The sequence below is a fragment of the Taurulus bubalis genome (assembly GCF_910589615.1).
Source record: "Taurulus bubalis genome assembly, chromosome: 13".
Taxonomy (NCBI): domain Eukaryota; kingdom Metazoa; phylum Chordata; class Actinopteri; order Perciformes; family Cottidae; genus Taurulus; species Taurulus bubalis.
Genome location: NC_136601.1, coordinates 18,369,992 through 18,430,177, shown reverse-complemented (window position 1 = coordinate 18,430,177; position 60,186 = coordinate 18,369,992). Strand labels below are relative to the sequence as shown.

The 60,186-nt window shown below is 40.2% G+C and overlaps 5 protein-coding genes across 5 annotated transcripts; 1 reads left to right on the top strand and 4 right to left on the bottom strand.

The window, feature by feature from the left end:
- Positions 1 to 4,320: 4,320 nt before the first annotated feature.
- rnf44 (ring finger protein 44) lies at positions 4,321 to 10,388 on the bottom strand. The gene is made up of 10 exons (XM_079228642.1): positions 10,279 to 10,388; positions 8,987 to 9,209; positions 8,642 to 8,809; positions 8,020 to 8,193; positions 7,727 to 7,888; positions 5,602 to 5,717; positions 5,213 to 5,300; positions 4,724 to 4,845; positions 4,522 to 4,621; positions 4,321 to 4,421 (listed from the first exon to the last, which is right to left on the bottom strand). Exons 1-10 carry the CDS (start codon positions 10,383 to 10,385, stop codon positions 4,359 to 4,361), a joined length of 1,323 nt encoding a protein of 440 aa, XP_079084768.1. The 5' UTR covers positions 10,386 to 10,388; the 3' UTR covers positions 4,321 to 4,358.
- A 6,349-nt stretch (positions 10,389 to 16,737) lies between these two features.
- cdhr2 (cadherin related family member 2) lies at positions 16,738 to 29,086 on the top strand (the record flags this gene model as incomplete). Its single annotated transcript, XM_079228859.1, is given in 30 exon segments — positions 16,738 to 16,759; positions 16,980 to 17,029; positions 17,033 to 17,042; positions 18,159 to 18,215; positions 18,871 to 18,950; positions 19,091 to 19,180; positions 19,274 to 19,396; positions 19,849 to 19,995; positions 20,320 to 20,395; positions 20,483 to 20,592; positions 21,151 to 21,366; positions 21,456 to 21,605; positions 21,733 to 21,894; positions 21,991 to 22,052; positions 22,159 to 22,402; positions 23,269 to 23,508; positions 23,601 to 23,670; positions 23,752 to 24,336; positions 24,455 to 24,526; positions 24,811 to 24,860; positions 24,952 to 25,103; positions 26,752 to 26,848; positions 26,951 to 27,039; positions 27,196 to 27,267; positions 27,572 to 27,707; positions 27,930 to 28,051; positions 28,179 to 28,292; positions 28,395 to 28,478; positions 28,794 to 28,848; positions 28,928 to 29,086. Coding segments are annotated over 30 exon segments (3,696 nt in total).
- A 1,727-nt stretch (positions 29,087 to 30,813) lies between these two features.
- On the bottom strand, positions 30,814 to 32,916 carry gprin1 (G protein regulated inducer of neurite outgrowth 1; the record flags this gene model as incomplete). The annotated part of the gene is made up of 1 exon (XM_079228858.1): positions 30,814 to 32,916. One exon carries the CDS (start codon positions 32,914 to 32,916, stop codon positions 30,814 to 30,816), a length of 2,103 nt encoding a protein of 700 aa, XP_079084984.1.
- Positions 32,917 to 35,023: 2,107 nt separating this feature from the next.
- Positions 35,024 to 35,988, bottom strand: adirf (adipogenesis regulatory factor). Its single transcript, XM_079228472.1, has 3 exons — positions 35,886 to 35,988; positions 35,590 to 35,652; positions 35,024 to 35,152 (listed from the first exon to the last, which is right to left on the bottom strand). Exons 1-3 carry the CDS (start codon positions 35,962 to 35,964, stop codon positions 35,049 to 35,051), a joined length of 246 nt encoding a protein of 81 aa, XP_079084598.1. The 5' UTR covers positions 35,965 to 35,988; the 3' UTR covers positions 35,024 to 35,048.
- Positions 35,989 to 36,401: 413 nt separating this feature from the next.
- sncb (synuclein, beta) lies at positions 36,402 to 46,687 on the bottom strand. Its single transcript, XM_079229242.1, has 6 exons — positions 46,583 to 46,687; positions 45,463 to 45,596; positions 42,081 to 42,110; positions 41,707 to 41,792; positions 38,863 to 38,949; positions 36,402 to 37,167 (listed from the first exon to the last, which is right to left on the bottom strand). Exons 2-6 carry the CDS (start codon positions 45,581 to 45,583, stop codon positions 37,138 to 37,140), a joined length of 354 nt encoding a protein of 117 aa, XP_079085368.1. The 5' UTR covers positions 45,584 to 45,596; positions 46,583 to 46,687; the 3' UTR covers positions 36,402 to 37,137.
- Between the last annotated feature and the right edge of the window lie 13,499 nt (positions 46,688 to 60,186).

Below are 60,186 nucleotides of genomic sequence, written 5' to 3'. Positions count from 1 at the left end.
CATATATAATGTGTATATATATACGTATGCATATATATATATATACGTATATATACATATATATACGTATATATACATACATACACATATACATATATATATATATATATATATATATATATATACACATATACATATATATATATATATATATATATATATATATATATATATATATACATACACACACACATATATACACACACACACACACAACACACAACACACACACACACACAGAGAGAGAGATAAAATGTAATTTTCATCATAACATGAGTTTTTTTTATGACATACTACCACATTTTGGGACTTATTATACTTTCTTTATTGACATTTATGTTGTACTATACTATGCCTTCATTACATTTTTCAGTGAATATATCATGAAATCGTTTTGGGGGTTTCTCAATTTGAATTGGGGCCAACATTGTTTTTATGGTTTTTCACATATTGTCAAACATATCCTTTTATTCAGCTTAAATAAAATAAGACAATAGTAATATTGGTATACATTATACATTTATTAGTGAACAACCCTTTCAAATCAGCCACAATTAAGAAAAAATGATTGCACTACTTGGTAAAGCATAACTAGCAACTTTCATTTAAAAAAAGTACAAATCTTAAAAATTTCAAACAGTATACAGATGTATATATAATACACTAACTAGTTATGTTAAATGCTACAAACAATATGATTCCAATGGAATGAAAAATTATAACATTAATAAGAACCATTTCCTATATATAATATATATTAGTTGTTTTCCCCCCACCCCCCTAATACAAACATGGAAAAAATGAGGTAACTGTAAATGTGCAAGTACCAAAGCAAAACATCTGCCTAACACAGAACACATGCCCCTGGCTCGGGTGGGTAGTCTGGTGTTCAGGCGAGGACCCCTAGAGGCCAGGGAGAGTAAGAACAGTAAACCACTATCCCACCACAGCAAAAGTCATTGGTAAACAATACATGGCATCTACGGAGCAATCGATCACAAATCCTAAATCAATTTGAGCTGCTTATTGGAACACATTTTTGCACCACACAAGCTGTGAGATTATTTAATAACTCTTAACAGAAAGACTACAAGACTCTATTTTCAGTTGTCATTACACTTTACCTCATTACTATAGGCCTTAAGGGAGGTTATCTCTATTTATTAGGGTAGCTGGATATTGTCAATTAAATATTAATTTCAAAACAAGAGTGCTAATATTAACATCAATTAAGGTATCTATATGTGAACAATACATTTTTAAGATATTGATACACTAAGAGCAAGAGCCTGATAGGCAGGTACAGTACTACACTGAAATAAGTAGGACAACACTTTATTCTATTTCTTTTTTTTTTTAAATCCCTTAAACTATATTGATTTTCACTGACATTGTTTCGAGGGTATTAGTATAACATGCTTTAAGAATGCATGGGATTCATGACAAACTATTGCATTCAGGCAAGTGGGTTTTCATCCTAAAAGCAGAACATCTAGCACCGTTTCACTATGGCTTTTGATTAACTACAGTAGTTTCAGAGCATGTCATTTTCAGTCGTCAGGGCAATAACAGTAACACAATGTATGTAAGAATTCTGGATTCAAGACCTTTTCTTCTTCTTCTTCTTCTATAAAATGAAGTTAGCGCAATAAAATCTTGTAGTCATTCAGTTCTATTACAAATGTGTGCAGTACAATGCATGGCAGTTATCAGCTGAGCGTTAAGATCCAAACCTCCAGAACCCAAAGCCAAATAGAGCTAAAAATCCGTTGGGATCTGGTTGACAAGCATGCATATTGTGCACCGTTAGATAGGTCTCCACCAGAATTTGAGATATCCTCCACTATAACAAACTTGTTTAACTCTTTTAAATGTCATGCAAAACACCTTTGAAGTAGATTTAGGAGTAAATTAGGTAGGATAGTGTGCACCACGGCACATTTAGAAAAGGGATCACAACCGCTATGTCAAACATATGGTTTGAATAAAAGAACAAAAGTATACACTTCTAATGAGTTGCAGTGTACATTGCCTCTTTTCAGTGAATATTAATAACATATTTACTGATCTTATTTTCTTGCATGCCTGTCTTTAAATGATGTAATATCTACTGTTTCCAACTAAACGGAATATTATAATTGAGTACATTAAATTATTTGTGGTCTGAGGAAAACAACCACACTAAAATCAGATATACCTTTTTCATGGCAACCTTTCCATTTGGAATGGACTGTTCTCCTTTATTTTTATATACCGAGAGGCCCTGAGTGATTTTTTTTTTTTAAACTTACAATATATGCCAGCGAAAAGATATGTACACATAGGTTAATTCTCAAAGCTGTGGGTTTAACTCATTAAATGGCTTCTTTTTTTTCTCTTGAAGGTGGCACACACATCAAAGACTCACATTCACTTAAGAAACAAAAGTAAAGAAAAGGCAAGATCCCTTTACACCTAAAAGCAAAGGTTATGACTGCCTGTTAGTGCGTAGTGGGGCAGTTAGGAGACAAGAGTGAATTCAAAAGCAAAAGTCCATTTGTTGCTTTTTTTCCCCCACCCACCCAAAAACATATCCTGTTTTTTTTCTTTTTGCGTGAACACAAACAGGGAACTAGAAGTCTAACAGTGTTCCTACAAGACTGAACACTCCAGCTCTGTCATTTGAACCTCGTCCTAATCACTGTGAAGTATCGTGGAGGGACACCAGTGGCTTTTACAAGGGTTTTCAACATTCTTCTGTCTTCAGACGTTTTCTAAAAGCATTCACACTGAAGCTATACATAAAGTTGCTCTTTTACAACACCATCACCATGGCCTAAGACAATGACCTGACCAAGTTTAGAAGAAATTAGAACACATACATTACACAAACATGTTAGTGCTCCAACTGTTTCCTTCAATGTATTTTTTTCTAGAAGATAAAACAAATAAATAAACCTTTTTTTTTTTTTTAAAACAGCATACTTTTAAAACAAGTGGAAAGGACAAAGTATTTTCAGGATTAGTAATAGGTTTGTGCTTGTCAAGGTCATACGAAGGCAGATCTGAAATCTTGAACAGTAGGCTATATCTGTATATTGGATTTGGCTCACAAACAATTAAATAAAAATCCCAGTCTCCCTAAAAGGGGAAGAAAGTTCATTTAAAACTCGCCACTCACTGCACATATTGCTTTCTGCACAGACCTCCAGAGCTTTATGGCATCAGCACAGCCTTCAGACGAGGAATCCCCTCCTCAAAAGCAGTTATGGTGGAACCACATGCTAGTCTTCCTTCATGGCGCTTTCTGAATAAGCAAGCAGTTCTTTTAGTATGCTTATTTGTCTCTTCTTTTTCTTAAAATACGACAATTTTGGTGGCAATGCTTGATTAAAATATTGCTAGTCTGAATCAACAGTTCATGCAAATCCTAGCATGCTGCCCTGTATCCAGTGGTTACACAATGCATTGGCTCTGTCAACAGGACAAACATACACACACACTATGTACACACGCATACACGCTTGCCAGAGGAACAATGCTGACCGTGGAGGGTGGGTGTAGCACTTGTGCAGTTATGCCAGAGGACCTCAAAAAGATGCAGTCCATTAATCCATGACTGCTTTTAAACAGATCTGTGTTCGGAGAGGATAATCGGGGGTAGAAGAAACCCCATAGTTGCATGTCCCATCACTTGCAGTCCATAAACATCAGGCTTAACAGAATCTGCGTTCAACCACAGCAAGTCACACTTTCACAATATAATTTGCAAATCTAAAACAAATAAGGGGTAAAACTGTTAAAATGATCAATACATTATTGCAGAACATACATTATTAACAAGTCACGTTGCCCAACATCTACACAAACATGCATCTATGATGGTCAGGCATCGCCTCCAAACACAGATACCCATGTTGAAGTATTCCTATTCTTTTTCTGCTAATTGCACAAGGTGTCCAGCCTATCATCCTCCGACTCACCACTTCCAATGCAGGACTCCCACTTTTCATGAACTCCACAACCAAATCCACTAAATAAAAATGAAACCCTGTAAACAAAAGCAGCAAATAATGCATTGTAGGAGAAATCTTTGGAATCTGCAACAAGGGGGCAGAGAAAGAACTGGCCGGCGATCCCAGAACTCTGGCTATAGGCTGCGATAGGCAGTGGGTTTCATGAGACTTGGACAATGAAGCACAGCAGAGGTACAACACGCTCCAGAAAACAATCCTGGATTGCTTATTGTTTTGGAAGGGGCAGGAGTGGTGGGTTGGCAAGCTATATTTACTGGTGGACGCAGGTTAGGTGGCAGGTGTCCCCAGTTTTGGGAGAGACTCTGGTATGTGCAGCTTTCCAGTTCAGCACAGAGACGGTTCTCACGCCACCTCTCGGTGCACTTCCGAGGCATCGGCTCGGCAGATAGGACAAGTGCGATTGGTCTGGAAGTAAAGCATAAATATATTAAGCACAGCAAAAAGTCATACAAAACTATGAGAACACTATGAAATGGTTTAATTATCAAAACTGGCATGAACTTACCTTCAACCATTTATCCACACACTTCGCATGGAATTCGTGGTTACAAGGTAATACCCGAAGTAGCTGCCTACACTCAAAGTCACTAAAGCACACAACACACCTGAGGAGAACAAAGGATTGAGTTAACAGGAAATAAATGCATCTGGAGTAAATTAAAGTGAAGAAGCAGTTTATTTAATCAAAAGGTGAGGAAAAGGCTTACAGCGTTTGTTCAGATAGATGATTCTCTGAGTTGAATCTGTAGGATGGAAGTTGCTCTATATCGGCTTTAGTGAGTCCTCGTGGTTTAGCTTCACCCAACCTCTCCGCCAGATTGAGTAATGCCTACACACAGACGAGAGGGGAGGGAGAGAGAGAGAGAGAGATAAGAGGGCGGGGGTTGCTGACGAGTAAAAAGCAATACCTTGGAGATAGCATCTAGTAAAAAAATGAATTGTCAAAATAAATTACTTAAATTACAATATTATTGTTTTGCCTAGACTAGATTGACGGAAATATTCAGTCAATCTAGTCTAGCTTTGATATGAATTAATATAAATCAAAAGAAAAATGACATTTGAAACAGGACTAAGACTTAATCAGCGATTAAAACTAGACTAAAAAGTTAGGATAATAATGACTAAAATGTGACTGAAACAAAAGAGCATTTTTGTCTAAAACAATGGCTGCCAAAAAGGAATACTGCACTGACCTCATAGTTCTCCATCTCCACATCATCCACATCCAGGTCTAGACTGATGGCTGGGCCCACTGCTGTTGGAGGCACAGGAAGCATTGACCTGAACAGAGAAAAAACATAACTTATGGAGCATTAACACAATCACTGCAACGTCACTGTGGAGCACCTCTGCAAACACCAGCACTGACGGGGAACTAGAGTTCATCGTTTCCATCCTGCTTGAAAAGTAGAGATGCAAAAGCCAGAATGTATATTATTTAGCCTAACTCAGCTACAGAACAGTAGAATAGTTGAGTCCAGTAGCTTAGTAAAACAAATATATTATTACATCCAAGTAAATAACTACACGATTAAAACTGCTGTACTTCCCAAACAGGGTGAATTGTACTGCAGGTACTTACAGGAAGTAAGGAAGGAAGCCTGGGTAGTAAGATGGAGGCGGAGGAGGAGGTGGTAGAGGTTGCTGCAACCGGTATCTCTGTCCACTCACTCGCCGGGGCAGCATATGGGGAAATGGCTGAGGAGTAAGACAGAGATTTAATAATGTCAAACTTTACCTTGACAGCATTTTTATCAGCCAGTAACAATTAGGAGCCAAGTAGATGTTTACTGGAGGTAAAGTTAGACTTTTCTTAAACTGACAGAGTTTTAAAGACACAGAATACATTATATCAGTCGTTCAACATTTTTTCAGTGATGTACCCCCTTATAAAATATTTTTTCAGCAAAGTACCTCCTAACCAGCGCAAAGCATTCTCTTACTGTTTTTGAGAAAGTTAGATAGAACCAGACAGCTACAGTAGAGATGCTCAGTGGCCAGTAGTATTCAATGTTTCTGCAGCGTTTACAGAGATATGCCGTGTTCACACCAAAAGAGTTCTGAATTTTCGCAGCAATTTTTCGCCTGAGTTTACTTGCTGGACTTTGTGTGGTTAATTCACCTTTTTGCATTTTCGTAACCATTCGAAAAAGGGGGCGGGGCTTATCTCTTATCTGTGAAAACATTTACTATTTCCGCCATTCACCATTGAAATAACCACTAGTTCTGCTTTATACTTGTTGAGGAAGTCCCACACATGTCGGAACATCAAACGTCCCCGTGTACGAGTGTCTGAATGAAGCCGCTTCCAGCACTCCTTCAGCGAACCCGCAGCAGTTTGATTCAGTAACGGCCGGACGGCGGTGATGCGGGGCGGAGCTTCTCAGCGGTGATTGGCTTTCGCAACTCCGCATCGGGCGAATTATTCGCTGCCGTTGAAATTCGCTGGCATGTAATATTTCGCCAGCGAAAAGGTGGAAAAGCAGATTTGCGAATATTCGCAACGCCTTTTCGCCACTATCGCGCCGCCCGGCGAAAAATTTGCTTTTTCGCAACCATTCGCGTCCGTGCATCGACTTAACATGTAATCTACTCGCGCGAATATTGTTTTGGTGTGAACACGGCATTACATTTAAGACCTTTTTAATACCACATAAAATGTAATTTAATGCCTGTTTCACAATAATCAAAGTATGATGGAAAACCAAAACGGTGACTTTTCTCTCTTCTTTCAGTACTTTGCATCAAACAATAATTTCTCATGCGATGATTTTGTTTCTTCCAATCAGACATGGATCATTTGAATGTGGATAACTGGCATAAAATGGACGGCTAGATTAGCTACTTAAAAATTATGAATAAATTCACAAATTCAGATAGCTAATTTAGCAGAAAACAACCATTTGCTAAATATTTAGTGGAGTATTGTCTACCTAAGCAGGGAATGCAGTCACATTCCCTCTATGTGTGTTGTTATCAGGGCTTCTCTAAACTTTGTTGATGAAGCTGGTCTGGCTGCACGTGTATGTTAGCGCACGTGTGTTTTGATGCGTGTCCCCCACTGGCTAGCTAATTGGCACTTTGCCGTGGCAAAGGAAATTACTGTTTTTAATGTCTCCACGGCGTCATCACAGAGGCAACGGATCCACCCTTCAGATCCCCCTCAAGTCTACACCGCTGTCAGCATTGTTGCCTTTGTTTGTACAATTTTTACTTTTAGCACCGTTAGCTGAAAGCCGTTGGCTCAGCCATCACCAAGTTGAGAACTGCGTGGAGGCAGTCCCTCAATATGCTCTGAATTTAGAATTGAGCACCTTTAAGTCTTTTTTAAAAGGACACATGCCCATTATGAGACGATAGGCTTCAAAGCTGTTGTAGGTAGCGGGAGTAACAGTGTTTGCTACAGGTCTGATGGTGCAGACTGAAACTTCACACAAAAAGGATTCAATGGCTTCCTGAAAGCACAATCCACTATCCAAACAATCCCACTTTTAGTTTATACATGTATCCCGACCGCCCAGATTGGAAACTTCAAGAGCAAAGTACAATGCTCTTGAAGACTTTCCTGCAGATGCACTGTGGGGCTCCAGCTACGAGTGTGTTGATTTTAACAGGTGTGAAGCAGATCATGCTAAGATATTTGTCATAAGTGTACTGTCCATTTTCCTGGAACACAAAGGTTTGAAAATGTCTGAGAGCTTTCTTACCACGCCAAAGGGAAGCTCCTGATGCAGAGGCTCTTGAGGAAGATACTGTAGGGGCAAAGAAGGAGGCAGCGCTGGTGGGTGATGAGATGGAGGGTAGGAGAAAGTCCCTAATGGGTGCTGGTCCCCTCTTAGGTCGACTTCATTGTCTACCCTCTGTAGAGGCTGAGAGGAGAAATAGATATACAGAAAATGATTGCAGTTAGACCCAACATCTGTATGCAAATCAACAAACTACTGATTACATTTAACATCCACTGTGCTGTGTTTTCATGTGTATGCTGTGGATTACTCACCATGCGTGGGTGCTGAGGCTGTAAAGGGACAAATTGGCTCAAAGGAGTAAGGTGCGGTGGCTGGTGGGGGGGTACTGATGCGGTTGGGTGCAATACAAAATGTTCGCTGGAGATCAGGGGTGGAAAGGCTTGATAAGACACTGGCATATGCTGCATGGTACATGCCTGTATGAGCTGGAGAGAGAGAAAGAGAGAAACAAAACACAAGAGCGGACAGAAATTTAAAAAAGACGTTTTTCTTTTCTTCACTTCATTTCATTTATCTTATCTTAATTACACTATGAAACAGTCTCCACCTAACTAAAGCAAATGTGCTCCTTACATGAGCAGTAAGGCAATTAGAATGAAAGCATGTCGTAATGTGTAGTGAACAGAAGCAATGCATTACAGAAGACCACAGCACTGACAGAACTGGCACGACACTAACTATTATTCTGTTTGTTTCCACAAATACAGTTTATTACTGTTTCTAATACTTGCGCTAATATCAACATTAAACCACAAACCCTGCACAGTAACAGCAGCAGATATTTGTTAGTCATGAACAATGACAGATTGCATGGCTGGTATGGTGTGCTACATGGATGCCACTGACATTTGAGCTCTTCCTTTTCAAACTCACAGGAGGAGGAAGGCAGCAGAGCAGAGAGAGCTGTCCGCTGAACATTACCGAGCATGCTGGGAGCTGCTGAGTGTTGCACCCCGGAAGGGGCTGCCCGGTGTGGATAGGAAATCCATGGGTCGTCACCGTTGTAACAGTGTATGATATTGGAACGGATCCCTGGTGCATCTTTAAATAAGAAGAAGAAAATAAATTGGGGGAGAGATGGGGTGACTCACAATCTCCCTGAAACAGAAACGTATCTGCAACTCATTGTATACTATTACACAACACCCTGCCTGTCTCAGAGTATATATAAACAACAAATCAACAACTTTACCCATCAGGTTGTTCTTGTTCAGTTACCTGGTCGTGTAGATCCACCATGATGGGGCTCTGCTGGGGTAGGTGAGCAGCAGGGTGAAGCATGCGTGGTGGTGTGCTGGTGCGGCTGTACTGTCTGGACTCATCTAAAGAAACCTGTTGGTGATGTTGGGAGAAAAGCAGATGGTGGAAGTTCTCATCCTGGATCAGAGCGGTGTGCAGTACAGGCCTGTCTCGTCTTGCCCACTGGCGTCTCACTGGTGGGCTGTATCATCACAGAGGGAAGGAAACAAATCCACGTAGAGTTCAATATATTGTACGTCTAAATCAAACACGTTGCACATTTATCATATTATTGGAATAATAATGCACCAATGTCGTCAACTAATCCGAAGGTCATTGTTTGTAGAAGTGTCCTTGGGCAAACTACTGAACCCAAAATTGCTCCCTATGGCTGTTCCATCCGAGTGGACTTGTACACCTCCAGTCAGGAAGTGGGCTGGAAAGATCACTGCAGACCCCTCACACCCTGGACACAAGCTGTTCCAACTCCTCCCCTCTGGTAGGCGCTACAGAGCACTGTACTGTACTTTTTTATATTTATCTTGTTTATTGTATACAAGTACAAAGAGCTAAGTGAAACCGGAGTCAAATCCATGTATATGTAAACACACATGGCCAATAAAGCTGAATCTGAAATGTGTATTGCTTTTGATGGGCAAGTGGCACCTTGTATTGTAGTCTCTGACGCCAGTGTGCAAATAATGAATGCTGCCTTGTTTTGTGAAACACTTTGTGTGATCAGTAAGACTAGAATTGCGCTATAAAATGCAGTGCCGTTAATTCACCATTTAATTACTAGCATACTCTTAATACATCCAATGTAATAATGTTTTTTATCCTTTGGAATCTGAAATCATTTTTGAGGAAACAAGCAAGTCATACTTTCGAGTTTTTATTTAGTCCATGTTGACATGGATTCATGGTACTTGAAAATTACCCTTGTTTAAATGAGCCAGAGTGTAGTTTTGCTGGATAGCTAAACATGTTGCATGTAACAAAGTTCCGTTTTTTTTAAATGTTTAATTACAGTTAGGAAAAATAAAAGTGCATTTTGAGGGTTTTTTGTCTGTAGGTAAGGCAACATGGATCACACACAAAACTGTCATTTGGTTGATGTTGGAAGTATCCCAATGTCAGATACAACCAAACAAATGAAAAGTGCCCCTCGTGTTGTCTTGGGGTCAAAATGGCCCATCAACACACATACATATATAGGGTCATTTTGACCCGAAGACAACACGAGTTAAGGAAAGACGAGGCAAAGTTTGTACCTTCTCCTGAGCTGCACCGGGGCGTTGCAGGGCTCTCCAAGGAACCTCCTTGGATTTAAGGGGGCTGTTGGTGGCAGCCTATTTACTGCTATTTCCCATGGTCGCATTGGTGACGTCGTGCAGACAAGTCACACTCTGGGAACGGAAACTGTACAGCGGAGGCACTCGTAATGTTGCCTCTGATTGTCTTAACCCTGCAAAAACACACCAATTGACAAAATCACAACCCTGCTTCTTATGCTACAGACAGAGCTTATTTATATAATTTATCCATCAACTGAGTACACAGTTTGGTCATGAAGTAAACAATACTAATGGTAGCTAATTTTACCGAGATATACCAGCTATCAAGTAAAAAAAAAAAAAAAAAAAGTCAAATTTTTTACACACTAGATAAAACATGTAGAGACTGTCAGGTCTGACACACACACACACACACACACACACACACACACACACACACACACACACACACAATATGTCACTGAAACTGGTTTATCCAATTATGTGCAAATAAATTAGGGGTTAAAATAATAATAGAAATTGGTGATTTCTATCTGGACTCCATGTAGGCGACAGCTCTACTTTACAGTTTAGGTTTAATCTCAAACAATCAGATAGTAAATTAACTGTGCTGCAAATCCCCTACAATTGGAAACATAAAAAGTAGGTATGGATTATTTGAGAAAATGGTTTGTGACTTCACATTTTACTGAAGCACGTGGTTTTCTTCACAGAATTGTTTATTTCAATGCTACATTTTTTATATTTTATTAAAAGTGGCCGAAATTTAAACAATTGTAGGCACATTCAACGTGACATCCTGTTATGACTGCTGGGTATTTTTAAAGACTTATGCTAATTGTTTTCCCAGTAGCACTTTCAATTGCTGCGTTATTAATTTACATGAACACGTCAATACATTTTTTTTTAAACACATGAGTGTTTTTACACAAATTATAAAAGACAAATAAAAGGATGATGTCTAACTAAAATGATCAAGATCTGGAGCTTTTAAACCCAAATTAATGCATTTTAAAATACAGAAAGAAAGTCACAAGCGTTAGTTGAGTTTAGTTGTACAAATCCCATTTACAGAACAGTTACATTTTAGGTTTGACATGCACTGGCTTCTCCGAAATGCTTAAATATAGTGGAGCTATTGGTACATTTTGTGTGTGGCAGTGTAATTAAAGCGGTGTGTTCGGGGGCAGAATAAATAGGGGTCGCTATAGCCCGAACAAAAACATGGAGAGCCATGTGCTCGGGAGACAAAGCAACAACAAAAGACGTGAAGCCAACATGCAACACAGAAGGGCCCCTTCGCCGTTACACCGTTTCTTACAAAACACTACGCCGAGCTCGACAGACACACACACAACCGCGTAAACAGACGAACATTATCACTGTGGCGACCGTCGGCTCCTTACTGTCCGGGATAATCTCACGTCTCCTTGAGTGAAGGAGAGCAGCTAACTTTAGCCGAGCTAGGCTAACGCTTTGTCCCGACACCGCGAGACTCACCCAGCTGCAGACAACTGAGCACTAATTTAGCCACACTACTAATACACGTGAACATGTGCTCGGTTAGCACTACACGTTAATGTGCTAACGCTACATCACAGACAGAGACCAGCATTGTGTGGACAGGTTTGACGTGAGGCTATGTGTGTTGACCAACAACAGACCGCAGCTTACTTTCTTTGCTAGTTTGCTCGCTCGACGAAGAGAGGTGGGAGATGTTTCAGCCCTCCGAAACTGCGTGTCCCGCCGGGTTATCCTCGCACCGAGCCGACCACTATCCCCCGATAGAAACGGTCGTGAGCTGACTATCAACCGACTGTTGGTTTTTTTCTTTCCCCCAAAGACAGATATTTGACAATGTCGACCGGAGCTGCTATTAGCTTGCTAACGCTTGTCAGCTAACACACGCCTCCCAGCTGCTGCATAGATAATCCGTTTTTCTCCAGAAACCGCGAAACGGCCCCGCGTCCATGAAGGGCAGCGTTTACCTGAGCAGGTGGCACCGTTAAACATGTGGGGAAAAGACGTTTGCTACAGAACGAGAGTAAACATTCCTTGGCGCGTGTGTGTTCCTTGAAAGCATTGTTATGACTAAACCACGCCTCCTGTTGGAACCGACCAATCAGAGCGGGGAAAATACAGACAGCAGACGTCCAGACGGTCTTTGCTTCAATGTATCAAAACAAGCCGTTCCTGTTGTTACTTGTAGCTTCCAAACAAAAAGCTCCCGGAGAGGTTGAATGGCCACCAACCACACAATAATGGATAAATACCCTTCACTCGAATAGCGAATGTCAGACCGAATAATTACTCCTTATTTTACTTGTCTTACTGCATTTTGCCACTACAGACATATTTATAGTGCCATTTGAAACATGCCTGGTAGTCACCAGTGGTGTACAGTAAGCAGGTGCATTCACTGGAGTTGTAAATTGGCATGATTTAGAGGTGCTTCTACTTTATTTCCATTTCATACATGCTTTGTTCTAGATTAAACTATGAAGCAGTATATATAAAGCAATTGGAATTGAAGATCTCCTCAACACGTATACATTAATTAGTATTAGTATTCAGCAACATTAATCGTGGCCATGAGTAATTTTAATTTGAAGTGCATTATGTTGCAAATTCTTTGACTTTTGATGTATTTATTTGAGTGGGTATCCTACATGACAGTACATTATTTAATACGTATTCCACCAGCGCCAGTCAAAATGAAAATACAAGTATTCCACAGGTTGAACTCTTTTCACGAGGATCGTAATATTTAACCATTTGACCATTACTGACCTGAAAAGTTTTTGGGGATTTCTCAACTTAAGCATCTCTCTTGGGGCAACCTGTCTCACTTCAAAAACAAAAACAGAAGTAATCAATTTAGCAATTTTGACCAAAAGTAAAATTGCATTTTTAGCCCACTGAAAACACAGGCTACACTAAGTGTCTCTTTTGCACGAGCACTGCTTTTGCAAAGTCTAAAACTTTACTGTGGCTCAGAGTCTGTTTTGACCCTCACTGGAGACCACAGTGTCTGGTACATTACTGGTTATGTAATATTTCACTTGCATGATCAAGTGAGAAACACACTTCATCAGCTATACTGTACGACATCTTTGAGTGGTTGTAGGTCAGCGAATGGAGCTGCAAAATACTTTATGTAATGCTTCAGTCGAGCATTGCCCAGCTGTATTAGGCGGTTTAAGCTACCTATCAGGCCCATTTTCTCCAGTAAGAGTTCATAAATAATGTCCTCGTCTGTTATGAATGCACCAGTGCAAAGCACGTGAATGCACCCACAAGTATACACCTAACAAAGAGCCGTCTAAGGACATCAACAGTGGTATGCAACGTTGACTGAATGTAAACATTACAACATCGCACTCGGTAGCAGCAAAACAAGGAGGGGCTGGACGTTCAGCAGGATGACAGCCCTAAAAGTCCGTCTACCCATCTCCCGTAAACACGCACTGTAAAGCTCAAAGATTCAACCGAGACAAAGCGATAACAGGAGGAGCAACGCAGTTACCTGTTAATGTGCAAACATCTGATCACTGATATTTCCCTTGTAATGTTCACATCTCGTTAGGCTAAGTGCGGCATCCCACGGTCAGCTGTTCCCGTGTGGAACATTCCGTGGATTTCACCACTGCCGTAAAAAGAAGGTGTTCAATATCAGACTCTCGTTTGATCAATGCGTTGTTGTCTGTATGTCGTGCGGGTTTATGGTTGTGTGACCCGAGAGATTATTTCCGTAATCGCCACGTTTTGGTTTAGGAAATGTTAATCCAGTCACACGGTTGCTTTGAGTTTCTGCGATTCCCTGTTACACCCCCCATTTCTGCGCGTTTCAGCAGCGGAGAGCACACGCAATGCTGCCATTTTTACCGTAATGGACAGAAAAGAGCTGTTCCAGTTTGTCTCGAAAGTTCAGCGTCGCCTATAGAAAGCGTTGTTTGTAATCTTGGTGAGAAAAAAAAAGTATTCAACAACAAACGAGTATTCCGAACTTTTATTTTAGTAAAAGTGGTTCGACAGTAAGTAAAATTCCAATGAGTCTGAACTGTTGGTCTAGGCACAAATGGCCAAATAAAAACCTTGAACCTTGTTAAAAGTAAAGACCGTGCATTAAAACATTTGACGTCATGAGAAATACAGAAACCAGTGTCGGAGGACACTTGGATCTTGGATTTTTTGATTGTTTCAAAGTATAAAAAAGTTCATCTTTTATCTTGTGTGTTTATTTGTACAGCGCTACTATGACAAAACATTTCCCCTTGGGGATTAATAAAGTATCTATCTATCTATCTATCTATCTATCTATCTATCTATCTATCTATCTATCTATCTATCTATCTATCTATCTATCTATCTATCTATCTATCTATCTATCTATCTATCTATCTGTCTATCTGTCTGTCTGTCTGTCTGTCTATCTATCTATCTATCTATCTATCTATCTATCTATCTATCTATCTATTCATTCTGCAGAATGGCCCCATCCCGAATGTCATTATGTTGTTGTCTTATTTAGATAGATAGATAGATAGATAGATAGATAGATAGATAGATAGATAGAGAGATAGATAGATAGATAGATAGATAGATAGATAGATAGATAGATACTTTATTCATGGAGGTTTGTGGCAGCAGCTAGCAAAGTTACAGATTAGACATACAAATATTAAGTATGAAAAATACTCAATGTATACAATACAATAAAATAGCAGAGTATATTACATTTAAGAAAATTAAATAATAAAGAAAGTGCAAAAATGCAAAGTATACAGTGTATATGAAGTGTGGTATATACATTATTGTACAAGTTGCAAATTATAAACCACATTATTTTGTTGGTGGAGGCAGAGCCAAATTTACTTATTTTATTAGGAAGTTTAACTCATAAGGATCATATTATCCTGATCGTAAATTGCATTTGTGAAATCTTAATCTACAAAGCAACTATTAAGTATAGCTGCCAGATAAATGCAGTGGGGTAAAACGCACAATATTTCCCCCAGAGCTGTAGTGTAAAGTAGCAGGACTTAACACGACAGTAAATAACTTCACAACTACTTTGTTACTTTTCACAACTGCTCTTCAGTAATGTCCACATAGCAGGTTATGTTGAGTTTAGACTCTATGATTATTATGAGGAGTGCCGCACTGTAATAGAGCCGTTAATGAGCATCACTCCCCCAGTAGTTGACTGGGTGATGAGTTAACACAGATTTTAACCCATGCTCGATATTAATGCAGTGCATTAGACTTTTTATATATTTACATTTCTTTGAGCATTCATTTATTACATTTTGGCATTAACACTATATCAAGTATAAAACTTAATAAATAAACACAAAAAGATATACACAAGTATTCCCCCAAAAAGCCAGAAAGACAATTGTCCTCAAGTGGATAACATGGAAAAATGAATAATGCTTCAGTAGACTGATATAGTTCCTCAAAACAATATCAAACAAGGACAAGGCCTCTGTGTAAGGAAGGAAAGGAGAAATTGTCATTCCAACTTGCTTATTGGCACAAGATAACTATAACTGTTATTGGCACTTGGTGTTCTCATTAAAAAAAGTATGTTTCTTAATTCATGAACCAGTGTGCGTCATTACTTATCTATATAATTGTATCATCTTGTTTATTGTGGAACGACAACACCTTAACTGACCCTTGGATTGTTTGGTCATCCGTTCAAGTTAGATGTAATTTTTTATGTTTCTGTTTACTGGAATTGCTTTGGTGACGCTCCCATAGATAACTCCAAGTGCAGGCACAATAATGTGTGCAGTGCTGTAAATCATAAACCAAAGTCTAATTGGTTTAGAATATGAATCAGAGGATATCTGTCATCAATACCCAGACTGATGTTGCTTATGAGTATGTGAATGATAATATCCCACACATAGCTGCCTCTGGTTTATAAAAGGTCACATATTCTGTTCAACTAACTGAATGATTGTCATTGTCACTGTGAGCATACTGACATTCACATGTAGCTCAAAGTACTCCTGTTTATGAGCCTCACAGAGCTGCTAGCATGACTCAGTTCTTAAAACATGTACATCCTTTTAAAAATAAAAAAGAGGACATTTTCTCTCTTAATGGCAGTTAGTATGAGAGCTAAATATTTTACAATTTACAATGTTTTCATGTACTTTTACTTTAAAGATTCCATGTTTTCTGTCGGGGGGCAAAAGAGGAGTGGTTTTGAGGCAAAGGCCTGATAATGAATGAATGCAGTGTGCAGAAGAGAAGATAATCCTTTGTGTAATAGCCCTTAATTAGGAGGGCAGGCAGAAAGGGGGGGCTCACGAAGAAGGGCTCATTAGGGAGGTACATGGATCTCTGCTTTCTGAAAAAGGCATCGGTCCACTGATTGGTTCGGATGAGGCGTGTTTTAGAAAGGCCCCGGGTTTTTCCAGTATGGCATGCTGCCATGTTACTGGTGACAGGGCTGACCATCCAATGAAGGGGTGAGACGTTCCTGTCTCTAAGTACTACCCAGGCTTCAACCATAATGTAGTCAGAGCAAACAACAGGTGGATATTTCTGTTTATTTGATCCATTTCCCTTCCGCTCGAGAAACATACCCAACGAGGTTTACTGCTGTGTTATTGGCTGTGAATGTTGTGCTCGTGTTAATCATTTATGTTTACAACTGTAAGGAGGAACAGAGAGCCAAAGGTCTCATCTAGACATAAAGGAGAACCTCCTCTGAATATCGGCTGGTAAGTCTGATTGCTCCATTTCAAATAAGGTTTACTTGTTTAAAGTGTTTGCGTGATGTTTTTAGTTACCATGTAGCATGGTAAATGGTGCTGCTCTCCTCAATCGGACATAGTAAACTATATTTAATGTACTGTGTAACATTTATAGCCTATATTAGTTTTTTTCAGATACATATTTAAATTAAACAGTTCTCAGACACATGGAGATATCAAAGTGATTCATCCACTGAAGTCTTAGCATTAACAATTAGTTTATTCTCATATTATGAATTGATTATAACATTATACCATCCAGTACTTACCAAAAATGGCAATTCAATTTTGGAAGTTGTGGCAAAAACCTTAAGGTGACCGAGGGGTGCTGTGAAATTACCTTCTTGTTGTTCTCTTGAAGATTAACTTCATCTCGATGATATTACGGGGGGTTTGTTCCCTAGTGTTGCTCATGTTATATTCACATGTTTATACTGTAGACATTCTTGCTCACATTAGAAAACATGACATAATTAAATTCTCCAATTTGACATAATTTGACATAAATGACCTCCAAGTGTATCAATATAACGAGGAAATCACACAGGGCTCTGCTCTCTCTGTAATGAAACCTTACAACATGTGATGAGACACTGCTCAGTGACATCACAACAGGTGAAAACACCTAATATGATTTTGCTAATTTGGGCGTGGCCCTTTGCAATATGCTGTTGTTCAATTTCAACCCAAGTCAGAATTGTCAAAAATTCCCAACACAATGTGAAGTCTTCAGATTGCTTGTTAAGTCCAACAAGAAGTAACAAAACAAAAACAAAATGTAATTTACAAAGATATAAATCAGAGAAAAGCAGCAAAGCCTCACATTTGAGAAGATGGAAGTTGCAGTTATTCATCATTTGTAGCAGCGTGGCTTTATGGATGTCAATGCAGGTCTGACAGTCAGAAGGCCAGACTGAAATATTGTTATTAGAATTCATTGTTGAATGGATGCAACAGCTTCTCAATAGTGTTAAGTATTAACACAGTTTATCTAATTTGTTCAATTAAATTGTTCGTTCAATTGTTTAATGTACTAATTGTATCAGCTCTACTTACCGGATTGCTCATTCTTTTTATTTGCAGACATGGAGGGGGTCACAGGAATTTTGTTAGTGTTGTGCCTTATCGGCTCAAGTAATGGTGAGTATTCAGTTAATGTTATTGCAATTTTGTCATTATGTCTTTTCTTACGTGACATTTTACTTAAACTGTATGTTTTCTACAGCAAATACCAGTCCTACAATCAACAAGGTCCTTTATAATGTGTGTGAAGACACCCCCATAGGTACAGTATACTGTACATGTGTGTCTAATTTTGTTTTAAACGTTTTTGTTTCACTTTTGCAACATTATACCTCAACAAATACTGCACACGTTTATACAGTTCCACCAATGTTGTTTTCATAGGTGCCGACGCGTTCACTATCGAAGCAACAGACACAGAACATGACAAATTGACTTATTCACTTGGTGATCCCAATGAGGGATACTTCGCACTTGACAGAGACACCGGACGTGTATCAGTCAGTAGGACACTAAATAGAGAGGTACGGTGTGGTGGTTTTAGAGAGCTTTCAGTATTTAACGGTTTCATTTGAATTCTGGATGTGTTTTTATCAATTTCTCAATGTTAATCTTATTTCCTTTATTCTAGGCTATTAGCGTAATAAAACTCGGAGTTTTTGTCTCAGATGGTCCCAATGATGTAAGTTTCAGTTAATGTGAATCATCCATTCAAATCAGTTTGTTCATTACATTCAGAATACATCATGCAATGTCTTTCAGTTCTACGCAGAATTAAGTATCATATTAGACGAGGCCAATGACAACCGACCCATATTCCAGGACGCTCCATATGATATTACGATCAAAGAAGTAAGTCAAACTAAATATCAATTCATGATTCTCTTAATGTCTTTGTTCATCACGTCATCTACTTACACAGTTGATAATGCTGAGACTTATTTGTGTGTTGAATTGTCTGTCTTTGTTTTTGTCCCCTTCCAATTCACCAGAACACCCCTGTAGGCTCGTCTCTTTTTAGGGCACTCGCCTTGGATGCAGACACTTCAAATGGTGCAGTTGTTCAATACAGCATTGATGAAGTAAGCTTCTTCTGTAAATCGTGAAATTGATTCATATCATATTCTGCTGATCCATAAACTCTATTAAAGTATAATTTACACGTTGTTTTCTAGGTTACTCCAAATGATGGATTGAGTCTTTTTAGCATTGTATCCACAACTGGGGAAGTCAAATTAAGTGGACAACTAAATTATACTGCTTTGAGCACTTTCTATCGGCTGAAGATTAACGCAACTGTGAGTACCATGCAATAGTAAAGCAGTAGTGAGACATTTTGGGAATGTGCTTTGTTGCTTTCTTGTTGAGAGTTAGGAGAGAATATTGACGGCACTCTAATGTCTGGGAGAAACTGAATTAGCATATTTCCCAAAATGACGTCAGTGGATTTTATTGTTTTTCCCGCTACATTTGTACATTTACCTTCATCATTGCATAAAAAGTTGAAGGAATAAAAAGGGCTTTTGGTCCTTTGTGAAGATAAGGCAAAACTGATCTCTGAAGTTATAAATGTTATATTATATATATATATATAATGTTATTATATTATATTTGTCTTGTTCAAAATAATATTTGAACAAGACAAATAATTATGATAATTACATGTTATGTTACTAATCAATAATTATTATTGTGCTAAAAAAAATCAGAACATTTAACAATGTTGACAACCTTGTTTGTCACGTAACAGGATGGTGGCGGCAGCTGTTATTATAATACAACCAATTACTTCTCAAGCATTGCCTTTTCCTTCATCACGGTTGAGGATGTCCCAGACCTCGACCCACAGTTCATCGGTGTTCCCTACGTAGGAGAAGTTAAGGAGAGTTCTCCTCTCGTAAGTGCTGTTACATTTTATTCTGACTGATGTTATTTTTCAAAGAGTAATTAGAAAGAGGATGACTTACAACCAATATGTCATCCAGTGCATTCCATTCAGTTATTGCACATTTTCACATTTCTTTGTGTTATATCTGCTTTGAATTCTGCTATAGCTGTGTGTTCTTGTGTAAGTCCAGGGTTGATGTATATCTTTAGCCATTTTGTGTGACAAAGCTGCTGCATATCATGTTGTGATATATATATATATATATATATATATACAAATCTGCAGGGTTTGAGTTGTGGGTAGATGTTAAAATAGTTGTTGTTTCTTTGCCAGGGGACGTCTGTGTTTGAAGTGACGGCCCTAGACCAGGACACTGGCGTCAATGATGCTATCATCTACAGCATTGAAGGTGAGCTCGATCAACTCAGCCAGAACAATTGTTTCTTTGTACCGAGTGAGTACAAACTATTTTTGTTTCTTCCACATTGTTTGACAGATTCCGCAGCAGAGAACCTGTTTACAATCGAACCAAATAATGGCGTCATATCTGTACTGTCGAATATTGACAGAGAAGATATTGGTGACACTGTTACCCTGACTGTAAAGGTACAGTTGTTTTTTTTGAGTAATACACACATTTCTTACGCTGTATGTCAATTTACTTTGTATCTGTCTTGCATATATTTCCATATCATTTTTTTTTTTTTACATTTTTCATTCCTGTTATTTCAGTTTTAACACTCAATACCATGATTGTTTGAATTACTTACATTCAGTGTCTTGATAAGGCTTCATGGCTTTATCCTCCCTCCTGTGGCTCCTGTAATGAGCGACAAGGAGGCCAGAGAGAATGCAGGGGGTTCGTGAGGGAGGATTGTGAGAACAAACTTAGACACCCATGTGAAGGAACATGGGCACAGGAAATCAGAAAAATAAGAAGGCGTGATCTTTGTTCATGAAGATAATGAATAATAACTTCACTTTTGTCGTTCACATGCATGAGCGTGTGCATGAGCACCCAATCAAAGACAGATGCCTGCTGCAGTCTGTGAAACGTAACAGAAAACAGACCATTTGATTCTTGAGAACCTTATTTAATTGAGAACATTTATTTTTGCAAATGTTGAGAATGTGACATATTTAGGGTTTCTCTCCCTATTTTAGGCTACTGAGTCAAACGCAAACATCCACGGGATCAAAGCCAGCACCACAGCAAAAGTACAGATCAACATCATCGACGTCAATGACAACAGGCCGGAGTTTTACAAATGTGGAGAAGATGAGCTCAACTGTGTGAAGGAGAGTCACTTCACGGGAGAGGTTGTTGAGCACCAGTTGGGCGCTGTGTCTATCAACATGACTGTCAAAGATCTGGACAAGGTAAGAGAGAAAAATAATTCTTTAACAAAAAAATAAAAAATTCTGTATCGTGAGTGAATTAAGAAATATTCTTTCATGGCTTTTCACAGTTTACCAAAACGCATCTAACCCTCGAGGGAAAGGACAAAAACGTGTTTTCTGTGGAACCACCGTTTACAATGTCCGACAGCATCGTTCTGCTTCAGGTCAGGGAGCCCCAAGATCTGGATTTTGAAGCAACACACCAAATGGTTCTGCAGGTGAGAACAATTAAAAAGTCTATTATCATAATAATAGTGCCATTTGTTGTATTTTGGTGATCATATTTGTGATTTTTAAAGCAATTTAACAGTCTGAGCTGCTTCCCATGCTTGTGTTATGGTGCAGATAATTGCTGTAGATGGAGATGATCCCATCTTCCAGTCCACTGCAACAGTTACTATTAACATCCTGGACGCCAATGACCTAAGCCCTACGTTCAAACAAGACACGTATAAATTGAAGGTTGCTGAGCACTCTCCTGTTGGGACAATACTGGCCAACTTGACTGTAAGTCTTTTATCCACATTCCTACTCAGACGGTCTTATCTTGCATATAAGAAACACATCACACTTAAGGAGCACACAATGTTTTTCCCTCCCCAGGCAGACGATAATGACACGATGGATCAAGGCAAACTAACCTACAGTCTTCTTCCAGAGAGCATGTATGGCAAACCAGCTAGTCTGCTAATTTGAATGCAGCCACTGTGCACCTGTTGCTGCCATGCCAACTGAGACAACACAACTGAAACGTCTGTTTCTGTGTTTCAGACGACTGTATTTTGACGTGGAGCCACGTACGGGCACAGTTTACGTGAAAAACGCAACTCTGTTGGATCGTGAGGTCAGATCTCTGTTTTCAGCCACTCTGCAGGCCAGAGACACAGACAACAAGCCCGGCAGCACAGTGCTGGAGATCACTGTGACTGACATCAACGACCACGCCCCGATCATCAACAGAGACACTTACCGGGAGTTTGTCAAAGAGGGTGAAACGCTGGAACTTAAGATAGAGGTAACTGTAGGACAATAAGAGAACAGTTAATATATCCAGCTGGGGTTGGTGCTATATTTAACAAGATTTCTCATTTATTGTAATTATTCATATCAATAAATAGTTATAAACCTCAATCCCAGAGATTGTAATTTAATGGAAATTGACTTTAGGGGAAACATATTTGGAACCCAAAAACTGCCTATTTTTCAGCATTTTAGAGACACATTTTGGTTTTCTCACAGTCTGAGGGTGTTTTTCACAGTTTGAACTAGAGCTCTCTATTCCCATTTAAGAAAGTCTTAAGAAAGCACTCCACCAATGTAACACTTCACACGATAACTTTGTCAAACTCATGTTGGGCAGTTCACAAAAAAAAGAAAAATGGATATAGCAGAACCAGAGATATTGTCTTTTTTAATTCCAAGCCTTCTTCCTTTCCCCGGGGCCTCCATTACCCACAATGCAACTCAATAGCCAACAGTTTGTTAAAAGATGCAATTGTGTTTTGTTAGTAGCAGCTAATGTCCTCTCAAGCCTCAAGAAGAGTTGAGGAGCGGACTACAGAGGTCCGGTAAGCTCACTCCCTAACTCCAACCCCAAGATATTTTTATTTTCAGACTTGTAGTCCTAAGCCCCAAATCACGTGACATAATTTGTGACAATTTACCCGATTTCGTGCAGCTCCCTCTGGGGACACAGAAAGCGAAATACAGACTCACTGTAGAAATGTAAAATCAGTGGAGATCCCTTTTATTCTACAGCATATCGTGATATATTTTCGGATTTTCACATACTTTTGTCAATGTAGTGTACTTATAAAATATAATATTCAGTAACTAATGTAGTTTCTTAATCATTTCTTCTAATATTTCTCACTTGGACAGGCAAGAGATGCGGATGACTCTGACACCGAAAACAGCCAAATACGGTTTGCAATCGTGCCAAGCCCCTACAGTGATAACTTCACCATCGGCGCTATCACCGGTGTGCTAACAAACAGTGGTGAGCTTGATCGCGAGGCCCTGGACCCGAAGCTGAACGGAATGATTGACCTCAATGTCACTGCTACTGACATGGGTACACCACCATTATCCTCCATGGTCACCGTTACCATCGATTTAGAGGTACATCTTCAACAGTTTGTATTGGTGCTGTATTGCTATTGAAGCTCCCACTCCTGGAGATGATAATTGTCTTTTCTTTTGATGCATCCCAGGATATCAACGACAACAAGCCAGAATTTAAAGCCCCCTCTTATAAATTCTCTGTCAAAGAAGGAGAAAAAGGTCAGTATTTATCTTTGCAAAACACATTCAAGTGTTAATAATTGTGTGGCTGGGTTCTAATTATATTTTATATCCCATCAGGTGCCTTTGTGGGTTCTGTTCAGGCTGAAGATTTGGACCAAACATCAGAGTTTGACCGCATTTCTTTCAGCATTATCAATGGAGGCTTTGGCAGCTTCATTATTCGCACCTTCGCAGAGGAGCAGGGTTACAGGGGAAACATCACTGTGGACCCCGAAGTTGAGCTGGACTACGAGAGCACTCGCAAGCAATTCCAACTGCAGGTAGAGGCAATAGATGTGGATCAGAAAAAATCTGAAGTAACGGTGACGGTGGACGTGTTGGACGTGAACGATGAAAGGCCCGAGTTCAATCCAGCAGACCCTGTGACAGTAAAGGAGAACAGCAACCTCAGCGGGGCAGTTGGGAGCTTCACAGCGGAGGACAAAGACGGAAACCACTCGCTGGTCTACGAGCTGGAATCCATCAAATGCAGATGCAACGGTTCTCTGACCCCCTGCAGCTGGTTTATCCTGGATCCAACGGGGGAAGTCAGACTCAACCCGGAGCACACTGTGGATTATGAACAATGTGACCAGGTGCTGGTGGAGGCTCAGGTGGTGGACGAGTACACAGAGAAAGGAGAGAACAACAGTGTCACAACAGGTTAGCACGGGGTTGTTGACCAGATAACAAAAGTCGTAAAAGCATAACAAAATGAGTAAAATACAGAACTGCACACACATCTCACGTCACTTTACTTTTTTATTTTGAAACATTTCAGGAAAAATGGAGATCAACATTGAAGACATCAATGACAATGCTCCAGAATTCATTCTCTCAGATTCCATATTTGGTAAGTGTACATTTGAGATTCTATTGCTGTTTTTTTATTTTATTTCTATATTTTTTTGGCTTTGTTTGGCTTTGTTTGGCTTGTAACCTGAACTTCAAGCGTTCCTGCTCAACAGAAATCTTTAGTCATTAGTCAAAGTCATTGAAACCAATGAACTGGATTTCTCTACTTCATTTGAACAAATCAAAAACTGCAAATTTACAACTTGTGGGTTATGGTTGTCATTTTGTGTGTTTTAGCAACATTATAAAGTTTCATGCGGATTTTCTTTCTTTGGATTTTAGTTGTGGTGTCAGAAAGTGCAAGCAAGGACACATCGGTGGCAGGAGTCACTGTGAGTAATGAAAAACAAATAACTCGGCTTGTGAATGAGATATGCGACATGAAGTCTAAACATTCTCGCTTGTACCTCTTGCTGCTGTCAGGCTACAGACCGTGACTCTGGAATACATCGGCAGATTGACTTTAAAGTAGAGAAAGTCCAATTCAGACACATCAACAATCAAACAGATGACATGAGGAATCTGTTCGAGGCCGTCACCACACAGCAAAAGGACGTTTATGTTGGAATTATTCAGTGAGTACAAAATTATTCATCAGCATCATAGTGCCAAATCTCATTCTGCTTTAAATACTTGTTTGTGTTTTCTCACAAGCTTTTGTGTTTACCGCTGCACTCATTTTAAAGTTTAAATGTAACCTGAACCAGAGCCTCTCTTTGGACGGACTGTGACAAAATGACAAGAAAGAATAATTACAGAGAGACTGAAAGTGACTTCAAAGCGAAACAAAACAACCACACTCAAAACAATTACATGCAAAGTGAATACACCAAAAAGACACACAAGACAGCCACAAAGGCAACTACAAAGAGTCACAGAGTGTCTAAATCAGGGGTCAAACGCCGTTGTCTCAGGACATGAACCTATAACCGATAAATAATTGAGAATTATTGAATTTTGATGGTGCATTTCTATTTTAACCGGCGCAGCTTTTCTAGCCTTTACGGCACTCGTTCCGCGGTCCAAGAAACACACCAACCAATTACACGTTGTAAATCATCTCACGTGATGTTCCTCGGCCAATCAAATATGTGCATTCCGATAAGCGTTGCCCTCGACTCGGGAGTGTGAGATTCACACGCACCGGAGAGACGGGGAGAGAGAGCCAGCAGTCAGAGAAGTTATTTCACATGGCGATCTCCAAAAAGAGAAAAGTGGACATCTTAACCAGAGTCGTTAACCGAGAATGGACAGACTTCTTTTCCCAGTTCAAAAGCAGTGTTCAGAGACTGTGGGATTATTAAAAGCAGCTAAATGAATCCTCACTACGAGACAAAGCACAACTCCTTTTTAATGGGTACCATTCATATCCGAAATGAAGGCACAGACAAATAAAACCAAGAGCCCACAATTATCAGAATCCTAAAATACCATTTTGAACGGTCCAACAATGATGTAGAGAGAGAATATCTGAAACAAGTGGTTTCCGATAAAGTCCTGCACAGTTTTCTCTTTTTAGAAGATGATAATAATAATATGGATTTGTTTTTAAATGTATTGACATCACACCTGAATATAAAGCTGCAGGGCACGGACAGTTCAGTTAAACTCATGTTTAAACAATTCTTTAGTTAAAGAGTAGCTTTTTTCAAAAGATTTCTGTTGTGTATTTTATTTTTGAATCCATCCTTTGTTTTACTTGAAACAAGAGAAGAACATGTATTTATTATACTATTTATAATTTATCCAGTTCAATTTGAAATCTGACAATACATATTGTTTCGATATTATTCAATTGAACTTTATATGTTTGAAATGACAGTCAGATGTTGACAACATACACACGTTATTACAATTGTTGGCTACTTAAATATACATGGTGCAAAATCATACCGCAAGTTAGACATTACTGTGTTGTTCTGGACCTCGACATGAGGAAATTCTCTCGAACTGGACCTCGCTGGATTTTAATTGAATAACCATGATCTAGATGGAAAGAGACACAAAATAAATAGATAGATGACTACAAAGAGACACACAATGACTAGATAGATGACTACAAAGAGACACAAAATGACAAAAAAGAGACAATATTATGACAATGTGTATCTTTTAGTCTGGGTGTCTTGGCCTTGGGTTGGGTCAGGCCTACATGTATGTGCCAAGAGGCCCATCGTCTCATAATCTGTCGATGGCTGGACTGATTTCCTCCACTTTCTACAGAACTAGCGAGGCGCTTGATACAACACTGCAAGGGAAGTATTTGGTAACTGTGAGTGCAACTGACACTGGCGGCCTCTCCACCAGCACTGTACTCGAGGTGAGTGATTCAAATCATTCAGCTGGGTTTTCAATCATAAAAACGCCCAACCGGCAGTATGACTTCAGCCTGAGTTAATATTCTGTTCTTAATATTTTGCAGATTATTGCAGTTGATGCATCGTATAAAGTGGAACTTGTATTTACAAAATCCCAAGCCTTCGTTGAAGAAAACCTCTACGAAATCAAAAGGTACATTTCTCCTCACTATACTGAAAAAGGAACATTTTAATCTGATAACTCTGAATTGAAGAATTTCTCAATGTTTTATTTAGGTTGACACTTACATCTGTCATGTTTTTCATGTTTTTCATCGGGATGTTTTCTCTCCGATCTCTACATTTCCAGAGCTCTTACAGCTGCAACCAAGGCTGCAGTTGAAATTGCTACCATCGGGTCTGACACAGCTGAACCATCCAGGCAAGCTCTCTTTTCTTGTCACCTCTAAACCTAAAGCACCAAATGCATAATGCAGTCTGTGAATACAGATACACGTAACCAATCACTGGCTCAAACTCAAATAATCTTCAACTCTTTACGCAAATGCATGTACTGTTGTCCACTAGGTGGCGCCAGCGTCCCTGTAAACAACCATATTGTCGATAGCAAATGATTTGCTGATATTTGCAGTAACAAAGGCTGATTTTGACCTGGAATTTAAAACAGCTCCAATTGTTCATTTAGGTTATTTTAAGTATGACAATGGGTTGTATTTTGCTCTCAGGGTTTCAGGTAACACGATCGTAGTGGCATATTTCGTCTACTCCAACGGGACTGCTCTTACCTCTACTGAAGTACTAAAGATGATCTCTGATCCTGAACACTCTCCTGGACTTATAGATCTTGGCCTTGCGGACATTGTGAGTATGAGTATTACTATATTTTATGATAATGTACAGCTAATAGTAATCTGAATATTAAGATAGAGGAGCTTATTGCATTGTTTGTTTCATTATAGTATATGTTTTTGCATTTCATTTATAATTGAATGTGTCAGAACTAGATCTGACAACGAAAAGTGTGAAATGTAACCTCATTGGTCCACAGACATGAATACATTAAAGAGATTTCTTGTGTTTCAGGGGAAGGTTGCTGTGACCGAAACCGAACCTGACGCTTTGAAGTACGTCCTGTATGGGATGGTGGCCGGCCTCGTCATCGTGCTGTCTATCCTCACCACTTCACTGATGTGCACTCGCAGAAAGTAAGAAAAGGGATTTGGAATACATTTATTGACAGGATTGGACAGGACAATTAACTCTTCAGCCACGGTTTATTCCAGTGAAGTTTCTCAAGTGCCATTTATCTGAAAAACTCACTTCACACTACAGCTACAAGAGGAAGTTGAAGGCCTCTAAAGCCATGAACTCTGCAGCCATGGTCACTTCTGACAACCAGAAAAGTGGTCCTGTGGTACCCGGGACCAACAAGTACACCATGGAGGGGTGAGGAGACAACAGCGTTAGCGATTATACACAATCGAATAAACGACTTGAATATGACACGTGTTTGTCTTCAATATAATATGTGTCATTATTGATCAACAGGGCTAATCCTGTTCTCAACCTCAACATCGACACAACCATGGTCCTTGACATGGACGAGGAGGACTCAGATGTGGACAAAGTCAGGTAAAGAAAACCTCTCTGTGACTCTCCTCCGTCTGTTGATAGCGTTTATTTGCTCGATCACAAGGTGGCGGCTCCCAGTGACACACGACCTCACGCTCCACTCGGGAGCCGTGCTGGTTGATGAACTGGGAATGTTTCCATCTGAACACAGCGTGCTCATCACAGGACTGGCTTGTGACCGTTATTTACATCAAAGACCTGAACACGGATTTGAGAGGGGGGGGGGGGGGGGGGGGGGGAACTCTCTTCATGAAATAGTGAGTTGTGGATACGGTGATAATTTTGATCCCTTTTGTTTTTCTTTTTCCACAACAGCCTCAACTCCCTGGACTCCAGTGGTTATATGACCTATCAGGAAAAAGGTCTTATGGTGAGTTTTCATTTAAAAGTCCATCTTCATTTGCATTAATTAGAATACGGTCTAATTTCAAAACTTGTCTGCTCCTCAGAATATGATCCAGGAGGAGGAAGAGGAGGAGAATGACAGCCGGCCAGCGGAGTACATTGAGCCTCTGGGCGCAGCCCTGGCCCAGCGGGGCCACAAGAAAGGCCCCGACAATCCTCACATTGGTTTTAGTAACCCCGCATTCAGCACTACTGACCTGTGATGGATATATTGTTAATATTATGCACAAGCTCATAGCACCAATTGATGCATTCGCTTTGTCAAAACATTTAATTCAAGGAATCAAAGGGAGGAAAACCAAAATTGGAGATGTTAATCTGTGAAAACAATAGAATGATACCACATAGTGTGTCAATATTGTGAAATTTGGTTTGGTTATTTCATCGCATGTTTTGTTTGTCAAACAGTGAAAGGAATAGTTTGAGATTTGGGGAAATATGCTCCAGCTAGCCTGGATCTGTTTATTAAAAGCAGCCTGACAGCACCTCAGAAGCTCAGCTGGCTGTTCCCTCCTGTTTCCAGTCTGCTGGCTGTGGCTTCACATTTAGAGCAATGACACAAGAGCATACACCGTCTGCCGCAAATAAGCATATTTCCCCAAATGTAAAACTCTTCTTTAAAAAGTCTCTTTACATAATTGTAGCTTGACAATGAAAAATTGGACAGAAGCAGAGGGAAACAAAAGAATTGTTTGTTGCACATGTGAATCACTTTATTTTTTTGTTAAAATGTTCAGCGGCTTAAAAAAAAAGTTTGCTTTGAAATAAGCTGTATTATACGTTATGTCAAACACACTGTTAATTTTGTTGCAGCTGATGCTACCACAAAGGCATTCCAAAAAGAGTACAATATTGCTCAATGTCAATGCGTGAAATAATTCATTTTTTATGACGTCAGCCTAAAACAGGCTAAACCTTATGCCTGTTTAATTTGCCAGTGTTGGCTTTGAGTTTGAGATTCTCATGCTGAAATAAAACCTCATGCAATGTGACTTCCTACAAGCAGTGGATAGAAGAGATTATTTGACTGTTTCCTGACATCTAAATGAATGTAATGTAAATGCAATCTGAATAAAATATTTTTTGCCAAATGTGGATTTGATCCCACTTTTATGAATTTAACGTATGAACACTAACATCACTGACACTGTAACAACCTCTGAATTAAAGCACATTACATAATTTAAAACTGAATCACTAACCATGGCATTATAATACATTAAGTCAAGTCAGTAAGTAATAACTAAAAATACCCTCATATCAGCTGTCGATTGTCCTCGTCATTTGTACATTTTTATACTTTTCACAATACAATTAAGTCAAAAATTGTGCCAAATCTGAAAGCAGAATATAAGACATACAAAAAGCCTGCACTAATGGTAGGGACTCGCCACACAGACACATCAAAGCAACATTTAGATCCATTTTAACGTCCATACATTTGCAACAAAATGACCGCCAGGTTGCAATGACTGACCACGAGTTCATAAATTACAATCAAAAACTGTCACTGTCACCATCATCTCTCTCAGGCGAAGCTGTGTTCAGCTTGTGAGCAACCAGGGGAAGGATTGCCATGGCTTCATATTGTCTGAGGTGCATTTAAAAAAGCAGCGACAGCTAAAAATGACTCACTGGACATTTGAGTGGTCTGATTGAAAAACATCAAAGGAGAAGAGCTATCGAAGGCATTGATAAATCTCTCTCCTTTTCAAAAGATGAAAACATGGAACTCCAAGAAAAAAAGAAAATCCCATCTTGTTTGGCTGATTCTCAATGCTCCATGCATGTTTGTGCTTTTTGTTATTGTCTCATGTGAGGAGGTGATCTGCTTCTCACACGTTCAAGACAACGTTGCGTATTCTTTTTATCGCACAGGCTTTTTTTCCCCTCTAAAAACAGCTGTTGTTTTCTCCGCAGGTTTCTCGTGTCACTCAGCACTGTGAGCTCTGGAACAACAATGTGGCTGCTGCATGTTCTCCATCAGCTGACGGAAAGGGTTTCTTCTGCGTCGGCTCACCTCTCCATCCCGCTCTCCCCTTTTCCCTGAGCGGCCTTTACCCGAACCAGAACCAGAACCAGAGCCAGAACCCGAGCCAGAGCCAGATCCCCCCTGGATGGACTCTGGACAGAGGGGCACGGCTGAGGGGCTGAGTGGAGGAGGGGGAGGCATTGAGGGCTTCTGCTTCTTCACCTGTTTCTCCAGGTGTTTCTGGATGGCTGAGCCCAGCACAGCCACTTCCACCACCGCCCCGTACACCTCCCACGTCATCCCCTTTTCATCCCAGCTCACCTCCTGCACCGGCTCCTCCAACTTATCCTTGCAACTTATTTCCTCCTTTGTGTCCTCTTCAGCTGCTTCCACCTTTTTCTCTTCAGTTACTTTCTCCTCCTCTTTCTCCTCCACCACCTGCTCCTTTCGATCTTCTTCCTCCTCCTCCACTATCTTCTCCTCTGTGCCTGCCTCCTTCGTGATCTCGGGAAAAACTGTGATGGTGGGCGTTCTCGGGGTCATAGGTGCTGTAGCGATGGACCGAAACTCCACCTGCTGACCCACCTGCAGATCCGCATCTATAGTCTCTGTGCCTACACCTCCACATCTTCCCAAAGAGCTGGGGAAGTAGAAGGCTTGGTCGCCCTCGGGAGGGGTCATGGGGCTGGTCGCTGCAGACTGACACATCACCACCTCCAGGCTCACCTGCGTGCGGATGTTGTGACAGCCGAAGGGAGCTGGAGATTCAGGGACAGGGGGCTTTGTCGCTTCTCTCAACTCACCGCCTTTGCTTTCTTTCACTTCTGAATTCACATCTGTTTTCGCTTTGTTGCAAGCAGACACAGAAGATGCCTCTGTTTTGCGTTGTGGAGGGTTTGTGATTGAGATGCCCTGTACATCAGAGATATTCTTTTTTCCATCCGCCCTCTTTGCATCACTGTTATTCTCTGTTACTTCCTCATATTCATCTATTTTGACCATCTCTGTCTCAAGGGTATAACAAGATGACTCAGCCTTCTCTCCCTCTTCCTCTTCATTGTTGCCATAGTGGGTCACCAGGATTGTAATGTCCTGATCCATACTTCCCATCCTCTGTTGCTTACACTGCTGATTTCTATTCTCCAGAGTTACTGCTAACTCGGCAGCATTGCTTGAGCTCTCTGGAGGTGCATTTGAGCTGAAGCCTTCACTTTGCTCCTTTGACGTTGTACATTTCAAAGTTCCAGTTATCTCTGACTTGGTCTCTTGCACCTCACTCTTTTTCACAGCCGCCTGCTTCTGCACCGTCTCTCTCCCGATAAGCTCTGGGAAAGCCGTGGTCGAGGGCGTCTTTGGTGTCATGGGAGATGTGGCCACAGAGCAGAACTCCACCTGCTGACCCACCTGTAGCTCTGCGTCTTTACTACCAGCGCCCACAGCACCGGATTTCCCGAAGGAGCTTGGGAAGAAGAAGGAATGGCCGCCCTCGGGAGGTGTCATGGGGCTGGTGGCTGCAGAGCAACACTGGACCACCTCCAGGCTGACCTGCGTGCGCATGTGGTGCTGGCCGGAAGGCGCCGGGGAACGCGGGTCTGAGGGACCTGGGGTGGCCGGCACGAGCACCAATGCATTTTCAACGTCCTCCCCTTTTTCTCTGTCACTACCGAGGATTTTATCCTTAGTTGCTTCCCCCTGAGGTGCTCCATCTCCATCACTCAGGGACTGATTAGAGACTGTCGTGTTGGTATGTGCTGCGGTTGTTTCATCGTCTTCAGGCTGTTGTGTCAGAAGGATGGCTTCAGTCGGCGTAGAGTCTTTACCACAACCCTCTTCTGAAAGCGCTTGATCTTTGGATTTTTCATTCTGGTCTCTCTCTTGAAGGTAGCTGGCATCCGTGTGAAGTTTTGGCTGAGGAGCTGTTGACCCTTGATTTGAGTTTATCTGAGGTCCTTCAGACTCAGCGCTGCCATCTGAGCCGCCCGGATGCTCTCCGTCATCCGTCTTCTCACACGGCTTGTTGTCCTCTCGGAGACCTCTCATCTCGTCTTTCAGACTTCCCATTTTGCCTCTGCATCAAAGTTGTTGAAGTACCTGCAGGGCACAACACAGCAATGACACACTGTGCAAATTGTAATCAGTAACTATAACAACAAGAGTGAAGCATAGGATGAAAAATAGGATAATAAAAAAAATACGATGTTACGAATGCAAACACTACATCATAGCTACTATTTGATGGGCATTATTCACATGCTTATTTTGTACTATAGGACACTGTAATATCTGAGATATTTGCTATTATTAAACACATGATTAGACTGCATTTTAATTTACTGATTGAAAAAACTACATTTTACTGTTAGATTATATATCAGATTGCACCTTTCTACACTCAATATTTATGCACACAGTTCATATTCAAGTTCTGTCTTGATCCAAAATCACATAAAAGCAAATACATGCACAGGCACTGGTCACATTTTACCGATGAAAATAAACAGGATCAAACAAATTGCAGGAAATCACGAGTAACCGACATACCTCAGCAGTCCAAGTCAGACTGAAGTCTCTCCACAACTCTCACTCACATTTGGGTCAAACGTTGGAAAATCTCACCGTTGATCGAAAACCGCATCTGCCTGTGTATCTCCCCTGTTGATTGATAGTGATAGCAGCGGCTACAGGTTTGTCTCTAGAAGAATCTATCTGAGGCAATCCTCGCTCTTTAAGCTGTGGCTGTGTCTATTGAAAAGCTTCACATTTTCCAGTTTCCCTGGAAACGACGGTCGGGTTCTGGCAGCGAGTGGTAATGTAATGACAAAATCTCTCTTCAGCTCTCTAATCATCAGCAAATCATAGTAATTAAACACAGATTTTCATAGCAACACAATGGCAAACTTTGTGCACATAGATAAACCTGTGAATTAGTCAACTGGCTTTGGGGAGGGGGGCAAACAATTGGAGATAAAAGCTTTCATGTTAGTACAGATGATCAGTGTGGGGGCTTCTATAGAGGGAGGGGGATGTGTGCAAAAGACAGGAGAAGGGTTCGCTCTTCTTAGTCTTGGATTGTTGCTTTAGGTAAGACAGCAATCTGTGTGACTCATGAGAGGCACATTGGTTTGACCAATCTCAGTGATGAGAATGCACAATCGTAATAAAAAAGAAGGCTGTAGGAACCACAACCAATTGACTTGTGTGGAGGCAGATCTTCATGTGCTCATTAGAGGACAAGAAAAGCCACGCAAGCTCTAGTCTTTGTGCAGGGAATTCATGAAAAATATTAGTAAATATGAGTGTTCTGCTGCAGCAGTGAAAGCACAGGAAGACAGCGGGGGATATCGGCTGAAGGAGCTCGGGGGAAGAAGAGATGCGCCTCCCACACAAACACACACTTGTAAAGCATCGCATCACTCGTCCTCCTTCCAGCCTCTCCACTTTGCTAGACGTATTTCTCGAGAGCCTCAATAATTGTCTTTGTCTTTGTCACAACCTATGTGGAGCTGAGGGTGTTTATATTTTTAGGAATCGTCCCTTTTTTTTATTTTTTACTGTAACGGTGGGCTGCAGCTCGCCCAGAACAACATGTACTGACAGAAGTAGTCTCAGCATTAACTCAAAAGGTCTCCACCAATCCCTGGCCGCCACAGAGTGCTGTTGCCTAGCAACAACGTAGTGGGATGCAGGGAGGTGTGCCGCTGAGGACCAAGGTAGACGGCGCTGATCATCATATTCTCATCAGGAGCCATCCGCCTGCCAAAGGCCATCTTTTCAGCAGCGCGTTGGTGGTAATGACCGTGGTGCTTCGTTAGTGAATGAAGAAACAGGATGTCGCACAGACAAAGCGCCTCTGCAGCTACAAGCGGCGTTATCTCCACTGTGTGTGGCAGGATGTCACATTTTAAAAACCTGACAAACGCGTTGGTATCTGTTTTTATTTCCCAAAATAGTCACATGAAATGAAATCAATAATAACGCAGGAAACACAAACGGAAAAAGGTGAGAGGAAAACAAGAAATAAAAAGACAGTTAATAAAGATTTCTTTTGGAATGTTAGCTGTGGTTTTTTTTTTTTTTAGGTTTTCTGATGCCAACACACTTCCATCGAAACATTATCACTCGTCTAAAATGGATGATGAAACAAGTTGGCTCCAGTGTTTCGGCTAAAACCGTTTCCATGTTTTTTTCAGGGATCATTTGGTGTCCAATTTCTGTCCAAACTCCTTGATGGTGTCGGTGGCCTTGTCCGCAGCTTTTCCTATGGCTGCCTGAGTCTGTCTGCCAGCTTCTTGAGCAGCTTCAGAGAGTCATAGTGAAGCAGAGGAGAAATATTCAGGAAGTTACCAAACAAAGCATCACTAAGAGGCTGAAGACATGGTGGTGCAGAGTCTGAGTGAAACTGTCAAACTTCAGTTATCATCTTACTTGCAAACAGACATATGAGTGATACGCAGATATTCATGTGTATATAAAAAGCTTGTATTAGATACATTTCGTTAATTGTTCTATTTCTATGACGCTTTGAGATTTTCATTTTTTTCAATCAAGTTAAATATGAGTGAATTTGTATTTCTTTAGTTCTGTATTACACTGTTGTCACATAACAGGTCATATTGGGAAAGTTTTACTTAATCCTCTGACAGCTTTTCACTGCACTCTAACTCCTGTCTGCTCAGAGTAATATACCCACTCGACCATCATAATGCTTCAAAGACAAAGTAGTGTGCACTTTACCTGAGTTGGCTGTTTCTTTGGAGGATTCTGCCACCTGCTGCACAGCTTCATGAGCTGCCTGCACTGCAAAACACACGACAGGGACTTACAGTGACTGACCAGCTTCTTGGCCTTTGGTAAATGCCTGAAACTTTTGGCCATCTCAGTCGTTTACATGTGAGAGACCATTTTAAACGTTTGTGACAAATAAAAAGATTCATCAAGTGGCTCTTTTTCAAGCAAGAAAGCCAAAGCATTGTGTGAAGAAAAGCCTTCACCAGACCTCACAATGTGTCATCTCACAGCTGTCGTTCTACCTGCAGTGTCTGTGACTCCCTTAGCGGCCGAGTGGCTCGAGCCTTTCAGGCTCTCGAAGGACTTCTTGAACGAGGCCATGGCTCCTGTCTTTGTCCCTGCAGAGTCCACACATCCGTATGAGCCGACAGCGGCAGGCGAGGCTGTTTATACCCTCTGTTTGAGCCCGGCACCACCGAGCCGGCGCGTTCCAGCTGGATTAATACAAACAAAACCCACCCAAAGAGGCCCGATCAGACTGGAATCCCAACTATGGCAGCGTCCTGCCGAGGGCCAGAGCCCGGTCAGCAGATTTTACACATCCTGTAATCAAACCCCCAGACAAGAGTGAGCAGAAAAGGGAACGCGTGAGGGCGATATTAAATAGATAGACCAACAGGCAGAACAAATGCCCAGAATTGGTTACAACAGGTTTAAAATCTAATGAGTGATCAATGCCAAAAGTGAGTTTAAACATCATCAAACAACAAAACCAAATGGTTTCTTTTTTTTAATCTTTATTTACAGAGGAATGTATGTCTGGCTTAACACATAAACCTTTATATTGACAAGTCCTGCAATTGAAAGCACATATTGATATGACAACCATTATGATTCCAAGACATAATATATTGACTTTAACTTGTTAAAATCTTCAGTACACACAAACACACGCACACACAAACATGTATACTCTGAGTTTCAGAGATTACAGATTTACTGGAATGATTTCACAAGCAAATATAAAGATACAATGTAAAAAACTCTTACTTCAAAAAAGAAATTTCCAAAGAAATGCAAAACGAAAAAGAAAGAACCCACAAACAGGCATTGTCGACACTTAGGAGGATATTATTGTTTTCATATCTGCTTGCAACCGGACATATTTATTTTTTCCACTCCCAGTGTCTCATTGGAAGATGACGAACATCTATTGCACGTTTCTAAATACAGATACACACGAGTACAAAGTCACACGCCCCGGCTCTGGTCTCATTTCATTGGGAGGGAGTCAAGGAAATGAGACAGAGAGGACGATTCTTACGTCTCAATAATTACCTACACCCGACACATCACATTTATAACATGACATTTACAATATATAATAATAAAAGATTTGTCTTGAAGGAAGAACATTTTTCAGTGGGAATGCTTGTCTTTTTTGTTGATTTTTTTTGCAACAGGGGTATAATAGTGATAGTTTCAGCATTTGTCCTTTTTATTATTAGAAATATTATTGTGCTGCTGGTTGGTTGGTGGCTTTGACTGGTGCTTTTACGCTTCTGGCTCGTAGTCCTGGCTCCCCTGGGAAAAGAAGAAACCATTTTTAACAGACAGGCAGGTCAAATCCGTAGTACAGAGAAGCTCCAGGGTTAAATTTAACAGTAGCACTTTGACTTAATCTCATGAAATACGACTTTCAAATCAATTTAAGAAGTGTGCATATGACAGAGGGCTCATGGTAACACATGATTGCGCTCTGCTGAAGGTAATGATGTCACTCGATCACAGCTGTAAGCTCCTCTGCTGGCCTCTCTCTCTTCAGCCTGCAGAGGGCAGCAAAATCCCACACAAATCTTCAAGGATGTGTCGTGAGCACAATCCCAGCATCCTTTTAACCCTGCACACGCCTCCTTCACGCACATGATCATACAAATAATGAAAAAAATACAATACAGCCCCCGGGAATAAGCAATAGTCTTAGGACATCTAATGTGTTCCCAAAACCAAGAGTGATAATGGATGCGATGGGTTTGCATGTGCAAATCCTCCCTAAGAGGGCTTGGTTCACTCTAGCGCTCATGCTCCATATTCACAGCACTGCAGGGAGACCCTGCCATTACCCACAATGCACAGAGGCAGAGAGCGTCATCACCACACCCATTCAGACAGAGCTCACACATTGCTGGTGTAGCAAAAGATGGGGGAGGGGAAGCGATGCGGAGGAGAGGAGCAGGAGAGGGAGATGGGAGGACATGGATGACACAAGCTGCTGCCGCTGAGAAATTCACTTTCAATTTGAATCTCAGGGAATATCTCGGTTTTACACCTTCAACTGATGAATGCAATAATCCATGAAGGAAAATAAAAGGAAATCCAACTGAATGCATTTCAGAAATTGAACATCATTTGTTAAATTAAATCTTCCTCCAACTGAATCTGATTCAGACTATTTTAATATTCTCTGAGAATATAATAGTTTTCTGGCAAAAAAACATTGCTGATGCAGAACGTTATATCATTAAATATACGAGTGACATGATCGTTTCCACATTATGTACATTGTGTGATATTTTTATTTACTCTTAGCTGTTTAAAATCTGGTTTCAAAGCGATCGGTTCTGCAGAGTTTGTCTCGGCCCTGAAAGCCAAATTCCAAAAATAGCCATCGGTGTCAGACTCCCACCCTTCCTCCACACACACGATGCACACACACACACACACACACACACACACACACACACACACACACACACACACACACACACACACACACACACACACACACACACGTACACACTGACACACCCCTAACGCTTAATGTAGGTAGGCGGTGCTATATTCACTGTACTCGCTTTGTGGAAATTGTGCTTTCATTTCCATCAAAAATAAGGATTACAGAAGTGTGTGTGTGTGAGGGGCTGTATGCAATACAGCTAAAATATGTAATAATGCAGAGCTGGTGAATACTGATGAGCCTCCATCTACTGTGAGTGTGACTGTATATATATATATATATATATATATATATATATATATATATATATATATATATATATACACACATATATATACACACACATATATATATATATATATATATATATATATATATATATATATATATATATATACACATAGACACTCATTATATATACATATACACAAATTACAGCTTTTTGCAAAACATATAAAAAGCTATTTCCAAAGAAATCTTACTTCAACACAGAGACATGAGATTCTTTATTGTAAGGCAGACACATGCATGTGCTTTGTTACCTGCTGAGACTCATCATATGTCTCCCCTTCTGGCTCCAGCATTGCTTCTCCCTGGCCCTCCATGGCCTCCTGCCCGTACTCCTCAGGCTGCAGAGACAGTAAGATGGAGAGGATGAGGCTATAACAGATGTACATTAACAGAAGCCACTAACCATATTGGAAGTTACTACATATGTGTAGTACATCACTATTACATTTGAGTCACAGAGCTCAGCATCAGAGTAGTTTTACTTGCAGGGGACAGAATAGTCTTTCTTCCAGATAGTTAGAAGATGATGGTGGGAATACCTTCAGAACAGCAGTTTATGTTTTCTATCAACCTCAGCTGTGTTTAGTGCTAAATAGCTAATGTGAACGTGCCAAACTAATCAATAACCTAATGAGATGAAATGATGAAGGCCTTCGGAACCCTTTTAGATCCCATCCCTGGTCATATTGCGCACCTCAATTCCAAAAAAATGTCTTTGTATATTCTTAGGTCAACTGATAATATCATGCTTTTGCAGGAGCTAAAGACGCACGAGTGTAGACTCTTAGCGACGTTTGCTACATTATTCAGAAAATCGGATGCCTCTGATGTAATGGTAATAGAGAGGCAAAGACATTGGGGGGAAAGAAAAGAACAGATGAAACCTGTCTCTCAGTACGTAGGTGAACATTTTCAGCTAGGGACTGATTTAAAATTAGTGGCCTGTGTTCATTTATAATAAAGGCCCATGTCACCAAATGCAACGATGTGGCTCAACAATGGAAGCCCATAGGACAAAGAAATTGGATAGAAAGACATGCATGTTAGTATGGTTAATGCGTTGTTGATTTTCACTGACAATAAGAAAAACACATAATATACCACCAGTCTTATATTTGTCTATTTGAAGTGACACTGTAAGGCTCTCCTTCTGACAGCTGTCTGATGCAGACAGCGCTACATCTGAATGCACCTCCTACTTCGAGCCCTTAAAACAAAGCTAGTGGGTCAGCACACATGTATTTTTAAACCCAGCACTAATCAAGTCAATTAGGTCAGGGAAGATCAGAACATAATCCTATGTACTCTATCAAGCTGGTATTAATGCTGTAAGCCCACCGACATGATTAGCATGGCCTCAAAAGCTGCACAATGGGAAAGCACCATAAGACACAACTAATCAGGCGGATCCTTGGCTGAGGAAACGTGAACATGAAAAAGGGTGTTCGCCTGATTATAACAGTGGAGAACGACACGTTTTGTGTCTGATTGGTCACATCTGAATTCAGTCGAGACTCAAACACAAGAGACGGCTTAATGTTAAGACAATTTAGCATAAGTCTGTCTTAAAAAGATTATTGAAATATTTTATTGTACGATTAGATCAGTGAGGGAAATTTTAAGTGCAGAATATAGTGACAGAGAGGACATCCACCCCAGCACCAGCTCGAGCTAAACAGTAGATCGGCACATGAGATAAACGTGCCAACAATTTTAACAATCTGTTGTCCGGGTGTTGGAATGAGTAGTTTTATCACTCAGATAGTGCCTCTGAGAGGCCAATTAGAGCAGGCTGTCAGATTTACTAGATTAGTGAGTCAGTGGAAGGAGTCCAACTCCGAGGGATGACGGCTTCGGACAGAGGACCTCCCCGTCTCACTGACAGTCTGACAGCGAAAGACTAGCCGCGCACGGCCAGGTCATTCAACAAGCGAAGAACAATCAATAGAATGTGTTTCTCAAATTTTCAAGTTTTGCTGTAAGTAGACTTTTCCAAGTCACATCTGTTCCACCTCTGTGATCCAACTCTGTATAACCGTTTGAATTGAAGGTATATTTTATAGGCTGAAGGCAGCTCTGTGTGCAGAGAAGACTGTGCGGAACAACACCTCATCCTCGGAAACCCTCAAGCTTCCTCCAAAAAAAACGAGGGCAAAACAAGGCCTTAGCGCAATTTAATCTAAGAATATTTTAACTATCAAAGCTGTCATCAACCAGCAGGTCAACCCCTTTACATTTTGCAGTGTGAATATTGAGGAATTCATAATTTGGCTGTGGAGACAGCGCAACTTAGTCCACAAGCATATGTTTCTCAAAAAATTAAGTGTGATGATGTTTCCTTTGGTAGCAGCAACTGTCTCTGCTGACAGCCGAGGAATAAAACAGATGAGCGCCAGTCACTCTATGTTGAAGTGACACGCAAATTCATCAGCCCGTGTTTATCTCTGCTCAAATCTGGCTCTGCTACAAGCACAATCCCATCCAGATTTTAATGAACACAATTTATAGCAAGTTGCCAACTGTAAGTGATTCTTGAATCAGGAACGAAGGTTTTATCCGTCAGTTGTGCACGTGTGCACATCCATAAGTAGGCTTAATCAAGAATAACAATAAGCTGCTGTATAGAAAATGCATATCACATACAAGGCAGTTTGCAGTCATTTCATTATATGCACGCTATTAAAGGGGCAATAAGTCAGTTAAGTGAATAGTGGCTCAACAAACAAATGTAACAGTTTGAGGGTGGGGAGAGAGTTTTTATATGTAAACTGCCAAACGTTCACTGGTTCCATTGACTTACATGTGGGGATTTACTGTTTTCCAGAGTCTTATATCATTGGAAAGGTCTTTCAAAAGTAAACATCTCCAGATTCTGGTTGTATGTACACAAACTAATAAATAACAAAATACAATATTGTCCATATATATATATTTAATATAATCACCTACGATCCATTCCACAATTAAGGGCCACTGATTTCCTGTAGGTGTGTGTGAACATTACCATACTTTGTCTAATAACAGGAACACACTGAAGAAACTAGAACAGTGTGTACCACATCACTGTGTGTGTGCCATCAGGGAGCCGTACATACGTTCATGTCAGCAGGGAATTCGTCCTTTTTCCCCAGGCCAGTGGCAGCAACAATGTTCCCGTAGGCTCCAGTGGTCTTCTCAGCCACTGCAGAGACACACAAACATCATGGACACACACACACACGCAAACATTATTTTAACAGATTCAGCAGACAGATTAAAAGCATGCACATCATGTCTGGCCTCTTTTGTTTCTCAATTGAATATTGTACATAATGGCCACTTACACTTGCCCTCTTCAACACACAAACCCTCCCCCATCACCATAATGAATCTGCCATCTCCCAGCAGGAGTAAGTGGCTGGTCACGGTAATGAAACTGAGCTTTTAACTGCGTCACTAATGGCGTTTGCGTAGCAAGAGAAAAACTCACCTGAGCCCACGCTGTCTTTGGCCTTGTTACCTGAATTAACAACAAAAATACATTGTTAGAAATGCTACTTGAAGTACTATTTCACATTTTGCCTTTCACGACTCTCGCCCAAAACTAACCACTAAAGCACCATTCACTCAGAGTTATAGGCTGCCTTGTAATTTGTTAAAATGCATAATTTCTGAGCACCTCGCTCTTTCCGCACCTTGATATGTCATCTACCTGACAGCGTGATTCATGGCACACTGATGCTACAGAAGCATCCTGTTTATCACTGCTCACATGATAAACATAATTACCATGATTCTCTTTGATCTGTCACTACCGACCAATCATTTTTCATACAACTGATGCACTATACATTTTGTTTTGTATTCACACCTCCAGAGATAATAAAGAACAGTCATGGCGGCAGAACTTGGATTGCTTGGTACTTTTCTTGTGAGGAGTTATTACACTTTGTGGCCGACTTAAAGCCAAAACCACCAATCAATTCTCTGACCTTTGGCAGATCTCATCCATCTACCATTTCTCCACCGAGCTATTTGGGCAATCAAATAAAGCCCACTGGTCCTGATCACTCAAGCACTGTCATTCTCTCATACTGTGCAGCAGTCACATGCCATATTGGTCCCTGAGGGCCTTTAAAAGCCCACGGAGGAGAGATGAGATGATGATGAAGTACAGAACCGGCACTACAAAAGGAGAGTCTCAAAGAGAAGCATACATCTAAGATGTGCCTCTATTTGAGCATCTGCTCCGGTGAAGTGCAGCTACCACACTGAATATTCAGTGATAAAATACACGATTTAAAAATCATTTTTGAATATCCATTTCAAGCTCCTCAAGTGTTGAAATTGAAATATTCAAATCAGCTTGGTTATAAAATACCAGATTATGTCTACAGTTCTTGGGTGTGGAATATATAATATTTCTTGTCACCTAAATATTAATATACAGAAATAATATATTTGAAAATAATTACTCAGTGTTATTATTTTGTAATGCAATTTTAGGCCATAGCTTTGGTTTAGCATTTGTTAGTAAGAGCTATGCTGAGACTGCCGTCACCGGGTGCATGCTGCTAATGCTCGATGAATACGGCTGTGACATTAAATGGTATCTAGTACAGCAGGCTTTCCCCTCAATTCTGCCTCTCCTTGCTTTACTGTCTGCTCAGCTCAGCTGGGTGGGCGGTCTGCAGCTGTCAAAAGGTGGGCCCTAGGCCTATCAGATCACGCTCACCCCTCCTCCAAGAGGGGCCTTCAAGCGAATCATACGCAGCTTTCTAGGGCACCGCTCTCCTCAACAAGCAGCACGCAGGAGCACAGAGATGCCACATGACATGGACACGCTCCTTTCCCTTTCTGTGTACCACCGGCAAGCGGCATGATGAGACGTAGCATTGGAGAAGGCGTAAAATGAGCACGCACGTGTTTTGACTGCATGATTGACATGTTTGGTTCTGGTGATGAGTGACAGGGACACGGTTCTAAATAAGAACGGGTTCCATCGAAATGCAGACACATCAATGTGTCTTGGAGTACTCAACGTCACCGGCTCAATGGTACAGGCTGGTGACTGCAGAGATACCAGCAGGAGTGTCACTGGCTCAACAACGGAGAACATAAATATGTGTAATGGCTGGCAGGTTCCAGAGCCCATGACCAGCTCTGAGTCATCTGGTCCTCCCCCATTTACCCCCAACACACCAACTGTACGCTAAAAAGCAGAGCTGGCCAATATTGAAGAATGTATTGATCACAAATGACATGGTCATTTTGTCAGTATAGACATACAGCTTGTGAAATATATGAAATCAAATTAAATATAATAAAACAAGTGATGATCATCAAACTTAATTCTGTGGTAAAATATGATCTACTTCCAGCCTCTCAATCATGAGCATGTTCTGCTTTTCTGTATCTTATGTAACTGTAAACAGGAAGTCTTTGGGCTTTGGACTATGGGTTGGACAAAATAAGCAGTCTCAGGAAATTGTGATGAGCACTTTTCACTATTTTCTGACATTTTATAGACTAAATATTTATCGAAAAATGAAGAAAATAATATTCAGATTAATTGAAAAGTACGGCTAGTTGCAGCCCTAGACATACTAAAACCAAAATGTACGACTCAAACTAGGTTCTTTAAAATATAGTCGCTATCATTGTTTCAACATTTTAATTGATCTTGGTATTGATTATTTACACAATAGAACTGGTTAACACTGGCTATGGGGATATTAAAATTGCATTATTTCATAATGATTTGACACCATTAAAGAATAACCCTAAATTATTGACCGGCAACACAGATATTTAAATTATGCACATCACTACCTAAAGCTGGTTAACTGTGAAAGTTGGTGCTTTTCAATGTTTCATTATGAACACAAGATGATCAAAGATATTGAGACAATAATTCGTCAGCTTCTACTGTTCCTTTGCCAAGCTGCTTGATATATATATATATATATATATATATATATATATATATATATATATATATATATATATATATATATATATATATATATCTTATATGAATAATTATTTAAAGCAAGTTAAATGGATTGGGCCAATAGTTTAAAGGCACACATTTAGCCATTGCACTTTGAACTCATGCAACAGAGGCACTGATCTGTGCAAAAAGCTGTAATGGTGTCCATTACAAATTTAACTGCCCTGTAAAGGAGAAACGCAGAGGCCTTCAGTCGGTTTGTCTCCAGGAGGTGACCGTGGGCTGAGACTGTTTAACAATCTGCTGCCGTCCAATGCACTGACTTGTGGCTAGAGCTGCTCTCACCATCCTGCTGCCCCACCCCCACCCCGCTCCCATCTTCTGCCTGTAACCCAGTCATTCAGGCGAGAGGGCACGAGGACATTCAGAGCCTCGTATTACATGACACACGACAAAATAACTCCTTATCTCAGTGCATCATTTTGAAAACAACTTGTTAATACTAGACAGTTTGATAATACACCGGCTAAAATGAATATTTAATAGACTGCATCGGCCTGAATAAATAAAACCAAGATATTGATCAACTGTCAGGCAGATTTATTTATTAAATTACTGCTGCCATAAAAACTCTGAATTTTGAGGCGTGCATTCAGTTAGTTATCATGCCGTACACTTCATACATGTCATTTTGACTTGCACCCCACATTGAGTCCAATACAAAAACGACAGTTATTTTACAGGAAGTTAGTGTATAATTTATCCATTTCTTTCAGGGCATAATGAGGATGCTAGAGAACCTAAATTATAAAATGTTCTGTCGCTGCTCATGCATACTGTATAGGAGGGACATTAGCAGTCTCTGTGTGCCTGTGGTCACATGTAAAATAACCTGAACACAGGCGTGTGATCACCTTACCTACAAACATTACTCCTTCTTTAGTCTTTTCAGCTGCAACCGCAACTCCCTCCTTGGTCTTCTCCGCGGCTACAGCCATCCCCTCTTTCGCTTTAGACAAACCCTTCATAAACACATCCATCTTGGCCGAATAACTGTGGAGAGATGGAACCAGATATACCTGCTGTCAGTCTCCATCACTGCCGTCACTGTGTGTACACGTCTTATTCATATGCATGTGTGGCATTTAGTGTCTCATAATAATAACAACCAACTTTAAGTATATCATGTCTATCTATTTCTACAAACCTCTATGAATGTGAGTATATTACACGTCTATACGTTACAGTGAAAAGAAGGCAGCACCGCCTCCTGTGGCAGATCGTGACAGCTGCACTGTAGTAAAAACCCTGTGTAGTGTTCACTCATGCATTCAACCCCCTTTGCACATCCTCGTCAAAGCATGAAATATTCAAAGGCAAAAAAAGATTTCAATGAAATGGTTAATTGTGGAGGCGCTCATTAATTATTGCTCGCCTGTAATGCTACTCTCAGTGGCAGCTATAGGGCTGCGGCTGAGAAAAAGAGCAGGCCGTTTAGAGACTGTACGTCTACTATATGCCAGAAGGACATTTATTGCAAGAGATATAAAAAAAAAAACGTTGCTGGGGGAAGGGAAGCACGATCTACATCTACATATTTAAAGCGTGGATGCAATCTGAGCTTGTCCGATCAAACATTTAAATAAAACAGGCAACACCTACAGCTTCAGTTATCTTATTGCTTTTCACACCAACCCATGCGAGTCCCACCCTGGGTGTCGCAGGTCAGAGCTTTAATTCCCACATGCACATCATTTCACCACGTCGAGCATTTCTCACGTTTGCATCGACTGAATATTTATCGTTACATTATTTCCCCCGACACAAATAGATACATAACATGCAACGAAAAGCAGGATAATACACATTTAAAGGCATGTTCATCGGGAGTTTAGTTGCTTTATGGCACGGTGCAAACCAGTTTATTCTAATGATGACGCTCACATGCAATATGTCTTCAAATGGCGGTGACCTCTATACGATTTAAAACTGTATACAGTGTAGTGTATGAAATGCATGAAGAGAAAAAGAGTCGTTACCTATTTACAAATAGCCGTCGACTTGTCCCCTTATGATGCAGGCGCACAGTGGAGTCACACTATCGTCTGAATGGGAGATGTTTTCAAGTGAGCGCTAGGTGGGCCTTCCTCGGGCTGATTCTCCACCAACAGGGACGGCCCCCTTCTCAGAGCGGCTCAGGCTATAATGTCCCCCACCCCCCTCCCTCTCTCCACATGGTTCAGTCCACTACTGATCACCCCGCGATGTAAACTTGCACAGCAAGGAAAACGACTTAAACAGAGCCAATCACCTCACCTCGTCCCTTTTCTATTGCAGACGTTAGACCCGCTGTCCATCACGACAACTCATCTGGCTGTAAAGTCACTATATGGATATTATCTTTTATTGACACAGCAAAATGGTCATATGGTACAATATCATGCCATCTGGGTGAAATTATCCCTAATTTGTCAACATTTGATGAATTAATAACAGCGAAACAAAACTTTTTTATTTAAACCACTTGACCTACTTTTAATGTTTTCTTGTGGACTCCATTTTGGATTTCATTTTTGCTACTGCCACCCCATATTGCACTAAAACTGGCACCATGTTCCTTTCATTGAGAAATGCAACCACCATCCTATATACATGTAATGTCGTGTAGTTTATTTTAAAAATCATTATTAACAGCCCCAATTAGCAGTCGTCTTACAGAATAACTACTGTCGTGAGTTGAAAAACGTTTACAATTAATTATCCCACTTCTGTGCCAATACAGACACGCTTAGAACAGATCGGGAGGGTGATACCATGTTCAGTAAGAAATGGGTGGTTCATGTATATACAATACTCTTGGTCATATAGTAGAATTTAAGATTCATTGAACTCCTTGTTATTCGGTTTTTCAAATCAATTCAAATGATGTATTATCCTTGAATAATTCAACAATATACCGAAAAGGGTTATTTATTGTTACTTATAGCCTATTTCCCACATCGAGTTATTGGTCCTGAACTGAAATTCAATGCTACACGGTCACGGTCACGAGCTCGTGACTTTATCTTGTAGCCCTGCACATTGATGACCCCAGCGGACGTTTCTTGGCAGAGGCGGACCTCAGATCGGTTGAATATGGACCAGTCTATCAGGTTATGATGCTTTCTAGAGGAACCCATTAGAACAGAACCAGAGAACACTAATAATCAATAAATTGTGTTAATAATGCTGTTGCTGGATACGTTTCACTGAGCTGATTTGCAGCTTCGATCACCTAAACTGTAACATGTAATTGATGACATAATTAAACAAATGATGAGCTCAACTAAGTTCTGCTTACTTTGCTGACCATACTGAGAGCAACATGGTTAAGAACACTTTCTGGTGAGTATAGTTGTTAAACTCATCATCTCAAGTAACCTTCATAAGAATGAGCGAGGAGGAACCATCCTCAAAGCAGGGAGAAACTCGGCCGCGCTGGACGTACACGCATGCGCAGTGGACCACTGAAGACGCGCTGTGCGTGAGGCGGAATGGCGAACGTTAAACGTGTGAAGAAAGCGCTGCTCTGTCAAATTATTTGAAGCTACATAATACAATCTATTTCGCAAACCTAGTCGTCCTTTTGCCATCTTCTTCAAAACTAAAAGCAAAGTCTGCTCAAATGAAAATATGATATTCATAATTTGCCTTTAGTTATCTAAAACACGGTGCAATAACATCTCATGAGAATAGTCATGGACATAGCAGGGGTACTCATGAACAGCAATCACGTGAAAGTTTAATATAACCTTTTATAGATATGCTTTTATAATATTTCAACTGTTGGGAAATGATGAATATTATAATTTCCTTTGAGCTGCCTTTGCCTTTTCATTTTCTCAAAAACTAGTAAAATCACATGAAATCTGCCATGGACATATATGGGATCATAATGAACAAGAATCCAGTGGAAATTAGCTAACCAATGTTTTTATTAAATATCAAAGATTATATATATATATATATAGGTTATATATGTTTCACTTAAAACAGTAAAGTAGTGTTACTTAATATTTTATTATAATTGTATTTCATATAAGGTCCATAATAATATTATTGTTGACTTGTCAAATTGGACAAATTATTGTAAATATAGGTCTACCTCTGTGCTTTTGGGGCTATCCCAGCCGTACCGTAACACCAGGAATAGACGATCATTACATTTCACTTGACCGCAGTTGCCATTAACAAGACAGTACAATGGGACAGTCAGAGAAACGAGTCAACATTATACACCTGTTTATCCGTTTACCAATTTAGAAGTAACGTAAAGTGCACTTAACATAACGTCAAGTTTTAACTCATTACTTTTGTTATTTATAACCGTGGCTGTCTGACTGTCTCACTAAGCGCACCGCATTACGGGAGTCACACAATGTCACTGTCATTGAATTGAATGAAGATGACATGTAATGTTAAATTAAGCTGAACGAGGAATACATCAACAACACCTATGATGGCGGGGCTCTCGGCCACAGAGAGAGGGGCACCGTGTCCCAACAGCAAGCGTTAATGCGTTTTGTAAAACGTAAAAATAACGTCTTATATTCTGATTTTTTACTGGAAATTAAATATAATATAACCAATAGCAAGTAGAACATTAGCAAGAAAGCCAATTGGTGACATGAATAATTTAGTCATAGGTAAAAAACAAAAACCTCTGAATAATATACATACAATATATCTGTGTTTTATACAACAATAAATTAGAAAGCGCCATCCTCAGCCAAGCGCTGTCCAGGGTCCTGAAGTGTGTCTCTGTCCAGGGTCCTGAAGTGTGTCTCTGTCCATGGTGCTGAATTGCTTCAGCTAAAAACCACACATCCCTGCAGGGCAGGATGCATTTCATAAGGGGTTATTAATCTTGCATCATAACACTATAAAAAAGACACGCAGTTAACCCAGTTTTCGTTTAAAGCTGCTTTCAACACAGAGGTACATTTCAAATCTTGGTTTCCTCACTGACTGTTTGAATTTGTTAGCTGCATCCGCACTCTTGTGGTCTTTTGGGGGAATGACATGCTAAACATTTTGCAGCTCCAGCAGCCTTTACTGAAATTGTACATGAAATAAAATGCAAGAACTGTTCGCGAAACCATATCATTATGTTCATATAATAACAGGGACACCCTTTAAATGATTGTTAGTAAACATGCAGTGCCTTACAATCTTGTGTTAAACATACCAAAGTCATCACATTAGTGAGAGCAACAACATTCATTTCAATAAACCCAATTCAGAGCTCCTGAACAAAATTAGCAGGTGGATATTTGCACAGGCATTTTAATGTAACGCAAATACAGTATATATATATATATATATATATATATATATATATATATATATATATTGTCAGGGTGGAAATGTGTCTTTTGTCCACCAAATACAAGAAATAACAACATAAACAGCAGATAACTAGTTAGGAAACAAACACATAGATGTGCTCATATTACACATTATATCAGTTCATGTCAATATCTGTGGCTTTAATCCTCTCCGTCACATTGCTGAGTTACGAATATTGCTGGCACTTTGGAGGAAGGACTCTTAACTTTTAGTTGCCAGAGGGACTTTATAGTATCTCCCTAAACTCAAAAGCTAAAACTAGATGAAACGAGGAAGGGAACTATCTGCCAGGATCCTTTTTGTTCAAAGATGAGTCATGGGCTTTGGGGGATTTTCCAACTATTTTGCTTTCCATTGTCACCATCCTATATCTTCATTCTTATGTTGAGGTTCAGGTGAGTTTCCAGATAAAGTTGCTGTGAGCATCCCTTGAAAATCTACTGAGCTCACCTGGAAGTCCACAACTGTACCGAGGTATTTAAAGTTTTCCACAGTTTCAATAACATTGGCAAACAAGTGAAACTGGCTCCGTTTTCAGATATTATTTTGTGCGGAAACTACATGTTTTGTCTCGGCCGCATTGATTTCTAGCTGGCTACCACGAGACTATAATGCACCTTAGTGTGGGCCGGATAGGTCTGTTCTCTGTAGAAGGAAACTGAGATGATGCCATCAGCATACTTAAACAATCTAAAATATGTCTGATTGTAAAAGAGAGAGAATTGCGCAGGGGAGAGAACTAGCTTTGTCAGAAGCCTTATCTCCAAGTTTGACATGCTCCCCCTGACACAGACCCTTCGTGGCCAGCAGGAAAGTCTCTCATCCAGAGAACTAACCACGTATTGATGTTGAGATCAATTAGCCTATTCAGGGGAATATCTATTTTTATTGAGTTAAAAGTTGAGCAAGAATCCAAGTGCAGAACTCATGCATATCCTGTGGGATCTATACGCTGTTCAGTAACTGCAAGCAGAGTTAGCGCAGCGTCCTCTCAGCCTCTTATATGCTAACTGGAGTGGATCTAGCATAGCGGCCATAGTGATGATCAAGTGGCTGGCAAGAACTCGTTTGCGTTTACTTTTAATGAAATGTGATCAAGAATTGTAATCTGTTTCAATGTTCAATAACCATTTCAATATACCACAACCTTGTTGATCATTAGGTGGCAGGAACAACCCATATTTTTAAAACATCCTATAAGTTTGCCACCCTTTCATTTCTCTCCCTTGTTTTTTTTTAAGACAAGCAAGAATGTTTATAAAGCTCAGAGGGTGGACACATGAATCACATAATGTCACAGACTGAATATAACTAAAGCAACATATCCCTTTACTATTAATATTTTGATTTTATTTCAGTACATTTTCACTGTTTGAGCAGCTGGTTTTTCTCGTCAAAGGAAAATACTAAATTTAGGAGCAAAAAATTGCGAGGGACACAGTTGCTAGATCTAAAAGTAGGGAGGGTTTCAAATCAGCCGAATTGTGTTGCACATGCACTACTTTAAACAATGTGTGCCTGTTAGTAAGTTAGTAAAAAACAATCTCCAACACTTAAGAAATTACTCATTTAGTCAATTTAGAAGGTGCTGCTTAGTAATAGGCAATTTCTTCAGCCAACAGTTGTCATAGGGATTTTCAGGTTCAGGCTTGCCCTGCTGTGATATGAACTGCCCCATTCAGACCAGTTATAACGGTAGATTTCATTTCTGTGGTTGAGGTAACTAATGATTGGGAGTAAGTATTGAAATGGATAATAAGCTAATATGCATAAAAAGACGCACAACAAGACTCCATCATGTACCTTCATAGAGACAAGGTAGGATTATTGAGTGCTAACCCAAAACACAACCCATGCTGTGGATGTTGGACAAACATACTTGATTAAAGGTTATGTTACATAAAGCGTGCTAATAAGCTAACATGTGCTTCTAATGCAGTCATGAGTTACAGTTTTGCGATGTAAATAAATCCTCCATTTTTAAATAATCAGTTATTTATCAATAAATAACAAATTTAATAAAGTTCTGAAAGGGCGCTCAAACTGACATACTTTAGCGTGATGTAAAGAATGGTTTTAATTCTTAAAGCAATTATTCTCTTGATCTGATCTAGACTGTTAATAAATCATGTGAGAAGTTGTAATCATAAGCAATAATAGTTATCAGTAATGATGGCTGAAGTTTCTGCAGTTTAAAAAAGTTCAGATTCCAGTAAACACGTCACAGTTAGACTTTGTCCTGATTGAAAAATTCCCTCCAGTAGACAGCGTTTTAATGAGCAGCACCTTACACAGCCTCCTCTCAGCAGGTTCACCTCATGTCAATTAGAGAAGGTTGCTATTTGCTATAAAGAGCCCGTTGTTAAACCTTTAATTACTTGGCTTTTCAATTTATTTAACAGACACCACTACACTGCATAAACCTGCACACTTCAAAGAAAGCATCTTGTCCTGACCACATCTGAACAAAACATCACGGAAATGTAATAATTCTGCTTTTTAACTTCCAGTTTCTTCTATTTTTTGTTGTTGCAGAGCATACACTCAGAAGGTGATTGTGGCTGCAAACAGGTTGGTGTTAATGACAGCATATCTGAAGTAAACTGTGCAAGCTCCACAGAACCAGCGGCAAGCCAAAAATAAAGGTGATTCACCATGCGTTATATTCTGGGGAATAAATTGTGAAATACAATGTTTCCTGTGTGCAGTTCCAGAATTGCTAGCACAGTCAGATTTCTCAGCCTCGGTCGGCACTCGGCAGTGGTCCTTTCAGCCCCCAGTGAACCCGCCTTCATCTATCATGACGTCTGAACACCCCGAGTCCAGCACATTGCTTCTCCTTTTACAGATCCACTGAGCGGAGTCGGCCAGTCACAGCGAGCATTATATAATTCCAATCAATTTGAGTTATAAAATCTTGACACAGGTCAGGATGAAATTTACAGCTGTTTAGATTGCAAGTCATTTTCTCGTGGCATGTGCCTTCTGGGGCTGAGTGAAAATAAAACCCTGCCTGCGAGGGACTTCAAATCAGAGTTTTACTCCCTCTTAAATGCTATCATGAGTGATTGGGTACATTTACCGTATCACCATGCATTAATATACTTTAGTCTGCCATAACCTGTATGAAAAAAGGAGGGAGGGGGTGCTTGTAGCAGGTCTTTGAGTAGAAAACAGAGCAGGAACAATGATGAGCAAACCAGCAAAGTAAGGTCAACACCTCTAGGTGGCAGCAGAGACTGTTTGTCTTCTCCAGAGATGTGATTACTATTCACAGCACTAACCAGTGCACATATCAAGCTGAGACATGCGTGCATCGATTCAGTTTAATGTGTGCACGGTTGCACAGAGTGAAATATTTACTTGTCTATGACACACCTCTGGAGGTTGAGTGTAGCTGTTATTAGACGTAGCAGGATGCTGCTGTCATCACCTTGAGCCTAGCAAGCTCTCTGTGTCTCTGCACGTGCGCCACCATAGTTTATAGACATCGACAATTGGAAAATCTAGATGAACTTTCATCTACATTTAAGATGTCATTTTATTTTACTCTAATCCCTCGGTGGATGTCGCAATGTGCCCCATTTACAGCTAAGGAGGATTTTTGCTCTATTTGTTTACAACGGCCGTCTGTATTTGTCCCACAGAATGTGGCTGTGACCTCTCCATATCTCTTAAGAATACACCAACGCTTTTAATGATGTGAGTTAATTTATGAAACACTTGTTGTTAACACATTTGTTTAAGTGTTCCTTTAACCATTGTGTACATTATACACACTGTGGGGAAGTCTACAGTCTGCTGATCGAACTATCCTTTGGGCATAATAACGGATGCACTAAAATTAAAGGCATTATGCAAATTGTGCATACAAAGTGCCCAAAGCTATTCTCCATCTTCTTTATGCATGCAGGCTTAATACAATGAATCTGTGTGGGAGCACTTTCTCCAACGATTGAACTCGATATATATATACAGCACCTGAATGTAAGCCAAGCTATACAGATTAACAATGTGACATACTGGAAGCAATGTAACAATTATGTCATAGCAATTTGTTAAACTGTGTCAAGGCTGAGCGCATGAACAGAAGGATAACTTATGGATTTTGTGTGGCTGCATGTGTGTGTGTGTGTGTGTGTGTGTGTGTGTGTGTGTGTGTGTGTGTTTGTGTGTGTGTGTGTGTGTGTGCGTCTGGGAAATTTGCTCCTTACAGGAATAGGTTGGTCATTTTTCTTTTATTTGTCAATTTTTGGCAGTTATATAAACCAATCCCAGCTGGCTGGTTGCCTGCACAATTGCCTGCTATTAATGTTGATGCATAATTGCATTACATAATGTGTTGTGCCGTCTTTTAGAGGAGTCAAACAGCTGTGGCTATTGGCTGTCTGCTGTGCACAGAGTCAAGCACATTCCTCCAGTACGCTGCCAGACAACTGCCTAATAGTAAATTGGAGCTGTCACAGGTCATTGTCAATTTTAAGCCATATCAATACGGCTTTTGTAACAGCTACAGCACTTCAATGTATTTTGTCAATGAAATAAAATATTTTAAGTCCAGGGAGATTTGATTAATTTACGTTCTTTTTATCAGACTGCCGCTAATTTAAACACAGCAGTCGCACAATGTCATCAGTAACAGACAGAGAAATCAATCGCTATTGTAGAGATAGAGAGAAAGAGAAAGAGAGAGATAGAGAGATATATAGAGAGAGAGATAAAGAGAGAGAATGATATATACAGAGAGAGAGAGAGATTGAGAGAGAGACTTGACTCTTCCTTTTGGCTCTCCAGCAGATGGTAGTGCAGCATCGTGGAGGAGCATCTCACAGAACAGGATGAAAATGGTGCAGGAGACAAGCTGTCTGAAAATGAACGCTGCAGATTCCGAGGTACGAACCTTAATGGGATAATAGGGTAATATCTTACCTACACCATCATTGTGCAAGGCAGCACATTTAACACAAAAAGAAAAAAAAAACAGAATCCCGAATGACAGCAGTATATCTTTCAACATCTCCCATATGGTGTACCCAGGGGGACGATTAAAAGTGGAGCACATTGATAGCCGGGGTGCAATGAACGTATGTGCGTATGGCTGCAGTTTTGAATCCAGTCACTTACGTAAATGAATCCAGGATTGAGTGCAATCATAATATTCAAACTGAAAATAAAATACTTGATACGGCAAGGGCAAAGACAACCCGCTGGGTTAACAGAAAGCAAGCAAGCAGCAGGGCAAATATCAAATGAGCTTATGTCAATGTGATATGTCAAACATTTTTAAAAAGGCCTTGTTTGCATCACAAATAGCATATTTTACTGGAGGATTTGTGATTTTTGTGTCACAAAGCATTGCTTTGTTGTGTGCTATCACAGGCATTTTCATGTCACATATAAAGCACTCTCTACCTGTGTACAAAGCAGAAACACTTTGCTATTTCAGATTGGGCCCTTTGAAATTTGCCACGCAGTAAGTGCGTGTTAAAAGTGAGATCAAACTGGTTGATTCATACGGGTTTCCAATTGCCTTTGTCCTTAAACAGAAAGTCAAGTATTGTTTCTGTGCTACATTGCATGCCATTTGGGAAATATCTTGGCGGTGTTTTAGCTCTTTATTGGATGGGCCCGGATAGATTCACACTCTCAAAAGTACTTGAAGAAAGGGTGGTGGAGGAAGTTTGTCACACTGTAGCAAAAGTGCCAAACAGGCTCAGAACAGCAAGTGGCCATATATATATATATATATATATATATATATATATATATATATATATATATATATATATATATATAACAATGCAGCATCTTCTGTGCACTCCGAAAGGAAAGAAGAAGGCATACTGTTGTGTTTCTGGTGATGCAATAAAATGTATTGACAAGAACAGAGGAGCATTTAAGGTGAAAGACATTGCAGCACATATATTGTGACAAAATACATCAGTGCAGGAAACATCAGCCACAAGTTCTAAGCCAGAACTGTATCCTTTGAAGTCCTGCAAAAGGGCTCTCATCAGATGAGAGCTCTGCAGACTGAGACATTCAGCTTATAAAAAAATGCTGTGATTGGAAACCTGGTAAGCTAATGAGTTTGCACTTCTATCTTCTCAATTTGTACAGGCTTTTGTGCCAAGGCCTTTGAGGCTTTTCTGTGCCAAGTCTTGTAATAGTGTTCTCATTGTTCGCCTGAGAATCTGACACTTTTTCATGGAACTTAGGGGGAATCCATCTCTAAACTTTTTCACATGAGAAAGACAAGGAGGCCGGGGAAAATCACTGTGAATTATGGATATTGCTGCAGTGAAATTAAGTTGAAAAAGAAATGGCATAAGAAAAAAGAATCCTGTCATAAAGGATGGATATTTTACAACTGCATCTGAGCAGCAATGCGGCTTAACAAGTCATAAGTAGTTCTTGTTAAGACTTATGAAAGCACATTTCTCCGTCCCCTAAGAGTGTGAACTCCACCATTTGTATAGGTAATAATCATATGTAACTATTAACTATTGGCTCCTCAAATCTCTAACCAAAATCATGTTAGAATCAATTTTTTGTTTGTTAGAGTTGTTAAGGGAGTTAAAAGAGAAATAATGAAAGGCTGGTTGTGTGATAGTCATCTCCCTCTTCCTCTCTTGGGTTGTCTCGGTCTGAGCAGACCGCATAACTAAGTGAGCTACAAATGAGAGAGGGGTTTTTACACGTGGGAGTTGTTCAAATTATTGGGAGGGCAGTGACCACAGTGCTTATTTGAGCTTAAGATGCAGGCTGTTGAGATTGGCCTGGAGCAAATCTAGAGGGCTGGTTGAGTCTTCAGGCATGTCCAATCCTATCCATTCAACCATTAATGCCTGAGAGTAGACCAGAGGAAACATTGCAGTCCTCAGATCAACTCTGAAGAAGAGAGACCAGGGTCCCTTTTCTCTTCGAACTCACTGCTTCCTTTGCCCAGCCTCGGCGTAAATTCAATAATTCTTACACATGACAAGACAGCATAGAACACCCTCCATATCCTCCTCACTATTTTAAACTACTGTACACTCAGCACTTGAGTTGTTTAATTATAATTACTTTTCATGCTTCCCCAGATCAGCCGTCTGGGGAGTTTGGGATAAACATACAGCAAAGAACAGACAGTACACATTGTCTCACAACGCACTTTATTATGAATGTGAACAGCTGTTCACACATTCTATAGGTCAAACTACTGAGGAAGAAGAATTTAATGAGATATTGAAGAGCAAATTAAAACAAATGGCTCCCGCATGTATAAGATTTCCTCGGTACAGTTCGTACAGTACAGTGCACACACACTATCTCTCTATAATTCGCAGACACACACAAACACGCACACATAAACACACACGGTAATTCTATGAGGCTCAAGGTTGTCGTGCTTATTAAATATATCAACTTAACCACTGATGTCATTGATCAAAAAGCCAATTCCAGTTCTATTTTTGTGTTAGAGGGTAAAACAATTGCCAAATGACTTTGTGAGGTGCACTCACTTGGTAAACAGATCTGAGATCCATTAAAGCCTTGGAGATTATCAAGCCTCAGTCCAACAATTTGTGGAGATTGCTCTAAACACCTTGCTGGTGACCTTCCTCGCCCAGTTGAAAGTCAATGGGGAACGTGGCAAGGAGCCTGCCAGCGCCACAAGCGCCCGCTGCACTTTAATTACACTGCACCTCAATGGCTGGATAATTCCTTGTCCGTGCGCCTTCCTTGTGTAACCATGTGTCTCTATCAATACCTCAGACCCACCTTTAAAGTCCAGATGTGCCCAGATAAGCCCCAAGACACTGCTGGACATGCGTAATCTGGGTATCATTGCTTCTTGATAGATATGGCGTGACATTAACTCCATCTCATCAATATTAACTCCATGCTGTGCCTTGTGGTTTACTGTAGCTGCCTCTCTCTGACCTCTGAGTGAGGATCGTGGGTGTTTTCCATGTGCTTAATCATAATGCACAGTGCCTACTGCATTGATAGGTTAATGTACCCGAGAGGATCAATGGAGTCTTGAGGACGTCTAGTAGAACAGACATTTAAAGGTTCGGGAAAGGCTCAAACAATGAATGCAGTCGGCCTATGTTAAGATCTCGATCCAGCTTAATTAAATGGGGTTGTGTCAGGTCTGCGGAGTTACTGCAGATAATTGGCGAAAGCGAATGTTCTAAAGAATGTAAATTCAACCAAGAGCTCATTATGAGCACATACACAATATTTTGTATAGATATTTTAAAACATATTCCTAAAGATCAGTGTCAGTTCAATACTTTCGGAAAAAAGCGGCACAATAATGAATGTTTTTAACCTATGGGGTCCTAAATCAGTCTGAAGTCAAAGCTGTCTTGATGTGTTTTCCACCAAGTTGTTTAATGTTGTACTGATATTCAGGATATTTGAAGATATCTTAGCCCGATCCCTGAATAACACTGACTGGCAGGGGATCAACAGTCGAAGCATTTATGTGCTGGTAATCTCCATAAAACTTTATGCAAATCTGCTTGGATAAAAAAGAGATAGGATTTTTGCCTCACACAGGAAACTCAGCAATAATTGAAAAACAAGTCAGAAACTATTTTTATCCTTCTGTGTCAAGATAATGTTTTCAATCTGGTATTTGCAGGGAGAGTATATGGTGTGCAACATAAAAAAAAATGTTTCTAAAGCGCTTTTTTATTTTTTTTAAATAATACTTGAATTACTGTATCTGTCTCCTCGGAAGGGGAAAAAGCCTCTGCATGGATAAAGAGAAAAACATTTGCTCCCAATGAATAAATAATGAAAGGAAACAAGGTGCTTGCATTAATTTGCAAAGCAGAAAATGCACACATTTTCAGTCGGAGTTTTGAGCCAGGGATTTTGGGAGATAATTTACCTCACAGCGGGGTCTTACAATATGCAGCCAAATATAGCAACACTTTGGTGAGGAAACTTTAAAAATGCAGTGTACTTGACAGTAAATGAAATGGAAAACATTCTACAACCTTTTCATTGTATAATGGATCGGGCAGAATCCAAATGCAAACTAAGAGGAATAGCTGAGTGGTCTTTGAACTGAAAAATATAGAATGTAAAAGAGACATTTCATTTGGATATATATTGAAGAAACATGTGCTTTTCATTCTTCATCTGTGCATCTTACCCGTTCATGAATCTGTGAGCATGCCCATGTTAAAATCGATGCCTCGTTTACGTTAGATATATATATTCAACTTTCAATTTTCAAACATGCTTTTACATGAAAGCTTTACTCAAATTGCCTCGTATCGTGAAACTGTAGCTCCTCTACTGCTGCAGAGCTGATGACGACGGTACTCACTGCATTTGCAGAAGCCCACTGAGCATCTGCAGGCCAATTGTCTTTTATTTCCCAGTGTCTGGCAAGCAACAGCAGCGCTTCACGGTCCAAGAACTGGAAAGCTGCTGTCTTTCCTTGACGAAAACCTGAAAGCAAACACGGACGTGTGCCAGAGTCTGGTCGGTCATTCATCTTTAGAGGACGAGCTATCTGACTATAAAGTTGTTGAATTAGATATCTCGATAAACAGCACTACAGAATGATAATGAGCGTGCCGCCTTGGTCTTGTGTCTCAGAAGGGGTCGCCCACCGCTGGTGCCTGTGCAGAAATGCCTCAAGCAGACTTGAGTTCATTTACCTCTAATAATACATGATCTCACACTGAACTAGCTTTGTTCCTGTGCTTCAGCCTCTGAGGAATATCTTTCTTCGCACTATCCGAGGAAGAAAACCTGATAATCTCGGTAAACATTTTAACATCTGATTCTTGGCAAGGATTTGAGCGAGCAAAGTAAATAATAGGAGCAATGATCTGTCCCACGTGGAAAATTATTTGTGACTTTGAGGTATTACATCACTTAACGATAAGATTTAGGGAGAAAAAATATAAAAACTTAATTAGCACCTCCAGAGAGCAGAAACAGATCCAAGATTTCAAGGCTAACACTCCGCCAAAATCCCAGCCAATATATTATCTCTCACATTAACTGGTACTCTGCTGCGAGAGAGTAGTCTTTCCATTTAGAGAAATACAATATGGCTGATGAATAAATGGAAGTCCTGGTCACAAGCCCAAATATTTTCCATGTTCAACAAACTAAGCTGCCATCAAACTACTTATACTCGACTTTTCCTTGAGTTCGGCCTGATCGTACAGCTATTTGTGTATGGCTGCATTTCATATCAGAAACTAGAGGAAGGAAGCTTCTTTGTAGTTCTTTT

Coding starts and splice junctions, on each gene's coding strand:
- rnf44 (XM_079228642.1), bottom strand. CDS start 10,385: ATGCGACCATGGGAAATAGCAGTAAATAGGCTGCCACCAACAGCCCCC. Junction 4,846..5,212: donor TGGAGATGGAGAACTATGAG/GTCAGTGCAGTA, acceptor GTCTGTGTGTAG/GCATTACTCAATCTGGCGGA. Junction 4,422..4,521: donor GTGTGGATAAATGGTTGAAG/GTAAGTTCATGC, acceptor CTTTACTTCCAG/ACCAATCGCACTTGTCCTAT.
- adirf (XM_079228472.1), bottom strand. CDS start 35,964: ATGGCCTCGTTCAAGAAGTCCTTCGAGAGCCTGAAAGGCTCGAGCCAC. Junction 35,653..35,885: donor GGGAGTCACAGACACTGCAG/GTAGAACGACAG, acceptor TGTGTTTTGCAG/TGCAGGCAGCTCATGAAGCT. Junction 35,153..35,589: donor CAAAGAAACAGCCAACTCAG/GTAAAGTGCACA, acceptor GACTCTCTGAAG/CTGCTCAAGAAGCTGGCAGA.
- sncb (XM_079229242.1), bottom strand. CDS start 45,583: ATGGATGTGTTTATGAAGGGTTTGTCTAAAGCGAAAGAGGGGATGGCT. Junction 41,793..42,080: donor CAAAGACAGCGTGGGCTCAG/GTGAGTTTTTCT, acceptor GTGTCTCTGCAG/TGGCTGAGAAGACCACTGGA. Junction 37,168..38,862: donor CATATGATGAGTCTCAGCAG/GTAACAAAGCAC, acceptor TTCTTTTCCCAG/GGGAGCCAGGACTACGAGCC.